The 71,137-nt window shown below is 44.9% G+C and overlaps 4 protein-coding genes and 1 pseudogene across 11 annotated transcripts in view; 1 reads left to right on the top strand and 4 right to left on the bottom strand.

Moving 5' to 3' along the window:
• Positions 1–1,884, bottom strand: part of LOC136544138 (vegetative cell wall protein gp1-like) — a 3,049-nt gene extending 1,165 nt beyond the window's left edge. Inside the window, exon 1 of the mRNA XM_066536400.1 lies at positions 1,814–1,884. Coding sequence (XP_066392497.1) covers positions 1,814–1,884 — 71 coding nt within the window. The remainder of the gene's footprint in view (positions 1–1,813) is intronic.
• A 13,021-nt stretch (positions 1,885–14,905) lies between these two features.
• On the top strand, positions 14,906–17,059 carry LOC136547617 (uncharacterized; annotated as a pseudogene).
• A 10,529-nt stretch (positions 17,060–27,588) lies between these two features.
• Positions 27,589–34,656, bottom strand: LOC136541980 (uncharacterized). The gene is made up of 10 exons (XM_066534196.1): positions 34,193–34,656; positions 33,842–34,045; positions 33,659–33,716; positions 33,416–33,478; positions 30,271–30,346; positions 29,435–29,550; positions 29,171–29,260; positions 28,957–29,088; positions 28,474–28,653; positions 27,589–28,243 (listed from the first exon to the last, which is right to left on the bottom strand). Exons 1-9 carry the CDS (start codon positions 34,510–34,512, stop codon positions 28,525–28,527), a joined length of 1,188 nt encoding a protein of 395 aa, XP_066390293.1. The 5' UTR covers positions 34,513–34,656; the 3' UTR covers positions 27,589–28,243; positions 28,474–28,524.
• Positions 34,657–35,054: 398 nt separating this feature from the next.
• Positions 35,055–48,261, bottom strand: LOC136541979 (uncharacterized). Of its 8 annotated transcripts, none has more exons than XM_066534187.1 (12): positions 47,336–48,260; positions 46,077–46,353; positions 45,585–45,770; positions 45,252–45,404; positions 44,419–44,841; positions 41,571–43,628; positions 38,584–38,756; positions 38,326–38,481; positions 37,034–37,268; positions 36,624–36,931; positions 35,550–36,175; positions 35,055–35,467 (listed from the first exon to the last, which is right to left on the bottom strand). In XM_066534187.1, exons 1-11 carry the CDS (start codon positions 48,100–48,102, stop codon positions 35,884–35,886), a joined length of 5,028 nt encoding a protein of 1,675 aa, XP_066390284.1. In that variant the 5' UTR covers positions 48,103–48,260; the 3' UTR covers positions 35,055–35,467; positions 35,550–35,883. The 8 variants fall into 8 exon arrangements, with proteins under 8 accessions (XP_066390284.1, XP_066390285.1, XP_066390286.1 ...); XM_066534188.1 differs by having other exon boundaries at positions 35,555–36,175; XM_066534189.1 differs by lacking the exons at positions 35,055–35,467; positions 35,550–36,175; positions 37,034–37,268 and having other exon boundaries at positions 36,763–36,931; positions 47,336–48,261.
• Positions 48,262–66,078: 17,817 nt separating this feature from the next.
• On the bottom strand, positions 66,079–67,232 carry LOC136544137 (uncharacterized). The gene is made up of 3 exons (XM_066536398.1): positions 66,645–67,232; positions 66,304–66,384; positions 66,079–66,202 (listed from the first exon to the last, which is right to left on the bottom strand). Exons 1-3 carry the CDS (start codon positions 67,230–67,232, stop codon positions 66,095–66,097), a joined length of 777 nt encoding a protein of 258 aa, XP_066392495.1. The 3' UTR covers positions 66,079–66,094.
• Positions 67,233–71,137: the final 3,905 nt, after the last annotated feature.

Raw genomic sequence — 71,137 nt, 5'->3', positions numbered from 1 at the left:
GGCAACTGAGGTAGAGAGAGCGCCAACTCTGTGCGAATCAAGTTAGGCCCATCTGCGCGCGCGCCAATCTAGTATACCGACCGACCTACTGACCCAAACAAAAAGATATACTGACTGACCGATTGACGGTATACAAAAACAACAATACTGTCCGACCGTCAGACAAAAAAATAAGATATTGCGACCAACCGTTGGTCACTAACTTATAGCGACGGACCGTCTAATGGCATTTCGTTATTTTTAGCGACCCTAAGTCGGATGCCAGTTTGGGCTGTGGTATAGTGTAGTCTATGTTGATCAACCTCCTAGGTTTGAAGACCCTAGATATCCTAATCATGTTTATAGGTTGTCCAAGGCATTATATGGGCTGAAGCAAGCGCCAAGAGCTTGGTATGAGCACCTTTGGGACTTCCTCATTGAGAAGGGCTTCACCATTAGAAAGATCGACACCACACTATTCACCAAGAAGCTTGATGGGCATATCTTCATTTGTCAAGTGTATGTTGATGATATCATCTTTGGATCATCAAATGAAGATTCTTGTAAAGAGTTTGGTGAATTGATGTCGAAAGAGTTTGAGATGTCAATGATTGGAGAGCTTACATTTTTTCTTGGTTTTCAAGTCAAGCAAATGAGAGAAGGGATTTTCATCTCTCAAGAGAAATATACAAATGATCTTCTCAAGAGATTCAAGATGGATGAATGTAAGCCAATCAAAACACCAATGCCAACTAATGGACATCTCGACCTAGATGAGGTAGGTAACATGGTTGATCAAACTCTGTACCACTCTATGATTGGTAGCTTGTTATATTTAACCGCATCTAGGCCCGACATCATGTTATGTGTGTGTATGTGTGCTAGATTTCAAGTGTAACACCTCTGGTGTTTTGACCTAGCACTAAAACTTGACATGTCATCATATGCATTGCAAAGTATTCATAAAGTAGAAAATTTTGAATGCATTCACTAAATAAGCTTTATTTCATAAGTTGTTATTTTATGTGATGTAATGTGATCCAAAACTCTAAATAAAGATCATGACCACAAGGGTCAAATTTCATGTGATCATATGAGATCATGTGTCAATTGACTCAAATAACCCTAATGGGCCACGTAAATGGTCAAAAATCATAGTTAACTAAAAAGGAAAATAAATCAAATGTGAATTCAAATTTAAATCATAAAAGTCCTTTTTGCCCCTTCTGTCTATTTCAAAATCCATTTGGAATGTAGGGGTGTGACAAAAAGCAAAGTTGATGCTTATTCTATAAGGATCAACTTTGGTATTCAAAGTTTTTAAAGTTTACATATAAAATTTGGAGTAATTTTGAAATGATTCAAATGCTCAAATGCACCCCAAATTCAAATTTCAAAATGGAGGCAGAATTTGAAAATGTTCATTTAAGCAAAGTTGTAGAACTTTTGATTTTGAACAACTTTTATTTTTGAAGATTTTCAACTTCTTTAAAAAATTTGGGAGTAATTTGAATTTTAAAACGGATGGCAATTCTATAATTCTGGTGAACAGTGCACGACCACCGCCCCACCGCCGACGTCCTTTCTCTGGCCTTCTAGACACGCCCGTGGCCGCCCTCGGCTTCGTGCTGGCACGGGATGCTCACTGCGTGTCGTCCCCTCGCTCTCTTGGCCACGCTATAAAGCTCTGACGCCGTCGTCGGCTTTTCTTTCTCTCCTCTGTTTCCCGACGCCGTCGCCTCAGCTCCGGCGAGCTCCCCTCGCCTCTTCAATGCAAGCCAGTCCCGGCAAAGCAGTGTCCTAGTTCCGCCTGCTCCTTGCGCCTCCAACCGACCTATTGTTATAGCTTGATTTCGCCGAGAACTCGCTGTCCACGTTCTTCTTCCTCACGGCTGGCCGGACCATCGTCGCGTTCGCCTCACCGTGACCAGAGCTCCACGGTCTGTCTCTGCTCATGCTTGGTATGCCGTTAGCTCCGCCTTGTTCCTGTGATGCTCTATGACCTATTGCTTGCTTGTTTTGCCGACTGTAGTCACCGGAACACCGCCGTCGGCGAAGTCTGCTCCACAGTGATCGCTGTCACCGTCGAACCGCGTCACCGTAGCTCCTCCGGTCTTGTTCTTTGCTTCAACACGTTCAGGGTATGCTACTGATGCTTCCTGAGCTATTTATTTGATTGCTACCGTTCTCCTATCGCCAGCATAGCACTGCCGTGCCACCACGTCTGCCATGGCCGGCGTCAGCCTCGAATGGTGCCATGATTGAGTTAGCTAGTGTCTACAATCGGTGCGCCATGTTATTGTGAGTGTTTTGGTACCTTGGCCGTCGCCGTTGGACTCACCGTCAGTGAGTTAGCATCGGTCAGCGCCGTCGTCGTCGCGGTCAAAGCCGAAGGTTAGGGATGACAAGTGGGTCCCGTATGTCAGCGACTGTGTAGTTCAAAATGGAATTTTTCTATTTTCAGAATGGATGAATAGTCTCTATTTTTGTTATTTTTGTGTAGATTTATTTAGAGCTCCAAAAATTATAAAACTTTTTGTGTGACCTCTCTGTGATGAATATTATTTAGGAAAAATATGAAATATTGATTTACAGTACTTTTTGAATGTGATGAAAATTGCTCAATTAATTGATAAATGTAATTTCCATGATTTTTGTAGGCCACTGTATAACTCCAAAAAATATGAAATTTGTTTTGGTACACTAATTTCTCATGAGGAAGCTTACGTAAAATTTTGAGGTCATTTGGAACAAGTTCATTTTGGGCTTATTTCCAAATTAATTCAAAAATGAATAAAAGCAAACCCTAAGAGTTAGGTTAGAGTTTGATTTTTTGTTTTGGTCATGTTTTGTGACCAGTAGGGTTTCAAGATCAATTTGGTCAAGTCACTTGTGTGGTCCTTGATGGTAGAATTGCAAGTTGGTTTTGTTGGCTTGCAACTGTACCGTGAAGGAAAGTTGTACTCAAGGTGTTATTATATTTAATGCACCACGAAAGCATCATGTTTACATTATCATCATGTTAAAGCATATGTTATTATTTCATGTAGAATCCGAGAGTGAACCGATCCTAGTTGAGCAAGTTGTGGAAGAATCCCCGGTTGTCTCGGGATTTGATATTTGTGGTACCGATCCGGAACCCGAGATCGTCAATGAAGGCAAGCCCCAGTTTATGCATTAAACCATTACCTTGTTTACTTTGAAAAGTTTATCACTTATGTTACCTATTGCATTAAGTTGATTATTTCAAATATCACCCACTTGATGCATTGCCTACCTTGTTAATTGTTTACCATCCTTGAAGATGATTTCATTTACAAAGGCGTAGAATGCTTAGTATGCTTTATGGTAGGCTTTCAAAGTAAAAGTTTTGATACAATCAAAGATGGCATACTGGCCAAAGAAAGAAGGTAGAATGAACTAGAGACTAGTCGGGTGACTTATCTTGAATGTTGGGTAATGTTGCCGACTATGTCGCTTAAAGGCCACTCATTGTGGATCTTCTAAACGAGACACTTTGTAGTACTGGTCACATACTCCGGTAAGCCTACTTCGGCTAATCTGATACTAAGACGAATGCCCACGCACTGGGAGTGGAGAGATGGCAGGAGTAGCATGTACCCTCGTGGCTGGAATGTGGCCGGATTGGAGGTGTGCTGTGCTCTCGGGTGGTGTGGAGACGGCTTAGTATAGGAGGATCCGGTAGCAAGGTTGATATATGCAAGATTAAGTTCTACATATGTCGTGTGATAAGGAATCCCCAGCTGGGACTTGAATCAATTCGAATTGCCGGTGCTCCACGGATATGGAGACTCGTTTCATTACAGAAGCAATGCAGGACTGGTGAATTACTAAAACTTGAAAAAAGAATGGAATGAGAAGGATTGGAACATGGGATATGAACACTTAGTTTGAGATAATGAACCAAGAAGACTTAGGGGTAAAAACTTGAAAATAGGATCAAGAATAGTAAGCTTTTGGCAAAGAACTTTTGAATCTTACTACATCCTTACCTTGTCCCAACACCTGCATCTCTAAAGTCTTTCACCCCCCTTTTATGTTGGGTCAGTCTTGTTGAGTACTTTTGTACTCAGGGTTTGTTAACCCTTGTTGCAGGTGAGTCGCATGCGCAGGCTTGTTTTGGTCCCTATTGCATGTCAGTGTTTGAAGTCGATGACGATGAGGAATGATGAATGGCCTTTGGACAAGGCACTAGTTTATATGAAAAATAATGTTAATGTAATATTATCCCGCTACTATGGTTGTATGACACTTATGGTTTTGTAAGTTTGAAACAACTGGTTTGTAATATTAAAACTTAAATCTTCCGCTTTATAATCTCTGATATGTATATTGAAAACTATTATAATCTGCAATGTCTGTGATTGGGATCCTGTTCGGAAAAGATTCGTGGATGATTCGGGTTTCCCGAGGACACCCGACAGACCTGTTAAGTTGTTGGGAACTTGTGTACGCTATCAGAGGTCTATTGAGATAATGATAGATGCACTTGGGCCAGATTTCTTAGGAGGTTCTGCCACAGTTAGTATCAGAGCAGGTCCTATCTAAGATCATTGTAGCTTTCTTCTTACCTCTGATCTAGCCTCAATCCTATCTTATTTGAAAGTTTGTGGCAGATAATATGATTAGGTTTGTCCTATGTATTAAAAAAATCTAGTACTTTTGATTATATAAATCTTTTGTACCTAGATACGTAAGATTGATTCATGCATCATGTTTGAACACCTTGCATAATAATTCCCCTTAAAAGTGGTTGGGTAAGTAATGTCAATCCCATTCTTGCTAACCTCCATTATCCTCAAGCTATTCTTATAGTCCTACCCTAACTTCTACAGGCTATGGCAAAGACCAAGATAACCGCACGCAAGTCCACCAGACCTCACGGAGTCCCTCGTCACCAGTTGGCACCACGAAACCGTGAGCTTGGTGAAGGAAGTTCTAGGACCTTAGGAGATGAAGGATCTTCAAGCAATCCCACCAACATCGAGAACCTTACCATGGAGCTCAACACTCTTCATTGAGCTCATGCCAAAGATCAAGAGAAGCTAGCGGAAATGCGAAGGGACATCACCATGAACACCGAGCTACGGAATGAAGCCTGGACATGAGAGGATGCGGCCAATGAACGCATCCATGAGTTGGAGTTCTATGTAGAAGACCTGGAGATAGACAATGCCATTCTTCATGAGAATGTTCACATGTTGTACGCTCAACTTCATCCTCCTCATGGGGATGGTGAAGTTACAGATGAAGAAATGATTGTAGATCTAGGAGAAGTCTAGGATGAAGAAGAGGAGGACCCTAAGGAATTAGTGTACTTCTCAGATGAAGAAGAGGTCCCGTCCGGTATGGACACGAACGCCGATGACTGAGAGCTTGGAGTAGTAATAGTTCCTTTACTGCTTTTCTAGTAAACTAGGGTTGTCTTGTGGGATACAAGACATGTAATATAAATAAGTAACCCTTTGTAGCATGAAACCTTTTAATTGCTTTCAATAAATAATAATGTAAATAAACGTGTCTCTCTAACAGATGCCTCATCCTATCACCTGAGCTGGTGCAAGTACTTGACATGACCATGATGATATCCCAAATCCTCCACCAATGCCTCCGACTATGGTAGATGACATAGCCGCACTCGTCAATGCAATGACAGAGAATGCTAGGTTGTTAAGGGAATTGGCTCAGAACCAACAGGCACCACACCCTAATCGTGGTCGCCGTAATAATGGAAATGATGAGTCAACCTATATTGATTTTACTGACACACGTCTGCCTGTGTTCTCTAAGGTAGAAGAGCCTTTAGAAGCTGACGATTGGCTCCAGACAATGGAGCAAAAGTTTGAGTTGATTCACTGTATCGAGATTTAGAAACCAAGGTTTGCGGCACAACTCCGAGGAGCTACTGGTGCCTGGTGGGCAAATTTGGTAGCTGTATAGCTCGCTGGTCACCAAATCACCTGGATGGAGTTTAAGGATGCCTTTAGGGCACATTATATTCCAGATGGTGTGATGACCATGAAGTTAGAAGAGTTTTTGACTCTTAAGCAAGGGGAGCACCCAGTGATGCACTATATTGGGCACTTCAATCACCTGTCATAGTATGCTATAGAGTATGTGAATACTGATAGGAAGAAGAAGAATCATTTCCTAAGAGGCCTGAACACCAAACTTCAGACCATGATGGCAACTTGTGGCAACGCAACTTATCATGAGACAGTCAACATTGCTATCGCTTCAGAGGAGAATTACCGCTGACATAAGGAGGCGAAGAAAAAGAGAGTATTTGCTTCTGGATCGTCAAGTGGAAAGCGTCAAAAGATGGTCTACCATCCTCAGAATCATGGCCGTGAGCCATTCCACCCACAACAAAGCCAAAGCAGGCAGCAAATCCTTATTCGCCTTGCAATTAATATGCCTTATCCTCATCAAGCACCGCAGCAGCAAAATAATACAAATAATGCAAACCACACTGCTACTCCCCAGAATCACAATTATCCATGTTATAATTGTGGTAAACCCAGATACTTTTCCCGAGAATGTTCATATCCTAGGAAGAGTAATCCTAATGCACCTAAAGCCCCTATTACTCAAGCTCAGAATCAATACAAGGGCAATGCTCAGAACAATCAGAAGGGTCAGGCTGAGAAGAAAACTAGAAGGGTCTTCTATACTCAGGTGGAATCTATTCTAGAAGGAGAACCGGTAATGATTGGTATGTGTCGGCGCAGGACCTACGGGATACCCTACAAGGAAGGGAGAAGATCTAGTCTAATTAGGATTCTTCCCCTGTAATCTTAGTAGCAGTGTTACTCTGTAATCTTACTAGGAATTCTCATTGTAAACCGACTAGGACTCTGACCTCCTAACTATATAAAGGAGGGCAGGGCTCTTTAGATTGGGAGTTCAAGAGAACAATTGTACACAACACCACGCTTCATAATCAATCCAACGCAAAAGCTAACACTGACTAGACATAGGGCTATTACTCGATCTACAATCGAGGACCTGAACCAGGATAAATCGACTGTCTCTTGCGTTAACCATCGAGTTCTGCATACGCTGAAACCCGAACATACTGCCCCAGGTACCCCCATGGTAGGCTATCGATGGTCAAACATCGACAGCTGGCGTGCCAGGTAGGGGCTTTTGGTGACTTTGCATCCGACAGCTTGATGGACCTCGACGACATGATCTTCTCGAAGGGATCAACCTTCATCTTCGGTTCAAGGATCTGCAAGGTAGGCGACGATGGCAAGCTCCAAGGCCGCCTCCTTGAAGATTTAGATCATCATCAAGACCATCCTATTTCGACGATAACGACAGATCAGCTTGCCGAAAGATTCGCACAGCTCATAATGTCCAATTCGACTCAGTTTTCACAAATTCACGCATCCGATTCAAACTTAGGTTCCGCTTCCAAAACGAAGTCTTATCCAAGTTCTTTCGGAAAACCGAGTTCTTTTCTGACAAAGCTCCGGAACATGACGTCAACCTGTCAAGAATACTACTCGGAGAACACCCAGAATACTTCAAAGAAGTCGGATCCTTTTTCGTTCGGACTCCACAACATGGCAACATCTTATCAGACATGGCACGAAGGACCCACTTATCCCATGCTTAGAATGCCGCTAAAGGGAGCCCAGGAAGGTCTTGTTTTAACCATAACATCTCAAGACTGCATCATTCACTGGCCAGATACCGTTCCTGAGGATGACGACACCCAACTAGTCGACGACACAACAACAGCAATTCTACCCTACCAAGAAGGAGATTCCATCCATGACTTTGAGACCTCTACTGAAGTTATCAACAGCTCTGGCAGTATGGAAATCAACGACGATGACAGAACAACTCACGCTAGAGAAGTACTCATGATTTGCCGTCCTCGATCACCATTGATCCCCCCAGAAGCACCCGACGTAAGATCTTTAGATGAATCTGAGTCCAACATATCACCATTTATCTAGGGGTACGATGGTGAGACTGAGAGTCAGAGGCAAGCAAGAGAAATAAAGAACAAATTGAAACAAGGACGACAACGCCGTGCGAAACAGCGAAAAGACACTTGGATCAAATATGAATCAGACCTAGCCGAGTATAATAGAAGAAAATCAGAACAAGAGATCGAAGAAGGACGAGCAGCGAATACACCCTACGATAAGATCCGAGATGAACTAGAAGAACTCAGGGCGACCTCACATCCCAATGAGAAATAAGAACAGCTCCGAGATTTCCTTCGATCAACAGTCTTCAAAACGAACGACAGAAAGGCAACATCTCATGAATAGGAAGATCAAAATCAAAGGAAGTCTGCTTTCGAAAGACTAGGACCAAGTGGAAGCCACAACAGAGAGAGCCGAAGAAATCACAGTTAAAATAACCGAGTTGAGCAACCAAGAAAGACCAGAAGCAGAGCACTAACTCGGACAGCCACACAAAACTACTCTCACCAAGATAACAGTTGGCAAGAAGGGGGTGCAGAATTAGAATATACAGAAGCCAGAACACACGATAGATTTCCCTATTTTGCAAACAGACTGGCTTCGATTCGACTACCTCACAAGTTCAAACCGTCCAACCACTCCAAGTACGACGGCAAGACCGAACCAAAGCAATGGCTTAGGATTTACTCACAATCAATTGAATTAGTCGGAGGAGACGATGACATCAAAATCTTGTTCTTTCCCATGGCCCTAGAAACCATGCCGCTTCAATTGTTCGATAAATTAAATCCCATATCAATCAGAAATTGGGAAGACTTGCAAAGAGCTTTCTGTGAAAATTTTGCGGAAATTATTACACATCCAATCACCCACGTAGAATTAAAAGGACTCAAACAGAAAGGAGGTGAAAGTCTTAGAAATTACTATCGACGATTTGGCGAACTACAGGCTCAAGTACACGACATCACACAGTGAGAAGTAATCAAAGCTTTCTCTCACAGAATCATGGCTAGATGGCAATTTCAAGACTTCTACAAAGAAAACCCAAGAAATAACGAAGAATTCAGAAGAACAGTAGAAAAGATGATTACTGTAGAAGAAAAAACAAGAGAAAGATTCCTAGAAAGGAACAACAGAGACAACCCGGATAGGCAAAATCCTCGAAGCAATAGACATCAAGAGAGAAAGCGAGGTCTAGACAACACAGTAGCGATGGCTAACAAATCAAAGAAATTTACCAAGCCCAGAAGATATGACGACATTGAGAACATGCGTTGCCCTTTGCACCCCAACGGGAAGCACACCATCGGAAATTGCTACACCTTCAACAAAAGATACACTAGAAAAGATAGCAAGGGAAACAATAAAGAAGACAATTAGAAAAAAGGAGACAACCATGAGGACAAGATATTTCAAAAATCCAGAGGGACAGTAGCAGTAATCTTTGTCAGGATTCCAGACTCTAGAAGCAAACATCAAGAAAAACTAGCGTTACGAACAATCATAGCCGCAGAACCTGCTACACCAAGATATCTCAACTGGTCAGAGTACCCAATCCAATTCTCAAGAGAAGACCAGTGGACCAGCATAGGAAACGCAGGCCATTACCCATTGGTTCTAGATCCAACCATTACCGGCATGACTATTACGAAAGTACTAATCGACGGAGGAGCCGGACTCAACATCATCTTTTCAGAAACTCTAAGGAAGATGGGACTACAACTCGCCGGGATGATCACACCAACAAGCACACCTTTTTATGGCATAGTACTTGGCAAGGCAGCAATGCCACTTGGACAAATCACTCTACCGGTTACCTTTGGGACTCCCTCGAACTACCGCACAGAGTTCATCAAATTTGAAGTCGCAGATTTTGATTCATCATATCATGCAATTCTTGGGCGCCCGGCACTAGCAAAATTCATGGCAATACCGCATTATCCGTACCTATTGCTTAAGATGCCAGGGCCTAACAGAGTTCTTTCTCTTCAGAGCGATTTAAAGCGCACATTTGACTGTGATGTACAGGCAATCCAAATTGCAGCAAAGGCACAGGCAAACGATGGAAGAAAAGAAATAGCCACTATCGCCGCAGAGACAAGCCAAGAAGAACTAGAGATACCGGCTAAGAGACCAAGCATCCTAGCACCACCAAAAGAAGCCAATGTGAAGCAAATCGACCTAGGCACCGGTGATCCCACAAAAATAGCAACCATCAGTGCCCACCTATCGGCAAAATAGGAACTCGCGCTCACCAACTTTCTTTGGGACAACAAGGACATCTTCGCTTGGAAGCTGGCCGACATGCTAGGGGTCCCAAGAGAGTTGGCTGAGCACGGAATTGATATCAATGAAGGCTCCAAGCCTATGAAGCAACGACTATGACGATTCTCTCCTGACAAGAAAGCAGCAATTAAAAAGGAAATTGCAAAACTAATGACAGCTGGATTAATCAGGGAAATTCTCTATCCGGATTAGCTAGCAAATCCAGTTCTAGTACAGAAAAAGAACACGGACGAGTGGCGCATGTGTGTTGACTACACAGATCTCAACAAACACTGCCCAAAAGATCTGTTCGAGCTACCACGCATTGATCAGATAGTTGATTCAACAGCAGGATCTATCCTATTATCTTTTCTTGATTGCTATTCCGGGTATCACTAGATCGTATTAAAAGAATAGGACCAAAGCAAGACATCTTTCATCACTCCATTCGGCGCCTACTGCTACAGGACCATGTTGTTTGGACTTAAGAATGCTGGAGCCACTTACCAAAGAGCCATCCAAACATGTCTCGGTGATCAGATCAGCGAAAATGTGGAAGCATACGTAGATGACGTGGTTGTAAAAACAAAGAACCCAGATACACTGATTGAAGACTTAAAACAAACCTTCAAGAATCTGAAGAAGTGGAGGTGGAAATTGAACCCAAACAAGTGTGTATTCAGAGTTCCCTCAGGACAACTACTCAGATTCTTGGTCAGTCATCGTGGAATCAAAGCAAGCGCCAAGCAAATTTGAGCAATAACGGAGATGGGCCCTCCTCGAAACATCAAAGATATACAAAAACTAATAGGCTGCATGGCAGCACTCAACCATTTCATATCAAGGCTCCGTGAAAAAGGGTTGCCTTTCTTTAAACTACTAAAGAAGACAGACAAGTTCGAGTGGACGGAAGAAGCCAATGAAGCTTTCAAAAAACTTAAGGCATACCTCACCTCCTCACCAGTCCTCACACCTCCAAAGAAAGATGAAGACATGATGCTATACATTACAGCAACTACTACTATAGTCAGCATGACAATAGTAGTGGAAAGGGAAGAAGAAGGGCGCGTGTATAAAGTACAACGCCTAGTATACTACATCAGCGAAGTACTGTCAGAATAAAAAATCCGGTACACGCATGTGCAAGAACTACTCTACGCCCTACTGATCACTTCACGCAAGCTTCGTCACTATTTTGAAGGCCACAAGATTACCGTGGTGACAGATTTCCCACTAGGAGACATCTTACACAACAAAGATGCATCAGGACGCATATCCAAGTGGGCGGTTGAACTCGGCGCTCTCAACATCGATTTCACCTAGCCAGCCGAGCCGACGCCCAGAGGTGTCAGAGACTGCAGCTCAGCAGAATTAGACCATCAGGGACATAGTAGCTATAGAGGAGGAGGAGCTTGATGCTCAGCAGGAGGGGATGGTCGAGAGCGACCCCAGTGATAGCTCAGATGAGGACTACCGCGATATTTCTTAGATGCCTCCATGATGACATGACCATGAGGCTAGTAGCTCTAGTTCAGCTCCACCTGCACTGCAGGCAGACCTCGCTCTACTTGCCATACTTGAGCGGATGAGGCAGGATCAGGCTTGCCTCGCTCAGGAGACAGCTACCACTTTTGCACAGTTCAAACTAGGCAGGATGAGTTCCAGCGACAGCAGCAGGCGATCCAGCAGCAGCAGCAGTAGGCTATACAGCAGCAGGCCATGTATCAGTAGCAGCTTCTCATACAGCAGCAGCTACTTGGGTTTATGCAGCATGTTGTGACAGCTATTGAGGCTCCACCGCCACAACCTTCACCCCAGCTTGGTCAACCTTCCACCACTTCTATGACTCTAGCATTATAGCCTAGTGGGCTTTAGAGTCAGGGACAGCCACCAGCATAGTTTGCTTCACCTATAGAGCAGGTTTCCTAGTGGTTTGCCTCACCAGTGCTAGCCCCATAGTTCACACCTCTTCAGACGGGCTTCACACCAGCATAGACTTCCTCGCTGCTAGTGCTAGATACCTCAGTCTCTAGGAGCCTTGGAGTGACTTTCAGTGAGTTGACAGGGCAGCCTACTCCGCCATATTTACATGTCCTAGGTCCTTCTACAGTTGCACCTATTACCAGGACTACAGAAATGCTCCCTTCTTCTGTTGCATTATTAGAGCCGCCTACTTTAGTGATACCTGCACAGTCTACGGCCGCTCCAGTCCTTGATCCGATCTAGACTGCTTCAGCATCGCTTCCAGCTACACAGGGTTAGACAGCTCAGAGCTTAGGATCAAATGATGATGGCACACAGTTCTAGCCCGCTCCTCGTACCTCAGTGCCCGACTCGTCCGCTGCAACCCCGCCGACCGACCCTTAGGTTTTGGTGTTTGATGCCAAAGGGGGAGAGGGATCGAGTATGTTAGACTTAGGAGGAACGACTACTTATCTAGGGGGAGCTTAGTTTATCTATTATATTTAGTTTTTATGTGTGATATACTATTATGCATTTGTGTGTGTTTACTTTAATGCATCAAACTATATTTATGTGATAGTGATATCTACGTGATCGTGATATTTGACATGTTTGCTCTCTACTTTGAATCTTTTATATGTCATATCACTAGTGTTATGCTCATTTGCTTTGCTTCCACGTTTTACTCCGATGCAAATGAGCTTTATTACTTGTACTCATGCTTATTTCATATCTTTTGAGTACATCATGTTGGCTTGGGTCATATAAGCTTGCCTAACTCCTTTGTTCTTATTGTCAAAAGCTTATATGAACCAAGCATGTTAAAAACCTCAACTCTTTCACATACTCAAGGTGATATTGTCATCAATCACCAAAAAAGGTGAGATTGAAAGCATCTAGGCCCCTAGTTGGGTTTTGGTGTGCGAACACAAGGTTGACAAGTACCCTTGTGTGTTCGTTTTGTGATGAGTAATTGTCAATGTGATCCACGAAGTAGGTTGAGTGGTGACTAACCCTACCAAGGCAACAGCTATGTGTGCGACATGTCTTTTTGGCTTGTGTTGTGTAGGTGTGGAGCTCAGATGCGGTGGTCGACGGTGAGGTGAAGGTCAAGGAGGACGTGCCGTGCCGACAGACTGGGAGCGGTGAAGGATGGACGTGAGGCTTGGACCGAGGGACCCAGAGGCCGGGTGACTAGCCACGGTGGCTGACACTTGGGACATCGACAAGTGCAAGAAGACATGGAGTGACGGTGTTGACCGGGTCAAGACGGCGGACGCGTGAGCCGAGCGAGGCTCAAGAGGACTTGGCGGGCCGGCCAGTCGAGGACGGAGGTGACACGCGTCGGATGGTGGGGGACGCGTATGGAGTACGCTACTCACGGACGGTTTGATGGTTTGGACCTCAAAACCATCGGATGGACGGTTTACGGGTTTGGGCCTCAAAACCCAGGCGGAGGTTCCGAGGTGGGACGGAAGGCACGTGGCGGCATCGGGGAGTTCTCGTCGAGGCAAAGCTACCGATGAGAAGGCGCGGTGGCCGTCGGATCAAGATTACACCGGGTTGGACAACAACGCCCTTGGGCTTAGTGGTTCAACTCATTTGTATCCAGGGGCAAAACTGGGAATGTGTAATAGCCCTGTTAAATAGGATGAGGGAGCCCCCATCTCCCTCACCTCCTCTAGTTTTCATTTTCTCCTTTAGGGTTTCTTCCTCTAGTTTGCTTTCATGTATGAGAGAGGTCCATAACTCAAATTGTGACTTGGTTTTGAAGGAATCGGTGGCCGTAACCACCGTATGCCCTCCGGGATTCATGATTTAGTTGTGTTCTTGATGTGATTTTGGTGTTCTTCACAAGCTCCTTTTGTCCCCTCTTGTTTTCCCTCTCATTTCTTCGTTTTGGGATGGTTTTGGTTTGTTCTTGTTGCCTTGGATCGATCAATGACATGAGTAGAAGCTTTCCACCGAAGGAAATCCACTAATTCCTCACGAGATCGCAGATCCGGGCAATTTAAGTTCTTGACCTATTTTTTGGGGGATTCTTCAATTCCTTCGATTCAAGGAGTTAGAGTTTGTTTCGGGCCATGATCCTTTAGAGGTTGCCTTTCTACTCGCTTGTGAACCCTTGTGCAAAATTTCAAGTCATTTGGAGTTGATTTGATCAAGTTATGGCTTGATTTGATTTTTCCCGAGAAACTGCTCGTTCATACCGGACGCGTCCGATATGATCTAGGACATGTCCGATATTTCTCACTTTGGAGTTTTGAGCTGAAATTTGGTGGAGACCTTCCCTTGGTGTATAAAGAGCTATGGTTAAAATTTCATGATTTTTGGACACCATTTGATGGGGTTTTGGATTTTTCTCTTTTGGTCAGCTTGTTGCTGAAAATACCGGACGTGTCCGATATAATACCGGACGTGTCCGATATTTGCAGGAGCAGTGCTGTTTTCTTTTGGGAGTTTGCTCGTTTGGGCTTCGATCTGTGTTTCGTTTGCTCTGTGGTGACCTGCTGTGTTCTGAGGGAGCATCCACCCTTCTCTAGGGTCGTGGTCATCAAGTCTTTCGTGTATGCTTTTTGGGGATTGATGTTGGGACAGTGGTCGAAGATTTCAAAAGAAATTTGAGGCTCCCATTCACCCCCCCTCTGGTCGCTGTTTCCGGTCCTTCAATTGGTATCAGAGCCGGTTAAAGATCATTCCACCTTAATCGGTCTGTGATCCACGAAGGCGACATGGAGCGTGGTTCCAGCAAACCACCGCACTTTGATGGGTCCAACTATCCTTATTGGAAGATCTGCATGTCTGCGCATCTCCAGGGGATTGATTGGCTCATCTGGGAAATTTGCAAGGATGCTGCGTACGTTGTGCTCCCTGTTGCGGCTCGTACCACCCAGGATCACAAGGATCGGCACAACGCAAATAGCAAAGCTCATAGTGTGCTTTTCTTGAGTCTTTCGCTTTCTGAGTTCGAGCGTGTCTCCGATTGTACTACAGCTCAAGAGATCTGGGTGAGGCTTTAGAGCTATCATGAGGGGACCGCATAGGTCAAGACCAGACTCTACGAGACGTACAAGCGTGAGTACAAGAACTTCTCTTAGCTTGATGGCGAGTCCATCGATGCCATGTTTTCCCGCTTTCAGACTATCGTCAACAAAATGAAAGCGAACAAGGCCAACTTACCTTATAGTGATCATGAGAGGGCGCTCAAGCTTCTCTATGCCCTTGATCGAAAGGTATGGGATGTAAAGGTGTCAGCGATCATTGAGTCAGCCAACTATGACACCCTCACCGTCGACGAGCTTTTCAGCAAGCTCAAGTCCACAGAGATCGACTACCAAACCCAAGCCAAGCTCAAGAATCCTTCTGCACCAACCATGGCTTTGGTCTCAGGTAGTGGTTCAAGTTCATTGACTAACCCTTCACAAGCTTCTTTCTCTTTGTCGTGCTTGATGTCAGTCACAGAGGAGCAGCTAGAGTCTCTTGGGGATGATGAGTTGGCACTCATCATCAGTCGGTTCTCTCGGTTTCACAACAACCGTTTGAACCGCCAACGCAGTGGTGGCCCGAAGGAGGGATGCTATGGATGTGGAGATCTAGACCACTTTGTCACGCACTGCCCCAAGAAGAAGCCCTTCACCAACAAGTACGACTCTGGCAAGCGCAAGGATAAGCGCGACTACACCTCCAGCAAGCACAAGGCCAAGGGTGGCTTCGACAAGGAGGCGATCAAGAAGGCATACCGCAGGAAGGCCAAAGCTCAAGAACGCGCCTTCCTCACCTCCCTCAGCGACCTCGATGACGACTCTGACGATGATCACTCTTCTTCTCCCTCGACCGATGATGAGTCTGAGAAGAAGCGCGAGGACAAGCTCAACGGTCTCTGCTTTGTTGCCGGTGCAAACCGTGGTGGGTTTTGCACTATGGCGGTTGACGGTGGAGCAAAGCTCAAAAAGGACGTCGACGTCGACGATGACGAAAATGAGGTACCGCCCACACTTGACTCACTTATGCTTGAGCTTGATACTATGAATGATACATTGATGAGTCAAGATAAGTTGCTTAAGCATGCTGCCCATGAGAGAAAAGAGTTTAAGGACCAGCTAGAGGTTGCTTTGAAGGAGTTGGAGCTTGCCAAGAGTGGTGTAGTGGTGTTAGAGGAGGAGGAGTGCGATGAGTGCGCTATACACATGTCTAACCTCTCTGACTTGCAATCCAAGTATGCTGTTTTGCTTGATGAATGTGATGAGCTGAAGTCTCATTCTGGGTTGCTCGGTGCATGCAAGTCCTGCTCAGGCTTGCAATCTGAGTTGGCAGAGAAGGTTGCCAAACTTGCTAAGTTTGAGAAGGCCAACTCAGATAGCACCACCACTACATGTGTTTGATGTGAAGCTTTGGTGTTGGAGCTTGAGTCCTGCAGGCATGATAAGATGAGAACCGAGGAAGAAAACACACAACTTCGGTCCATCTTGAGCTGGGTGTCATGTAGTGAGCCTCAGTTGGACATGATGGTGAGCCAGTTTAGGCGGGGAACTGACTCATCGGGAGTAGGCTTTGCTATAGGTGGGAAGGGTGAGCATGTCTATGGCAAGGTTGGTGAACATAGTGGTTTGAACCCAAGTGAGAAACCCACCAACACTCCCAAATTGATCAAGATCCCTCCACCAGAGTCTACCAAGCCTATGATCAAAGATGGTGTGTTTGAAGAACCACCAAAAGCTCCACCATCCAAGCAAGTTTGGGTTCCCAAACCAAACCACTTTCGGAACTCACTTGATACTCTACCCAACATCTCTAGTGCACCCCTTCCTAAAGCCAAAAAGCCTCAGAAAGTGAACCACATCCACAAGAGAGTGAGTCAACCACCATCCAAGAGAGAGGTGAGGTACCACTGTGACTATTGCCATAGAGATGGTCATTTGGCTGAGTTTTGCTTTAGGAGGAAGAGAGATGAGCGGCGTGAGTACGAGTTGAACAACCGGAACATGTACCGTCCTCCCTATGGCGTACATGTACCGCCTGTTCAGAGGCACAGTGTTAGGCCTAGAGGTGCAATGCCTCAAGGTGCTAGGCCTCAGGTGGCGAGACCACGCGGTGGTCGTGCCCGGCGTGGCCCAAGTCATGATCTATATGACTCTGGACCTCACGACGGTGGCTTTCAGTCCCACACTCCTAGCGGACCACGTTTTCCCCCACATGGTGATTGCTTCTCTCTAATGGGACATGGCATGTATGGTGTTTTTCCTAACATTTTTCCAGGGCAAATGACTCAACACTAGTATTCTCCTCATTTCACTAACCCCAGTGTTGTGCCATTTGCTCACCCCCTGTCTTTCTATTGATGCAGAGCGGAGGCCTAGAGAACACGTGGCTTGTTGATTCTAGCTGTTCACGCCACATGACCGGAAGTTCCAAATGGTTCTCTAGCCTCGACCCCATGCAATACAAGGAGTACATCACATTTGGGGACAATAGCAAAGGTAAGGTGCTATCTCATGGGACCATTCGGGTCAATGAGTCTTTTATCTTGAAGGACGTTGCTTTGGTTTCAAGCCTGCATTTCAATTTGCTCTCTGTTTTGCAACTCCTTCAAGATGGGTTTGAGGTGCGCTTTAAGACTGGACTTTCTCGTGTGCTCGATTCTCAGGGACATCTAGTTTGTCAGATTGTTCCTTTCGGTCGAGTTTTTAGAGCTGATTTCTCTCAGTCTTTCGGTTCTTCTTGCTGTTTGGTTGCCGGATCTTCTTCTCATTTGTGGAAGTGGCATAGGAGACTTGGTCACTTGAGCTTCGATCTCCTAGTGAGGTTGAGTTCTCTTGACATGATTCGAGGATTGCCTAAACTTAAGGTTGAGAAGGATCTGGTATGCCATCCCTGTCGCCACGGAAAGATGGTGGCTACTTCCCATCCTCCAGTGACTCAGGTCATGACCACGAGACCCGGTGAGCTACTCCATATGGACACTGTTGGTCTGGCTCGGGTTCGGTCAGAGGGAGGGAAGTGGTACATTCTTGTGATCGTGGATGATTTTTCTCGCTATTCTTGGGTGTTTTTCATGGAGGGCAAGGACGAAGCGTTTTCTCATGCTCGTGACTTGATCTTGAGGTTGCAAACTGAGTTACCAAAGAATGCCATACGAGCTATCTGCAGTGACAATGGCACTGAGTTCAAAAACTCTTAGTTTGACACCCTCTGTGCTTCTTTGGGTCTTGAACATCAGTTTTCTTCGCCCTATGTCCCTCAGCGGAATGGTGTTGTTGAGCGCAAAAATCAGACTTTGGTTGAAATGGCCAGGACGATGCTCGATGAGCATAGGACTCCTAGGCGTTACTGGGCCGAAGCCATCAACACCGCCTGCCATGTTTCAAACCGCATTTTTCTTCGTGCTTTCTTAAAGAAGACATCCTACGAGTTGCGGTTTGGGCGTCCACCCAAGGTGAGTCATTTTCGAGTCTTCGGTTGCAGGTGCTTCATTCTTAAGCAAGGTAATCTTGACAAGTTTGAATCTAGATCTTTGGACGGTATATTCCTCGGTTACGCTTCTCATTCACATGCGTACCGTGTGCTTAATCTTGAAACTAACCGTGTCATGGAGACTTGTGAAGTCACCTTCGACGAAACCATGCCCTCTTCTATTTCTGTCTTTGAACGTGAAGGTGATGAAGAGATGGGTGACAGCATTTTCGTTGAGGATGACGATGACATCGATTGGGATGATCCCAAGCCATCTCAACTAGCTGCCCCGATCGAGCCAGCTTTGACCACTTCGGCTCACGGCCCCGAGCCCTCCACCTCTACTTCATGGGGTCCGTGCGAGCCGCTTCCTCAATCGACTGAGGAGGCCCCAGCTGTGGATGAGGGGGAAGCGACTTCGTCTTTGGGTGCACCTTGACATATCCAGCGACGCCATCCTCCTCAGACCATGATTGGCGACATCGACGAAAGGGTAACGTGTTCCAAGTCTTATCATATTTCCCATTTCGCTCATTCTGCTTTCGTAGCTTCTTTTGAGCCTTGAGATATTGGACATGCACTATCTAATGCCGATTGGGTTAATGCTATGCACGAGGAGTTAGAGAACTTTGAGCGGAACCAAGTGTGGGTTTTAGTTCCACCTCCACCAGAGTGCCACCCCATAGGTACAAAGTGGGTTTACAAGAACAAGCAGAGTGAGGATGGGGTGGTGGTGAGAAACAAGGCAAGATTAGTGGCTCAGGGTTTTTGACAAAAAGAGGAAATAGACTATGAAGAAACCTTTGCTCCTGTTGCCCGTCTAGAAGCCATTAGGATTCTTTTAGCATTTGCAGCTTCAAAAGGGTTCAAGCTGTATCAGATGGATGTAAAGAGTGCCTTCTTGAATGGGTACATAGAGGAAGAGGTTTATGTGAGGCAACCCCCTAGCTTTGAAAATCCAAAGTACCCCAACCATGTTTTTAAACTCCACAAAGCCTTGTATGGTTTGAAACAAGCCCTGAGAGCCTGGTATGAGCGTTTAAAAGCTTTCTTGCTTGATAAGGGTTTTAGGATGGGTTCCGTAGATAAGACTTTGTTCCTCCTCAAGCAAGGCACAGACATCCTTTTGGTTCAGATATACGTGGATGATATAATCTTTGGTGGCTCTTCTCATGCTCTTGTTGCCAAGTTTTCAGATACTATGAGCAGGGAATTTGAGATGAGCATGATGGGCGAATTGACTTTCTTCCTTGGGCTGCAAATCAAGCAAACTCGTGAGGGGACGTTCGTGCACCAAGGCAAGTACACCAAGGACGTGCTTAAGAAATTTGATATGGGTGAGGCCAAGCCTCTTTCGACGCCTATGTCAACCACGACGGCCCTGGATGAGGACAAGGAGGGAGAAGCCGTGGACTAGAAGGAATACCGAAGCATGATCGGGTCCCTGCTGTACCTAACGGCGATGAGACTGGACATCCAGTTCACAGTCTGCTTGTGCGTGTGCTTTCAGTCTTCGCCGCGCACATCTCATCGTTAAGCCATCAAGCGGATCCTCAGGTACCTTTGTTTCACACCCGAGTTTGGTCTTTGGTTTTCAGCCTCCTCCTCTCTTTCTCTTTGTGGGTATTCTGATGCGGATTATGCTGGTTGTCATGTTGAGAGGAAGTCCACTTCGGGGACTTGTTAGTTTCTTGGATCTTCTCTTGTGTCTTGGTCTTCTCGCAAGCAGTCTAGCGTTACCCAATCCACCACAGAAGCTGAGTATGTTACTGCTGCTGCTTGTTGTTCCCAGTTGCTTTGGATGATAGCTACTCTAAGAGACTTTGGGTTAGAGTTTAGGCGAGTGCCTTTGTTTTGTGATAGCACCAGTGCCATAAGTGTAGCCAAAAACCTAGTCCTTCACTCAAAGACAAAGCACATAGAAGTTCGCTTTCACTTCTTGCGTGACCACTATGAGAAAGGTGATATTGATCTGCACCACATTGATACCCAAAACCAGCTCGCAGATATCTTCACCAAACCACTTGACCAAGCCCAGTTTGCTCGCTTGCGAGGGGAGCTTGGAGTTTGTTTCCCTTTTTAGAGGAGGGAAACTTTGGTTGTTGTATTCTAGTTTTGCTTTTCTTTGAAGTTTAGCCTTTGTTTTTATATCATACTTGCATATCATATCATCATGTATCATATTGCATCCTGAGCTTCATCCTTATAGTAGCTAGATTGACACTATGCTCTTGTTGGGGATGTTATGGATACACAATGATGTGCTTTTGGCTTAGGCTCCTTTTGATCAATTGATGCATGTTATGAGCCAAGCTTGTTTTCCAAACTATGAACTTGATTAAAACTTGTTGAAACATGAAATGTGTTCACCACTACTTGTGGCACTAGCATGTGTAGAATGTGTCGAGATCTTTTTCTTGCTTCATGTATATGCTTAGTTGCTACGGCTCATACTTTGAGTTACACACTTGCTTGAGAAACTAGAATTTGTGCTAAAACTTGAAAATCAAACTCTGTGATTTGAAAAGATCGGGATGGGTCTGTACTATCCTATGTCAGAGTATCGAGACAGCTCCAAATTGCACTTATTGGTGAACTTGAGCTCTGTAATGGATACCGAGATCATTGTCTTAAGCTTCTGATTGCCTTTGGCATAGGCTTGACGTGGTCGCTAAGTCAGGTTTTGATGGCACAGATAACCTCCCGCACACACTTGTCTGACAAACTTTGGTAATACGCTGCATAACTCCGATAAATTTCAATTGGTGTCTAAAATTTGATCAAACCATAAGTTTGTCTCATGACATGATGTGTGAACTTTGTTTGGGGTAGTTCACTTTGCATACATGTGTAGCACAAGGTCGATCTCCTGTCTATTTTTGCTATGTGCTCCTTTGGTGGTGAACCCTCTTTTAAAATTGCTCAAACTTGATCAAACTTGCTTAAATGCCATATTTCGTCTCATTTGGTCACTTTGAGCATTTGCTAGCACTTGTATGTGTTGCTATATATACATGACAGCATCAACTAGAGCCTCTTTTCAATCTACTTACTATAATCTTGAAGCTTCTGCATTCGTGCATTTCTGTATTCATAGCATGATTTGAGGGGGAGATGCAATCTTTGGGCTCTAGCTTGATAAGTGCATGTGTCAACAAGGGGGAGAAGTTTTCCACACTCACAATAACACAAGGGGAGAAATATTCAGAAAAGGGGAAGAAACTTCCAATTTCACCTAAAGTTGAGAGATATGCATTCATTTGAGAGAGATTGCACTTGTTCAGGGGGAGTTGCTTTTGAGGTGTTTTGCTAGATGTGTTGAGCCTTTGCCTCTTCTGGAGGGTCTAGCAGTTTTTCGGTTTTTCGAGTTTTGCTAGTGGTGTTGAGCCCGTTGCCTCTTCTTGAGGGCTAGTTTGCTAGTGGTGTTGAGCCCGTTGCCTCTTCTTGAGGGCTAGTTTTGTTTTACTTGGTTGCGTCGAGCCGTTGCCCATGTCTTTGGGGACCAAGTTTTGCTCATTTTCAAATGACCCGGTTCTTGGCTTTTCTTTGGCTTTTGGTCATTTGGGTGAGTTCTTTCTTTTCTCTTCTTTTTTCTTTTTCTTTTGCTCAAGCTGTTCGTGTATTGGTGTTGACAATGCACTCATCAAGGGGGAGATTGCGAACACAAGGTTGACAAGTACCCTTGTGTGTTCATTTTGTGATGAGTGATTGTCAATGTGATCCACGAAGTAGGTTGAGTGGTGACTAACCCTACCATGGCAAAAGCTATGTGTGCGACATGTCTTTTGGCTTGTGTTGTGCAGGTGTGGAGCTCGGATGCGGTGGTCGACGGCGAGGTGAAGGTCAAGGAGGACGTGCCGTGCCGACAGACCGGGAGCGGTGAAGGACGGATGTGAGGCTTGGACCGAGGGACCTAGAGGCTGGGTGACTAGCCGCGGTGGCTGACACTTGGGACATCGACAAGTACAAGAAGACATGGAGTGATGGTGTTGACCGGGTCAAGACGGTGGACGCGTGAGTCGAGCGAGGCTTAGGAGGACTTGGCAGGCCAGTCGGTCGAGGACGGCGGTGACACACGTCGAATGGCGGGGGACGCGTATGGAGTACGCTACTCGCGGACGGTTTGATGGTTTGGACCTCAAAACCATCGGATGGATGGTTTACGGGTTTGGGCCTCAAAACCCGGGCGGAGGTTCCGAGGAGGGACGGACGGCACATGGCGGCATCGGGGAGTTCTCGTCGAGGCAAAGCTACCGATGAGAAGGCGCGGTGGCCGTCGGATCAAGATTACACTGGGTTGGACAACAATGCCCTTGGGCTTAGCGGTTCAACTCATTTGTATCCAGGGGCAAAACTAGGAATGTATAATAGCCCTGTTAAATAGGATGAGGGAGCCCCCATCTCCCTCACCTCCTCCAGTTTTCATTTTCTCCTTTAGGGTTTCTTCCTCTAGTTTGCTTCCATGTATGAGAGAGGTCCACAACTCAAATTGTGACTTGGTTTTGAAGGAATCGGTGGCCGTAACCACCGTATGCCCTCCGGGATTCATGATTTAGTTGTGTTCTTGATGTGATTTTGGTGTTCTTCACGAGCTCCTTTTGTCCCCTCTTGTTTTCCCTCTCGATTCTTCGTTTTGGGATGGTTTTGGTTTGTTCTTGTTGCCTTGGATCGATCAATGACATGAGTAGAAGCTTTCCACCGAAGGAAATCCACTAATTCCTCACGAGATCACAGATCCGGGCAATTTAAGTTCTTGACCTATTTTTTGGGGGATTCTTCAATTCCTTTGATTCACGGAGTTAGAGTTTGTTTCGGGCCATGATCCTTTAGAGGTTGCCTTTCTACTCGCTTGTGAACCCTTGTGCAAAATTTCAAGTCATTTGGAGTTGATTTGATCAAGTTATGGCTTGATTTGATTTTTCCCGAGAAACTGCTCGTTCATACCGGACGCGTCCGATATGATCTAGGACATGTCCGATATTTCTCACTTTGGAGTTTTGAGCTGAAATTTGGTGGAGACCTTCCCTTGGTGTCTAAAGAGCTATGGTTAAAATTTCATGATTTTTGGACACCATTTGATGGGGTTTTGGATTTTTCTCTTTTGGTCAGCTTGCTGCTGAAAATACTGGACGTGTCCGATATAATACCGGACGTGTCCGATATTTGCAGGAGTAGTGCTGTTTTCTTTTGGGAGTTTGCTCGTTTGGGCTTTGATCTGTGTTCCATTTGCTCTGTGGTGACCCGCTGTGTTCTGAGGGAGCATCCACCCTTCTCTAGGGTCGTGGTCATCAAGTCTTTCGTGTATGCTTTTTGGGGATTGATGTTGGGACAGTGGTCGAAGATTTCGAAAGAAATTTGAGGCTCCCATTCACCCCCCCTCTGGTCGCCGTTTCCGGTCCTTCACGGTGATTAATGGCAATACGCGATTACTATAACTAACGTATGTTTTGCAGAGGCAATTAAGTTAGGTCATGGTAATGGAGATCGATTGGGCTATCATGGTGGTCATGCTCATACGATGGAAATCGTTTTGGTTTTCAAAGGATGGACGACAAGGTTAAGGATGGACTAGTTCTACTTGTCAATTGGAGTTGAAGAGACATTTAGAGTAGTTTAGGACTTTGATTTTCCTTTGGCCGTACTACTAAGGGGGGTATGGACGGGTAGCTTGACCTAGGCGAGTCTAGTGAGTTAGGTGTGGTGCACACTTGCTAAATCTAGCACTAGGTAGCTCCTAAAAAGCCCTTAGATCCATTGGAGCAAACTTCATTCACATATGATCGAGAGTTGGAAGTGAATGGAGGGTCAAATACTGACCGGACGCTAGCTCCGGGGTGATCGGACACTGGCGCAGAGTCCGGTCAGTTCATTTGATCAAGGTGAAACGTCTGGTGCGACTGGACGCTGAGAGGTGAAGTGACTGGACGCTGAGTCCCAGCGTCCGGTCGACTCCAGTAAGGTTCCAGAGAGGGAAAATCACGACCGGACGCATCCGGTCACAACTTAAACACTGGAGTTCGGGGAGAACTGACCGGAGCGTCCGGTCACCCCACAGAGGCACATAACAGTTTGTTTTCGGTTGGATTTATAAATACTTCCTCTTTTTGTGTGTGGGGGTACTTTTATTTATTCCAACGGATGAGAAACACCTTTGAGAGTGCCAAGAAGAGCAAGGTCCTAGTGAGGTGATTGAGATTTGAGAATCACAAAGAGAGCCCTTATTAGTGAGATCAAAAGTAGCAAAGTGTGCATCTACCCTTCTCATTAGGCTTGTCGTTGTCAAGTGAGAGTTTGTGCTTGTTACTCTTGGTGATCACCATCACCTAGACGGCTTGGTGGTGATTGGGAGCTTGGTGATCATCCGGCGGAGCTTGTGGATGACCCAACTCAAATTGTGAGCGGTTGTGGGTGATTCACCACGACAGAGTGTCAAAGAATCAACCCGTAAAGTGCACTTGATCCTTCCGCAGATCAAGAGGGAGCTACACCCTTGCGCGGGTGCTCCAACGGGGACTAGTGGGGAGTGACGACTCTCCGATACCTCGGCAAAACATCGCCGCGTTCCTCCTTCTCTCTTTACTTTGAGCATTTACTTTGAGCAATTTAATTCTTGTCATTTACATTCATAGAATTGCCATGCTAGAGTAAGATTGGAACATAGGTTGCTAAACTTTTGTACGGTAGATCAATAGAAACACTTTCTAGACACAAGGGGTTAATTAGGCTAACCATATGACTTAATTATTGTAAAGAAATTTAGAATTAGCCCAATTCATCCTTTTTTTGGGCATCTTAATCCTTTCACTAGCATCTTAGTTTCACGTAAGTTTGCTTGCATGGCATAAAAATATGCAATGCCCAGATACATGTATGTTTGCTTTATTGAAATGAACTCCAAGCCCCTTGGTATGCATGTGCACACCTAGTCAACGGCTCTTATTTGTACAGAAATGAGGGGGAAAAAACTAGAGTTGAGGATTCTCATCTCATAGAGGAATTTTGGTCGATGTCACCCACATGGAGCTTTCCAAGCTATCCGGCCTTAGGGTCAGTTTGGTAGCTTTCACTACCCTAATTCTTTAGGGCAGTCCCAATAAAAGAAACTAGTAGTTTCTATAACATAGGATACCGCACCAAAAAAGTACTGTTTTTCAACCCATGGTTTCTATGAGTAATAACTATTTTCTCTTTCTCTCTCCCAACTCTATCTTTTTCTCTAATGGGAGTGCGACACGAGCTCCCTAGAAACTGGTGGTTTCTCCCCCAATGGCGATTTTATGGTTTCTTGGTGCATTGGGTCAAGAGTAGACCTGGTTTCTTCATGAAGAAACAATTTCTATGATTTTTGCTCTCTTTCTTCATTAATTACGTTACTATGTCAGTATTTTGCCTACGTGGCAAGTTATTTAATGAGGATAGATACCATCATCAATGCACCATTGGGACTGCCCCTAGTGAGTGACAGGATGAGAAACAAGTGACAAATTAATGATTTCGAAGTGATGCTGATAGAGATTCAATGGGATCGGTAGAGAGCGGGTTTCTTTAGCTCCGTCCTCATAAATGACATGGGAGTATGGGACATGCTGTTTGCTAGTTGAACGTATGCGTCGTTAAGGCAGCACGGAGTGGGCGTACAATGTGCCATTGTCGGGTCACCTTTGGCAGGCAGGCGGAGAAGAGCGCGAGATAAGAAGACGACACGACGTACACGACGACGTACGCCGCCGTCACAGGCACGCCAGCTCATCGCCGGCCGATCGATCGATCAAGAGAGAAGCATCTCGATTGGCCGATTGCTGCACCAACGTGTGTGACGACAAATGAATGAAGCCGTCCACGTTTAGTCGCCCTCGCTATGAATAAGCTTTGCATCGAATTCGCTCGACAGGGGAACATGCAAGACACGTACACCACCGGCGGTAGCGTTACGCCACGAACAGTGGTCAATGTTTTGTCGTTGAACGGCAGCACGTACTGTATACGAGTATGTGCAACGCTAGATTGCTGCTGGGGCTGGTAGGATATACGTATATCGTCTGATCCCATGTTTTTCCCGTTTTGGGTTCATCGGCATGTGCTGCAGTGTGCAGCGTGCTTTGTAAAGCTCGGTCGAGCTAGTTATTGACAGCTGCTTGTACCAGGCAATGCAGTCAGTGTTGCATGCATCTTCCACATCCTTTGTCAGATTGTTTTGCCAAAAGAGGTGTGGGACTGTGGGAGTTCGGCTACATGAATCAGGCTCAGGCTTAATTAGCTGCTCATGCATGCCTTGCGTGTGGTGATGTGGACGACATAGACGACGATAGTCGATAGATAGATTGTGATGAGGATGGAGCCGACAGTGTATGTATATGAAATTGGCTTACCTTTGCCTACACGGCCGCCGGCGAGGGAAGCGTAAGCTGGTTCCGAACGTCCTACGTAGGTATGAACGCGTGCACATGTCATCTACGTATGTACGAGTATGACCCGACGGCGCGAAATCACCAGCGTATCTCATGATCAGCCTGCCCCATGCCTGCGCGCCCGCCCATTGCTCATTTATTTGCTCACCTGCAGGCTGCCGGCTGCAGCTAGCTGCGGGGATCCGGCACGGAAAATCGCATCCCCGCAGGCGGCCGCCTCCGCCCTCCGTGCGTCGGCCGCATATGGCGACATGACATGCAGGGAGGCTAGGACTAGGAGAGGACCTCTGCGGCTCTGCATGGTCGACAAGCTCGACATTGATATTATTAAGGTGCTATGGATTTCGCAAAATGTAGTTCAGCCTTCTTGTTCTATTCTATGAAGTGACCCCATAGCAAAAGAAAGCGCTGTATTCTGGCTATCTTATTGGATCGGGGGTACCAACCAATCCCAGCATATCCTGCACTGGCCTGATTTCCCTACAGATTTGGTCGGCTTACGATCGACTAGACGGTGGTCCCATTTGCAGAGCTTACATTTAACTGCAGTGATGCTGTTGAAACAAAATCCCAAGCCTAGTAGTATTACATTTGTTAACCTCGTATAATCCCTGAAGCATACGGGTTGTTCTACTTGCACATTCTTGCAAGAACAGGAAGCGTCAGCAAAATCAATCAGTTCCTAGGTCAGCATCCAGGTCTTCTTGCAACAGACATGCACAATACAATACAGAAACAACTGCCCAGCACAGCAATGAAATACCCCAAACCGTCCAAATGTATTTGAGCTATACGCCTATACTGCGGGATCACAATGTGGTAATAATATATACACATTTCCAGATTTCCTATCACACGCCTTTATTTTCGCCAGCCTGCAGAAACCCCCCATTGGGCTTGTCTGCGTGCAGCAGGAGCAATTGGCCAACTTGGCTTTGCTGGCACCGTACCTCAAACAGGATCATGCTTCTTGGACTTTGGGTTCGATGCTTTGTATAGCCTGCAACTACAATCCAAGTAGGCCCCTAAATCCCCCAATCTTGATCAGATATTTGTAGTACGGCTAGGGCCTGTGGGTGAGCATGACCAACTCAGCACAGCCCAAATGCACTGCTCTTATGTACCATACATAATACATTGTATCCTTACATCTCGTTATAATTGTGGACTGCATCACCAAAATGGGGAAGTTGGGAACTGATAAAGGCATTCCTGATGTATGCAAACACGTCAAGTTAGTTGGATGTAAACAAAACTATAAAATTAATTGTACATAGATTTATCCAAGACTTGACTTAGGTAAAGCAATTTCCAAGACATAACTGGATGAGTGATGCAATTGGTCTGCCCAGATGTACTCACCAAGCAAATTAACAAAACTATGAATTTTGTAACTGTAAATTGGATCAACAATTATGAACTATTGCAATAGTAGCACATACCTTTGTAAGAAGAACTCCGAACTTTAACAGATGTACTGAGTAAATCAAAATTTAGAGGGATGTAAACCAATCAGCAATAGTTCTTGAGAGGACTCTTGTTTCATTGAGAGCCAATGATTTCAATCCTTGTGCAATGGCATCTGCTGGAGTGTATTCTGAACCAACTTGCCATTTGACATCCTGCAACACAGCAAAGGTGAGTGCCTGACACGGCTGAAACATATGAATTAACAATTTTCTGAAATGGTAAACAAGGTAAGAGAACTAAATTCTCCTTAGTGTGAAGCAGTGATTTCGAGCATACTAAATGGTGGTGAAACCCTAAAATAACATCATCTTGCTTACTTCCATTCTAGTGCTGTCAAGTAGAGACTATTATTGTGGTGAATGAAATAAGGTGATGCACTTGCACATATGTTTCAGAATTCCTTTAAGTACCCATTCTGTCAATACAATGCGTGAATGAAAAGTATGACAAATCACCTGTATACATGGAGTTAGATGTGTTCCTGACAGTATGACCTTCTTTATTTGTCCACCGATTGAGTCAACGCGGGGTCTCAGGACATCTTCAACTATGTCTGTATCATCAATAGCATCTACGCTGAATTTGACCTACGAGACCAAAAAAAAAAAATTTAAACAGTACACCAGAACAGCTAGAGGTTGGATCAGATAGATGCAAGTTCGTCAGTACCAATAATGTATTGGGTACGCTGTAGGAATTCTTGCAGAATTCACGGTTTTCAGGTGGTGTTGGTTTGAATTCAGACACACCTTCTGTAACCTGCAAATAATATGGGAAACAGCTACCATCATGACACAGATGCACTGAAGCCTGAAGGACAATAAGTCTAGCAGAGGACATGGATGTACTGAAGACAGTTAAATGAAAAAAATAGACGTGCTACTTTCTAATCTAAAAGAAATTCCAATAGACAAGCATAATTTCATACAGTACCTGATTCATTACCGATGGTAACTGATCGACAAATTTGCTCAGGGATACCATAGCTTCTTGATCATACTCACGTAAAAAACCTCCAGCTAAATCAAACAGAGCCTTCCATGCATCTCCTAAAGTCATGACATCACATCTTTTTAAAACAGAACATGAAGCATGTCAAGCAAAAGTTCATACCCTTGTTTTGTTCTTTCATTTTACAAATTTCAGCAGACAACAGTGCACACTTTTACCATGTCAGAAAGTTATATGTTATTGTGTGTGGCAGCAGCAACACGATATCATGAAGCACTAAACTCCAGAAGCTACAAACTATAATTAAGAGCAAACCGTCAACACTAGACGGGGTGATCAGGTTGCTTGCTCAATGGATCCATAATGGAAAGCATGTGATAAAGCATAAGTTTGTTATGGCTCTTTCAGCCAAAACAAATTTATTGAATAGATAGATGCAGTGGCGGGAAGGGCAGGACTGGTGCAGTGGTGAGAGCTGTCTCACTGAGTCACCAGGTCGTGGGTTCGAAGCAGCCTCTCCACAGATTTGCGGGTGGAAGGCTTGCCTCGGTTTTTCCCTTCCCCAGACCCCACTCATGTGGGAGCCTCCAGCACTGGGTCTGCCCATAGATGCAGTGGCGGAGCTTCATATTAAAGTTAGAAGGGGCCATTAGTGCTAATCCACATAGATTTTCAACATTTACTGCTCAATAAGCACTATTACTCTTAAGAAACAATCGAAATCAGGGGTGGCCATGGCCCCCTTTGGTCTCAATGATCCTCCGCCACTAGATAGATGACAGATAACATGAGCAGCTAAGTTGTAGCCCAATAATCACCTGATGCATTTCTGGCCACCGAGTAAACAGGCGAGGCCTCCATCATAGGCATCAGTTGACTAAAAAGGGGCCCTATCTGCATAAAACAAACATACTATTAAGAGAGAGTAACTTCCAAAGGCCAGTAGGAAAGAGCACAAGGTAGCGTTTCACATTTTAGACTGAAATCAGCTCTAAACGCAAATTGTTTGTTGGAAGCTTGGAAAAGAAGTATTGAGTAGCATCACATATGTTCCTGAGATACAACTAACACTTTCTCATTCCAACAAAGTGTTATGAAGGCCCATGATGCATTTTCTATGCTCATTTCTGAACCGAAGTAACTGATCCTGAATTTTCGCTCCCATTGACTTCACAGTCGATTAGCTGACTGAAAACATCATACATATAGCCAATTGCAATTTCAGCATTTTGTTTACCCTTTTTTGGTTGATAGTGGCAATGCCCTCCATAGAAAACATTGGACAAACAAAACACATGACAGTAGTGGCTGCAGTACAATATCAGAGAACATCTACATTCTACATATGCACAGTATGAAGCCAGGTTAGACACATGAGCATGGGTTGCCTAGCCAATCTAGAATATTATTTAGCATTCTACAATGTTAAGACAATCTGCTGTCCGCAAGGCTCTGATTCGAACCAGGACAATTAGCCATCAACCATTCGGTGACACTGGATGTCAACATAAACAGGTTAGTATAGCTCAATTATGCAATGAATGCAAAACAACCACTCGGCTGTGTCCATTATCTGTTTTTTGCATCCTTGAAGGCATTTTCTTAAGAGTAAAATGCACGAACGGTCCTTAAACTTGTCTCGTGGTGTCACTCAGGTCCCCGAACTCTCAAAATGCATTTTCAGGTACCCGAACTTGTCTTATGGTGTCATCTAGGTCAAAAACTCTAAAAACTTCAGTTTTAGGTCCTTGAAATTGTCACAGTGTGTCATCAGGGTTGATTAAAACCCACTCGGCTCCGCACACACGAGAGAATTCAGAGCATCGGTGGCTCCTCGGCGTGGCGACACGCGTCTTCGTAAGACTCCTTGTCTTTTAGATAATCAACCCGCGGTCCAACTCATCCGTCCAGAGCAGTAATCGTCGTTTCGAAAACACCCTTGCAACTTTCCAGAAATCCCCCCGCTCCCCCGCTGCACCGCAGCCTGCCCGGACCTCCCGATCCCTATCTCCTTTCTCTCCTCTCCTCGCTCCAGCATCGACTCCAACAGCCTCGCTCCGGCGTCGGCGCTTGGTGGCGCCCGAAACCCTAGCCGCCACCACATCTTCCCTCCGCTCCCCTCCGCCTCGCCGTGTTCCCGCACCGGCGTCTTGGGCGGCGCCCAAAACCCTAGCCGCCGCCGCCTCTTTCCTTCTCTCCACTCTACCTCGCCATGTTGGTGGAGCGCATCTGGACTGTGGAAGAGGCGGCGTGCTGCGACATATCGACAACACCTCGCGGCTCGTCGTCGTCGCTCCACCCACGGGAGTTATTCTCCTCCGTGGCTCGCTCTCTCTCCTGTCCTTTTCCTCATTTGAAAGTGTGGGACCTAATTGACACACTCTGGGACCTAAAAATAGCATTTTGAAAGTGTGGGACCTAAATGACACACAAAGAAAAGTTAGAGGATTAGAGGACCTAAGAATGCATTTTACTCTTGTATTTATTACAACTCAAAATCCCAATGTAGCGTGAATAGTTCCATGCAGTGGCTCATCTTGAGATGTCAAGTCCCTCTTATCAATTAGATGCTGGCCTCAGTATTGGTGCCACTTTACTCTGGGGTGATAGATGTCTGTGACTGCAAGGAAAGGATATCGCGGTTCTAGCTTCTAACCTCATTGCTTGCATTTACAAATGAATCATCAATAGGCAACTGTGAAGGAAGCTAAGCTATGCTTGACAACAAATTGATTCAGAATATTAGAGGTGCTTTATCACAGGTTGTCTTAAAAAAAAACTGACCTACAGGACGAGCATTGCTGCAGACTTTCAGCATTTGGATAATACACAGCAAAGTACGCATACCGCATGGTATTCCTGAGCAGTATATACTAGAAAAACTTGGGTGCCAAGATGCTGCCCATTCTTCATATGGCTCGCAGTACACAAATGCTTCTGGACACTGGACAGCAAACGGATTGGCCCATAGGGGGCTGCCACATCCAACTGCTTATCTACTTTGTGAACAGGAACGCTGCTAGACAGCAGACAGATTGGCCCGTACGGGGGGTGTCACATCCAGCTGTTTGTCTACTCTGTGATCATGAGAATGAAATGATAACACACATCTTGGTCTTTTGCGTGTTTGCATGTCAGTTATGGTTCTATTATTTATCCCGGATGATTGGCTTACCAGGCATCTCACCTTGGGGTGATGAGACCGCTTTCAGTGATTGTTAGAAAAGGTCATTCCAGGAGATCAGACAAATAGTTGACGAATAGCTTTAACTCACTAGTGATTCTTGATTTCTTGGGGCAAGGTTGTTATGGAAACACTGGAACGATTGTGTGTTCAATGGAGGTACTCCAAGTATGCAAAAAATCTGCACAAGGCCATGGAGACATTTCGGCTATCGAGAGATGCAGGGGCGCCTGGGCTCTTTTGGTGGTGTTAGGGTCTTAGTGAGCTCTGTTGTTGGGTTGACTACAATGTTACTGTGGCACGTCTGAAAACTTGAAGTTAGTGTTTGTGTGCTTATTTTCTTGTGCGGTTTGGATGAGTGCCATGTGTTTTTATTGGTTTGCTTTTGTTTGGACCTCTCTCTCTTCTTAATGCAATGATGTGATGCCCTCCTACATGTTTGAGAGAAAAAGAAGGGCATCAAATTTTAGATACTCAACTGTGCACTACTCACACAAACACATTATATAGTTCAACTAAAGAGAAATATATTGTTGAAAACCACACACTCACACTCAGTTAGCCTACAGTCAACACCCTCTTTCCTTACTTTTCAGGTATTATTAACTAGCAAGAAGAGTTGAACCAGCAACTTGTATCCCTACAAACTAATTTTAGGTCCAGATTTTCTCCTAGCCGAAGTTAATTCGAAAATTCAGTATCAATTCCTCTACATTAAGGCGTGAAACAGAAAAAGGCACATTCATTAACCATAAGGTAATGAAGCCCAGACTACATACCTGTTCAAAGTAAGGCACAGCCTCCGAAGCCGGCCTATTGTTGAATGAGACAATGGCATTAGCCTAAAATGAGGATAACCAACAGAGAAATAAGATCAAAACCACTTGGTGGTCAGAAGTATATCAGATTATATGCAGTTTTAAGGGACACAAAGCTTCTTTTTTTTTGACTAGTTATACTGAATTATTAAAGCAAACCGAAACTTTGCAGACAGATTTCTCATCAACGAAACATCAGTAGACCTTTGGTATCTTTTCTGAGAAGTAGCTTCCCATCAGCAGCTGAAGCAGTGCCCCGTTGCTGCAAACCATCACAACAGCACAATTAAATGAGCAGAATACAAGACATCAACAAAACAGAGCTCGAGGCTTCCTCCGAGTCAAATCATCGAACAAGTGGCGTGCGACATTCGTCGCTGAAATCACCTGTGGCCAACAGAGTAGAGCGGGAGCTCCGCGATGTCCAGGGCGCTGAGGCCGGCCTCCGGGAGCCCCGACGCGAGGAGCGCGTCGTAGCAGGCATGGAACCTCTGGAAGACCTCCCGCGCGGCGGCCTCGTGGTCGAAGGTGACGTTGTACGGCACGCACACGACCAGAAAGCCCTCCCGCGCCAGGAGCTCCAGCAGGTAACTGCGAGCAACCAACCGCGCGATGAGCCAAGCGCACCAGTGCGGGTCCAACCGAACCGAATGAACACGTTTTTGCGTCCCAGTGTGGCCGACCGCGGAACGGATGGAATCATGGAATGGAATGGAACCCACGCGCTGACGAACTTACCCGTAGGTGACCTCGGGGACGGCGCCGATGAAGGCGCCGCCGAGGAACTTGATGACCGCCAGCGGGCGTCGGCCGCGCGGGGGCGGGAAGATGAGGCAGGAGTGCTCCCGCAGGTACGGCTTTCTCATCGGTGGCGCCGTCCTGGGACTGGGGGGCCCGAGCACGGCCAGCGCGCCGTCGGGGCTGAGCGACGCGCGGCAGGGGAAGAAGCCTCTCGATGGTATGGCCCGGTGGGCGTGACGGCCACGGGTAGGAAGGGGGCGGGGGTTCGCGGCGGGAGAGGCGGCCGGTGCGGAGCAGAAGAGGTGAGCCGCCGCCATGGAAGGGAGCAGGTGAAGCACGGTGAGCCGGTGAGGTGAGGCGGGCAGGCGCAGCTGAAAGACTGAAACGAACAGTCGAACACGAGCTGACGATTTGGCCACGAGGCCCGGGGCGGCGTGGCCGGGCGTTTCTGCCGTGGACGAGGGAAGCCTGTTTCTGCTCTGTGAGCCTGTGACCCATCACGCCCGAGGCTGTGAGCCAGCGAGTTTTGGCCCGTCCAAGTGGCCGCACGGCTGCATGCCACGCATTGACGCAACTGCCGGCTTGCGGATAAATCGATGTCACTGAACCTTTGAAGACCAGCTCTCCAATCCAAACCAAGCAGTTATTACTTTGTATAATTCCAGCAAAAACTTGAAGGAATTAGCTGTACAGTTCATGTAAAGTTTTATTGAAATTCCCACGTTAACTAGAAGCGACATCTCCTCATTCATATTTCTTGCCAATATTACAGAATTTACAGTTGCCCAGACGAATAGATCTAAGATGCGCATTGAAGTACGAAAAGAGGTTATACAGGATTATGCTGACACGGAAGACATGACTTTCAGAATGAGAACCTAGCCAAAAGCATTGCAGGTTTAATGCCTGGCGATTTTCCTTGTAAACCTCAGTAAATTCGGCTGAGTCATACAATTGGACTAAAATTATAGCTATATACAGTAACAATGATAGAACCGGGGGAGGGACGAGACATCACCCTGATCAGCTAGCACTGTCCTTGTACTGGAACTACTTTATATACACAGTATATGTTGGCAAAATTTGCTACCTCAAAATTTGGGTGTGCTTGTGTTCAAAGACTCATGAACAAAAGCACGGTATGTGGTCGAAGTCAATCGGTATGAAGAAATCATAGACCAAAGTCAGGTGCAAACTCTTTATCATCTACTAGCTCCTCTCCCTAGGCATATCCAACAACTTTGGTCATTTTGTTCTCCCCAAGTCCCCCACCTGCATTCATAGTAACAGTGAAAGCAGTTAGAAATTTATAGGATCGCAAAAATGAAACTTCAACTGTGTCTGAAGAACAGACCTTACAACGTAGGGATAGGGAAGAAACCATTCCCATTTGGATAATCCAGCATAGAGTAGTATACACACTTGCCAAGCATAAATGGCCTGGATACTCCAGTTACAGATCCAAAAGCCATTCCATTCAGCAGACCCCTCAGTCTGATGAGCAAGGAGCTAACCGAGGACAGACTCTTTGCAGCCAGCAAGTTGCAGTGCATCAGAATATTCAGTTGCATTTTAACATGGTACATAGGAAAAACTCTTCATCGCGCGAATATGTGCATGGTGATTCATCCTTGTTGGAAGCTCACTCCAGCATTAGTGTTTTACTCTTCTGACCGGACTGACCCTCATCACACAGATGTATCCTTCTGAACAGGCTTTTGAGGGAAGAAAAAGATAGCAAGCAAGGAGCAGATACTTAGGCCGATAACACCATCAAAAGGATGCAGATGGTAAGTGCCAATCATCCAAAACGGAGTTTCGGGTTTCAGTGTTAAAATACCACTGCTTTGTATTAAATAACTGGCAGTCATGATTCCAGAACGCAGGCCAATGGGTGCAGCAAGCTTTCCTTTTGTCCTCTGCTTAAGCCCAAAAAGCACCAGAGAAAGTAGCAAGAAACCTGGTACCGAGGGTAGTGACCTGCCATCCAATTGTATTGATGTCACTACTTTGCAAATGGTTTGCAAAAGTGAAACATGCTTGAATACAAAAAAAAAACATGGATAAAATCATATATAGGCATCACAAACTGAATATTTCATATCTTTCGAAGCTTTTGAAAAAGGGCAACTAGTTAGTTCATTGATGTGACATATCATGCTTGGTTTTATAGTACCATGAGGTATGCACAGAAAAAATAAAGTTCACCGCACCCAACATCCCCCTTTTTGGATCCCCACTGCAATAAATATATATCTCCCAAGTCTAGTGAGGGTTACCTTGCCATTACATGTACATATCAATAAGGCTTTGCTTGGCTGCACTCTAATCCACCCCAATCCACTTGTATTGAGGTGGATTGAAGTGCAGCCAAACAAGCCCTAAAAACGCTGAGAAAACAGGTGATGGTGGGCAAGAATTGGCGTACCGATGAATTAGAGAAAACACAAGTCCAGATATCATAATGGCATTGTAGTAACCAAGATCAACAGCAATTTCCTCTGGAAGCCATGATCTGAAAACCATTTCTTCCACAACAGCAATGCTAGTTGCTGTGGCAAGCCCACGAAGAGCTAGCAAAAACACATTACTAGAAGACTTGATAAGATCAAGGGGTCTAGCTAAAGATGAAGAGAACCCTGTCCGAAAAGTTGCAAAACCGAGTAGAATGCTTATTGAGTGCACCAACCCTACAACTGTTACACCTCCAGCCAAACCTTGAAAAAATTCCCACAGCTGCAATAAAACATTAATTATTACATACTATATACATAAACCAGCACTCTTCAGTTCTCTGAGAAATACATGTAAGGTTCTTATGAGATTATAAGTTTATACCCTAGACGCAGACCAAATATTCATCCCATATTGCTCAACTGGATCCTCATAGCCACGTATCCTTTTGCCCCACAGCATGACAAGTATCATTATAGAAACAAACAATCCAACAATGCAAGCATAACCAATAATCCCAGTTGAAGCACTGATTGTCCAACTTTGAACAAGTGTTGGCAGTAGAGGAATCACAACAGGGGACCATAGGATGAGAACCATTAAAGAAAAGCCCATAATCCTATAATGCAAAGAAGGAACATTTTAAGGACAACCTAAGAACAGAAAGCAAACAACAAAAGGTATAACATGTCTACAATGTTAAATTTCAACTGACTAATCCATGGAAGGGCCAAACTTGTACACATGAACCATGGCTCAAGTAACAACTACTACTACTACAGTACCACTCAATAATGAACCACTGAGTGATACCGTCCCAAATGCTTCATATAGCTTAAAAAGATGTAAGGCCCTAACTGCTTATCCAGAACAGTGAAAGTAATGGTCCTGAAGCCACTTTCTTTAGAAATGAAACTATGGGGGTTCAAAAATGTGCCTGCTTTTCACTGACCCAAAAAGAAAGGGTAGCCTCTCTCAGTGCTCGCTAAAAATGAAGAAAAAAAACCGACATCTTGGAGCTACTACAGAAAAAAAAAACGAAAAATCAAATCAAAATTCAAGCTAGTATCTGAAACACAAGAGTAGGGGCACCACATCTGGCATTTTGAGAGGACTACTGAAGCATCTTTATAATTTTGGCTTGGTTAAGTTGCTAGATGTTAAAGAGGAACAGCACGGTCTGATCTCTAGTTGTATGCCACTGATGGACAGGAAAAATGAAACTGAAGCAACAAAAAGAGTCGATATGCTTTTGGTAGAAATACTATTTTTCAAGAAAATAAAAAATAAAATAGAAAAAGTAAATACAATAATTCTTTTTTAATGAGAACAAATGAAATGTAACTACATCTATTTGAAAGAGATGAGGATTGAATCTCCATCCATTAAAAGGAGGAATAGGGTTCAAAACATCAGTCATCTCAGTCAGACTTCCCAAGGGGAACACCCAAAAACACTGATTATGTGCCATCACCTCAAAACATAAACGTCTCAAACCTGAACTCAACACAAATAGAACACAAATAATCAAAAGTATAAAAAATAAACACAGTAAATCAAAATATATGAGAAATTTCATGAATTACTAACATAAACCATCTGATGAAGACACACCAATTAAGTTCTTGTTTTCTATTCAATTGCTGTTCTCTTGCGCATAAGAACATAAGACTAACCTCTGAAATAAGGGCTGTTCGCTGATACGTAAGAATGATATAAGCCTATCAGTTAAGCTCATAGCGCCACGAATTCCGCCCCAGAGTAGAGCAATTTTTCCAACGAACCTCAAAATTCCACCCTTTTGTCCGAGTTCAGCTAGAACTGCAACAAGCCTGCTTGCAGAAAGTCAAAACATAATAAATATATTCACAGGAAAAAGGAAAAAAGAAAAGGAGTAGTGACAAAGGAACAAAACAATAGTAACATTAACAGACCTTTCATGATCAACCTCACCATCACCCTTTGTGGGAACTACCGGCCCTGCAACAGACATGGCTTTCTCAGCAAAACTGCTCATCAAACTGTTCTGGCTCTTTTCCTGTGCAGTTTCCTCATGTTTGGCACTTTCGGTCTCAACAAAATCCTTGCAATTTTCATCCTTATTTTTCTGAAATGTGAAAGTTGAACGTTTTATGAAAGAATGGCCTGATAAGAAGAAATAAAGGCAAATTTTGTATGGAATACCAAACAAACGTGGTATTGGCTAGTTCCCACCACAAATGCTGAAATTTGCCCGGTACCATTATCAAATCACTTGCATAGGACACCGCAACGATTATTTTGTTCATTTCAGATTTGTGGAGAGAGGTGGGGGATATGACCTTTTTGCCCTTGTATTCATCCTCTTCCTCCCAGCATTGTGAAGGTAACCCTCTTTCTCCCTCTTTTCACATGCCACTGCAGCTTGACTTGTCCCCTCCCACGCCACCGCCATTCCAACTATCCGTTTCAGCCACACCCATCCCCCTCCCATCCCAAACCCCCGACTAAATTGAGGACCACCACAAGCACCTGCGCCCCCATTTGCTCACCTCTCCTCACCCTCCGGCTCAATGTTGCGCCGCTGCCACATGTACCAAGCACCGACCGAGTAGTAGGGGGCACGACTATTCGCACAACTTATCCATCTGTGACAGGCGAGGGGCTTTGTGGGCACCACTACCCGCACTACTTATCCAAGCCCTTGCATACATCGAGGTCAAAGGATGGGAGCATATAATGGTGTGCAAGGGAGAAGATCATGAACATGTGGATGCCCCAGGTGCCGATGCCTTTGACATTGGTGAGCACCACGGCAACGGAGTGGTCGTCCATGTTGACAATGGCAGCCGCGGAGATGATCCTAGAGGCATAGTTGCAGGCAAGGTCATGGAGGTAGGATGCCTTGCACGGGGATACCCGATCTGGCGGAGCTAGTACAGGGTAAGCGAGAGGACAGCATCGGGAGCCATGCTACCACACCGCTGGGAGCACAAGAAACCGGGAGTAGACGGAGGCGGCGGCCATGAAGGTGGGCTAATGGTACAGGATGCATCGGATGAGGAAGTGCAACAGGTGGTGCGGGCAATGGAATACCAGGGGCTGATGGGTGTCGATGACGGTGGCAAGGGCAAGGTCCGCGACGCGCAGGTGGCGGATTTGCCATGACCACATGGCCCTCCATGAACAGGGGTTGGCCCAGGATCAGGAGAGGATGAAGAACTGACATGTGGACCCTGAGGGCAAAAAGGACATTTCCAAACCTTCTCTCTCCTGAAACCTGAGAAATGAATAAAATAATCATTCTTGTGTCCTACGGCAAATGGCTGGATGTGACATAGCCAATATCACGTTTGTTCTATAGTAAAATTTGCTTAATAAAAAATGTACCACTCCTCTAATGCAGTATATCAAGGAAAAGAGCTATGTATGTCTTATAAGAATGAGAACCACTACTTGATACTTCACTAAACTTTCAGTTCGACAAGAAAAAACTAGGTTGAGACCATCATCCGTGTTTTGTGTGCTAAAGGAATCAAATACTGAAAAGAAAATCATGAAACATGTTTTATTAATCTCATCCAGCTAACCTTAAACATGACGAGAGGAATTTGGGAAACAAATATAGCAATATGAGATGTGTTACGGTGCTTGGCAGGAACCGGTGGTTCCTCATGACATATATTTTGTCAGCCGTTGATCTTAAAACACACTAATTAATTGTAACTAAGGGTATTATAGTAAGTGCGCTTAATCCGCGTGGATGCACAAAACAGACGGAGGCGCCGGAGCACTCATCCGCCGCCTACAGACATCCGCCCAGCACTCCTCCCCATCGCCAACCTGCCACCACTCCCACTTTCAGCCCACAGCACGTCGCCGGCCGCTTGCACCTCCTCTGGTTACTTCAGATCGTTTGCTGCAAGTCTGGTCATCCGCCCGTCTCGTGGCGAGATCCACCATCGGCTGCCTGCAACCCTGCATCCACGTATACACAACCTGACATGATCCATACGGAGAGCAACATTGGTACACTCATCTTCGTCCCACTCGTGTTCGTCATCACGTCGAACTGCAGATCAAGTGGAGCAGATTGGGGGCACCGGTGGTGGCATGTCAGGCTGATTATCTCTTGTTCTTTGTGCCTCACGCTATTTTCTGTTTGCTATTCATCAGAATTGAGTCATGTAGGATTACCCTTTGCGTTTGCATGGTTTGAGAGCTCCTGACTTTGCTTATGTCTTTATTGTCTTCCTGAATTCCATTGAACTGTACCGTCAGTGATGCAAAGTTGCAAACTACCGTTGTTCATCATATCAGTTTCAGAGGACCATACCACATGCCGCGCCCGGCTCCCACGCGGCTACGCTCCACATGGTACTGTTGCGGGCATCCTGCGTCACCGCATGGAGGCCATATGTGCATGCTGGTGTCACCGCTGCGACGATGGGCTGAGCGCACCGTGCCACCGTTGCCAGTCTTGCTGCCATAGCCCCACGAATTGGGGTGTATATAGGAGTGGAACTGAGAGCAGAGTCCAAGATAAGGGTCAGATCACGAGGCCGCAGGTGTGAGGAAGGACGCTGGCGGCGAGGGAGAACGCCGACAGCGACCACAAACAGGCAAAGGGAAGTTAGGATAGGGCTGGGTGACTGGGTCACCACTGTTACTCTACGTGTGAATAGATATGAATCTGAAATGATCACTCTAGCCTTTCCCTATTTTTCCTATTTAGTTCTGGGACCACAAAATTTTAGTACCGGTCCACAACTTAAGTTCCTTCTACTAGGTACCTCTCATCTATTAACCCTTAGATCAGGATCAACGGGCGGCTATTATAATTTCCAAGCATAGTAAAATTTCTCTAGCAATATTATATAGACTATAGAGTAACAGGTCCATCATAGACAAGAAAATGAACTTGGGATATTAGTTTACTTACTTGATTATGTGCTACCAAAGCAGAAGCACCTAGGGCAGCCGTCACAGCCCCCACCATCATATCTTGGCCCTGTGACTTTGTCATCTCCTGCTGGTTGTCCCCACTGGTTTTTTCAATATTATTGTCGTCTGTATTTGCTTTTCCACTATCCTGAACATTCTCTTTGCTGCTATCCTGAACAATAACTTCCTCACCCAAAATATCTGAATTCATAGTCGCTTTCATATGGTCACCATGCTTAGACACACCAAAATGGAAGCAATTTCTCAAACATGCCAAAGTTACACCAACTATGACACCGACAGGAAGAATGTTCCTCAGATGCTGAGACTTCTGAACTGCAGTTGATACAGCTTCAACAACATTTGTTCCATGTGTTGAACCAAACTTGACAGTTGTTGGACTTCTTTGCCCACGTGTCACTGAATAAAACTCACAGTCAAGGACAACAGTTTTAGAAACTTCTGCAGCAATCTGTTCTACATCATTTGCAAGACTTCTTTCAAGTTGCTTAGTATCTGTTATCCCTATTTTGCGCCCAACTTCCATTTTAAGGGCACTTGATAGTTCATCTCTAACAAAGCATGTAAGTGCCTCTCTCAAATCATTACCAGGTATTGACCTGGTTGCTACTGTATTATTCCATTTATTTGACTTGTATGTAAAGTCTGGAATTTTTCTTGGTATAAAGTAGGGTGGCTGAACAGCTTTGTCCATCTTAGATGACTCTTGTGAGGATTCAGAAATGTCATTTTGCGCATTGTGCATCTGGTCTGCAATTTTCCATTTACCCTCTTGTGGATCAAGAAAAAGATCAGTTGCTGAATTAGACTCCTGTATTTTGAGTTGCAATTGTGTGTAAAGAAATTCATGAATGTACATTGCATACTGCGCCTTCAAGTAATAGTTGACAGCTATATCTAATAAATAGTCAGGCAAGCCATTGACCTGCTTGATACCATCAGCATCCACATGATCACCAACTTTGTTTCCTTGGTAATATCTCATTTTTTCCCTACCAGATGAAACAATGCTTAAATTGGGATTTCCCTCACCAAAAGCACAATCATCTTTGGACATGATTGAATCACTTTTTCCAGGACTGCTACCTTCTGGTTGTTTAGATGATTGGTTTATTTCTTCTCCACTTGACGCTTTCTCTGTATTCTCCTTTACATGAGATTCTGTCTCATCCACAGAAGTGCCATCAGAATTTTCAGCATTCTCAGAATCCTGTTGTTTCTGAAACTGATCAATCATATTTTCAAGAACTCCAAATACACTGTTGACAGCCATTTGAGTCGAGTCATCAAACCCAGTTAATGCATCTAATGCCTGGGTCACAGTAATGGGCGAAGGTTTCGATCCTTCTGTTTTAGAGACTTGCGTGCTTTGATCATTCACATTATGAGCAGCCTTATCTTCACCTGTGCGAATTGTGTCACCTTCCTTTTCTGTTGCATTAGATTGTAGATTCTGGTCTATTGTAGCATCTGCTGATTGCTCCCCTTCTTTAGAAGCCCCATTAGAGTTGGCCACTGACTGATCATCAGAAACTTGCATTGGAGTTGTTCCATTGTCCTGTTGGGTTATATGCTGCCCTTCACTGTTATCATTGGTTCCATAGTTAGCTTTATCTGATTTATAAGGTTGTTCACTTCCAATTTCTGTCGCAGTTCCAACAGGTTCAGAAGTTTGAGAAGGCTTTCCTTCTGATGATTCGATGCTTTCTCCAGGTTTATCATCATTTTTCATATTAATGTCTTTCCGATCCCCCTCAGAAGCTGTTGCAGAAATCCTGTTCTGATCAGCCATCTTAGCATCCTTAAGCCCACTTTCATGACCAGAATCTTTGAGCTTTTCCTGGGCCAATGCCTTGGTGGTGGTTGTTCTTACATTGTTCCAGCCAAGTCGATTCAATGCATCTAAACTGAAAGTCTCTCGTTTGGAATTTAAAATTTCAGTTACAGAAGCCGTAAGTTTTCCACGCACATCTTCAGGTACAGCTTCTTCTAGAGCTTTCGCAAGAGTCTCCCCTTGCTCCACAGCTACCAGAACCTTATAACAAGAAACAAAAAAGTAACTTGTAAGCAGCTTGATATACATGTTCTATAGTACCCAAAGTTCCTGACTTCAGCACACCTAAAGTTTCTAATGTTCAGATTTCTAGCACACCTAACTTTTTCCATCCACTGCGGTAATCCATGACGAAAAGTCGAAAATACCCACAAGGCTAGTCCTAACAAGGCATTGCTTGTTACCGACGCCTCAGTCCCGTGCCCAATTGAACAGTACACACAATTGAACAGTACACATACTGCGAGAGCTTGTAGCCATCGTCACCGACCAACCAATCAGACACCTGCCTGTGGACCACAGGGCCTGCTGGATGACAGGGAGGAAGGAGGGCAAGGGAGGCGGTGCAACTTCCTCTGCAGGCCACACTACCTGCTGGGCGCCTGGGCAGGCAGTGCCACCCAAGCAGAAGGCCACCAGGGACCCCGTGAAAGAGAAAGCAAGCTGCTTGGTGACCTATAGGAGGCATGGGCCTGGCACGGAAGAGCTGCTCAGTCACCCTTGTCTCATTGTCTGTCAGCAGACATGAGCAGAACGTGAAATAGGAAAAATAGCAGTAGCAGAAAAGGATCATGGACATTCTGGTACTTCTCATTGTGAATTAAAAAAAGAAAAATTGTGAAAATGGTACTAGTGGTTGACAAAGTGCAGAAATTAACGTTTGAACTTTGGTACTATTGAAGTGTGCCGAAACCATTCGCTACTAGTTTGCTTAAGTCAGGAACTTTGGGTGCTGTAGAACCAATTTTGCCAATTTAATATGCCTGCATACCTTCTTCTTCTGATCATCATTGAGAGTACCAGGCATTGTAGCATCTAGCATATTCATCACAAGACTTGCTGATTGTAGTACCTGACCTTTCTCAACATCTTCAGAACTCTCTTCTAACTCTTCTTCCAGATCTTTGTCTACAGTTCCTATGTCACCATTATTTTCCAACTGCCCATCTTCTTTGTTTTGAGCATCAGAGTACTTTTTTGCAGAATCAACTAGCAGTCCATTTATTCCATGAGGAACATTATTATACAAAATAAGTTCAGAATGCTTACGAAAACTATTTCCTTTTCGAGGTTTCCTCTCATTCACTTGAGGTTCAACAAATGCTAGACCTTTGGACGGGTTAATTGTGATGTCCACATCTTTGATAAGTGGATGCCGACCCTTCAGAAGAGCAAACTCGACAGCTGATAACCACTGCATATAATAAATGCAAATAACAAGTAATAATTTTGAATTTAGTACACTAGCTTAAAATACACATAATGGAAGAAGCACATACATGCGAGATCGATAAAATATTAAATCCATGGGACACTGCAAGTGACGATGTTGAGTATTTTTGCTTCCAGTGGTCATGCATGCTATAACATCTAACAGAGCAAAAAAAAAAAAAAAGAGGTCGTAGGTGTACATCAATCTTCTGTATGCTACTGGTTCTTGAACAAATCATCTATTTTTAGAAGGAATACTTCTACAAATCAGTTACTGGTGTTTCTGTGAAGAAATCTTGTTAAGAAAATGAAAATATACATGTCTAATGCTTGAAGTGGTATAAGAATGCTTCCAGCAGGGTCCTAGAGAAAATAAATAGAAATATATTTTACCTCTAAGGCAAGATTCTGGCACCATAACACAGCGTATCTCCGAAACGTGAAGATAGTGGAGTGTACACCAGAACAAAGGAGAAGGCTTGTGAAAGGATTTTCTGATATTGAACTGCGGGGCACTGTAAGAAGCGGCACAGTCCCATCATCACTCTGCAGTACAGCATATATTCAAATTAGATAATAGAAAGATGGTGTTCACAATGCATGCACTAAATTTCAGAATGATGTTAACGCTCATTAACTTTTGATATCCAGACAATGGAATTACTACAATATGCAAATAACAAGTTAGCTAAGCTCTAGTATTGCTTATATTGTTGAAAACTATACCTGTATAAAAAGTAGAGGTATTTTCACATGGGCAACTGACAGCCTTGTGCTAATTTCAGCATAGAAATCATGAAGAGTATCGAACCCATGTGAAACCATGGATATAGCTCCATCGAAGTCCCTCAAACAACTGGCTGACAAAGCCTTTTGAACATTGAAATTTTTAGCTTTACCTTGAAAGAGTTCCTGAAAGAATACATCATCAGTTGTTTGGCAATGCACTTACAGGGAAAAGGCAAAAAATACTTGTGACAATGCCATGAATTACAGAGATCACAAGAGCAACTGGTCGGTAGAATAGCTCAACTTATACAGATCCTAAGCTTCAGTGAGGCACTACCGCACTAGTACAGCTACTTCCTACAATGACCTATTGCTAGTTCTATGGACTGATATATGCACATGCCGACATGTGACATTGTCAGCATATGAACACATGACATACATAGCAGAGGGGTTACAGTTTTTCTTGGAGAGCAGTGGGGATCAAACCTTATTAGCACGCAGAATATCAACCAAGCCAGTTGTGAGCTTTTCATCAAGAGCTATATGATGAGGAAATGATCTCGTTGCTTCTTCTAGATCAAAAGGGTTGTCAATACAAACAGCAGCAGTAAGAGGAGTAGACTCTCCAACTTCCACGAGGTACTTTGTAAGCATATTTGCCCCATAGCCCCATCCAACACCCATTAGTGTTGTCCAAGGTCGCTTGCTGTTCATAAACTGTACTGCTGTGCAGATATCATCACTGTCAGCTGCTGTAAATAACCTACATAAGCAGGTAGTTTAGAAGCCCTACAATTTCGAACAGATATCCATCACTGCCACACCTCAAAACTTATGTACAAACATCAAAAGGTACACAAATGCAATGAAGTACTCCATAGGTTCCAAATTAGAGGTCACTTTAGTTTTTTCCTAAGTCAAACTTATCTTTGACCAAGTTTATAGAAAGATGCATCAACATCTACAACATCAAGCTTGTTTCATTAAATCCTCCATGAAATATGTTTGGTAGTTGGTATTGCATTTATTTGAACTTGTAGATGTTAATATATTTTCTAAAATTTTGTCAAAATTAGAAAAGTTTGACTTAAGGAAAAGCTAAATTGACCTATAATTTGGAACGGAGTAAATAATATGATGGGTGCATTAATACAACAGTTTTGGAGTGCATGACTGACAATAATGGATCCATGGTGTTCCCATGTTGTAAGAATTTTCAATGTCAGAAACATGCACAATGATTAGTAATGGGTCGGTAGAATAACGATAACTTAACACTTGTGGTTGATGACATTATCTGAACTAGTCATGGACTCATGGTACTCCACTGGCATCAATCTGTACAGTGGACTTTTCCAATTACTTTTTTTGTTGCATTAAAGCAATCACGGTTGAACAAGCAATATTTCGTCTGAACTTTATTTAAGACGTCTTCATAATGGACAGAAGTTATAATAGCATATATGTGGCATAGTTAGTTTAAAGTTTTAAACTGAACATATATATTAGTAACGCCTGGCATTGAGGGCGAACAATCACAATTTAGGTAATGCAAATCAAGCAATGAACACATATTGAGATGTTAAAGTGAATTCCTATACAACAAGCAGTGAGCACCTAAAAGTGACTGCAAGTTTCTAGTTCTGGTAAGTAAGGAGCTCCTTGTGATAGATAAAATTTACTCTTAACGCCCTCAAATTAAGTGGGCAACAAATAAGCATCCCAAATGAGTAGAAGACTTTCACCTTGGGGTAGTGACTGGGGAGCCGCCGCACCCTCTGGGGTTCATTACAATAGGAAAGTATCCATTCTTCAGCGCATCCAACACGAACACCTTGATGCTGCTCTCCATGCTCCCCTCGTGCGTGCCAGGCACTATAAGCACCGTGGAATCCAGCCCATGCTCTTTGTCCAAGTCCAAATTATCAGGCCAATCGAGTGCGATCACCCCACCGTCCTCAAGGGCGATGCAAATCCTCTGGTACGAGATATCGCAGGCACCGTCCCCGCCGCGCACCACGGGGACGCAGCCCCTGCTCAGGTTCACGTAGTGCCGCTCCTCGGTGAGCAGGCGCTCGTTGACGCCGTCGAGCAGGACGCCGCCGTCCTCGAAAGACACGGACGGGCAACGCAGCAGCACGCAGCGGTTGAATGGCGTCGGGCTGGTGAAGAGAATCCACTCGCCCGCGACATCCCCGCACACGTCGTAGTCCTCGGATTCCTGGGACGGCGGCGGGAGGCTGGTCTGGGACGAGGAGGAGGACCAGGAGGAGAAGGAGGTGGCGACCGCGGCTGCAGCCGCGAGGGCGGCGGGGCCTACGAGCGCGAGGGAGGAGGGGAGGCTGGCGAGGAGGTCCGAGAGAGAGGCGCGGGGGGCGAGGAGGTACGGGCGGCGGTGGTGGTGGTGGCGCCGCCTCCGGAGGACGATGAGGAACGGGGTGGGGGTGGGGGTGGGCGCGGCGCCCCGGCGAGGGAGATGCGACGGAGGAGGGGGGCGGGAGGCGAGTTGCATCAGCGGCGGCTGTGGCGAGACGCCACGGGGACAAGCCTTGGTAGTGAGAACGCGGGCGGCGGCGAGGGAAGCCGGTAAGGGTGGTGTGGTGGAGGAAGACGCGGAGGGGATCGGGGAATGGGGAAAAAGGGGGAAACGCGACGTCGACGGTGACGAACGAAGGCTCGCGGCTTTTCGAGCGTAAAAGCTCCCGCAGTTTGTTGTTGTGGCATATACCGGGCCCACGGATTCCCTCACCGACCGGTGGGGTCCAGCACGTTGCGTGGAATGCCTGACTGCGGGTCCACGAAACCACGAGAGCGCGAAGTGCACCGCGTGGCGCGCAGCTGGCGGTGTGGGGATTTTGTCATTTTGTGGGTGGGAGCCTGGGACTGGGAGTCTGGGACTCTGGGAGGTGAGATGAGGTGGTGAAGCAGTGAAGGCAGGCAGTAGCTCTCACAGCTTGGGCCGCCTCCTCGTGGCGCCGCTCGTTGGCGGCCATGCACGCCAAGGGGGAAAGGAACATGTGAGCTCAAAATAACAAAATTGGCTCCCGTGATGCTAGCACCGGTCCTCCTGACTGCCCACGATGCGAGTCAGAAGCGATGCCGAAACATGAAAAAGTGACTCTTGGCAACCTGTAGTGCCGTTGCCCCTTTCACTTATCCTATAATCTGTTTTTTTTAGTTTATTTTTTCAACCGAAACAGTGTTTTTTCTCACAACAAATTAGCCGGAACAGTGTTTCGATTTGTTTTTTTTTTTACGAAACGAACGGGGCCATTGTGTGTAGCGATGCCAAGTTCAAAAACATTGGCATCGAGGAACCTACATGCGTCGATGCTGAGGAATAAAATAGTATTTCTTTGCCGGCGTTTGCTGCTTGCTCATGCACAGGAAATGAAGATGGTGCTCTCAACATTGGTCCCTACAAGCACATGTATGTCGATGCTGAACACTGTGATGTTGGAGTGTTTTTTCAGCATCGGCTATGATAGCTTTCTCAGCCTCGACTACGCTGTGGGTAGTCAAGGCCAGCACTAACGCAGGTACACAGTATGAACAGCCTTGTAAAAAAGTGTTGAGCCACGTACTCCTCTGTGTCTAGATATACGTCGTTTTCGCTTCTCAATAACATTGACTAAATATATATTAAAAAATATTAATATTTATAGTATATATATATAATTAGTATTATTGAAAAGATCTTTAAATCTAGGTTTTTAATAAATTTATTTTAAGATAAAATATTGCACGTATTTTCTACAAATCGAGTTAAACTTGTGACATGCACACCAACGACGTCAATTATTTAGGAACTGAGAGATGGATTGAAACCAACACTTAGGAGCACCGGTTATGGCTTCAGTGACCCAATTTTTTTACAATTTGATCATTTTTTTAAGAAAATTTATGCTTGCCCCCCCCCCCCTCGAAGACGTAAACTCATCTTTAGACCCTGGGGTCGGTGCCAGAACCCATGGCTCCGAGGTAACACGTCTCGGCGCCACAGATTTTGGCTCCGAGGTGCCTATCCGTGCACAACAGAGCATCCTAGGTGGCGTTAACGTAGCCGGTACCTCGGAGCCATAGATCTTAGCTCTGAGCTCGGCGCCAAAATCTGTGACTCCGACCTCAGAGCCGTGGATCTCGGCTCCTAACTTAGAGCCATGGATCCTAGCGCCGAGCATGGATTCAAAACCCACGGCTGTAGAGGCTGGCTAGTGGTCCTCTCCCGAATTAGTTTTTTTTTGCTGCACTGATTTACAAATTCTAGAAATGATTTGCACAAATGGTTTGTGTAAATATGCTCTACTAGTGTAGATCGATTTACACGCGTAGTTTTTAAGTGACGCTAGTAGAAATTGAACTTTCACACCAGTACAAATCAAAAAGCGCCGTCAGTAAAAATATTTTCTATACTAATGTATTTTTATAACAAAATGTTTATAAAAATAACAAATATATTTTTTTTATGAAATTAACTTTTGAGATTACTATATTATTAATATCATTTTCAAATTCTAGCTCCTAACATGTACATCGCTGTTGTTTCTGTAGGCTAATGTAGCGGAAAGAAAAACTGCTCTAGCTTCTCTAATAATAAAGTAGAAAATGGAGGAGCCCGAGGATGCTCATATTTGGGGCATCTTGGGCTTCGTCGTAGTACTGCTACAGTATAGTGAAGGAACCAGAGGCAGAAAAAGCACATGCATACGAACTTAGCCTGCGTGGTCGTGTTATAGAACTGATCCAAAAAGGGGGGTGTAAGCCACCTTTTGATGGGTATTCCTGCACCTGTTTTTGGTACGGATACGGTGTGTGCGCTCTGGAAATAATTTTCGAAGCTGATTTTAGTTAAAAGGTTCATTTAGACATATGACGTGGAAACCGCCATTTCGACACAGACATATGGTTAATTTCTCCTCGACAAGAAAACCACATGTATTGAGCTAGAGCTACCATGTCTACCATATACATACCTTTGTTCTTTATCATACCATTTTCTGCTCTGTCATGAGTCCATATCACTTGCTATTTGTTGCCATCGGAATGCCCATCTTCGGCTTGAATGCACTTCATGTAGCTCACCATCGTTTGTGTTGTGCGCCGCCTCCTCGCCCGCCCCCGGCTGTTTTGCCACCGCGCAGTTCATCCGCCCACACCGATACAGTGTGTCTCTGCTGCTGCTATTGGTGTGCTTTGTTGCCGGTGTCCATCCGTGTGTTCGCGCCGCCTGTGCCTCTGTGCGATGGTCGCGCTGCCACCTCTGTGGGAACCGTTTTCACCAGGTGCTCTTCTTCTTCGCCTCTAGTGGCCCCACGCTGAAGTATTCCCTGGGTTCTCCTTCCTCTCTAAGCATGGTGAGGTACTTAGTTGTTGTTTCTTTTGCACTTGTTGCTCTGTGTGCTTCAAGTGTTCGACGGAATAATCAAAAGGATTCTGCTTGCATCCGGCCGGTCATCTAACTATACATGTGTGTTACTTCTATATATCTTAACGAGTTTACCTTTCCATCTTGAATATTGTAGACCTATATTTTAATAAAATGACAGTCAATGCTTTTGGTGACGACAATTATATTGTTTTTACAGCTTGCTCTTCAAATTCATTCTTTCTTAATATGTTGTCTAAACATTGTAAATGGTAAGGGATCACATCACGAAGCCGTTGATTTGTTTGTTTCCGTGAGTGCGTAAGGGAGCGGGCAACTGGATCAGTTAGCGCTAGATGATGAGCGGTATCTGCATTCTATGGACCCGTAATGGTTCACGCTGTTATCCATTGTGGACTATGTGAATCAAACAGCAAGAAGCGCAATTAGATTGCATCATGAACTGGTTACGGCCAGGAACATCAAACCAAGCAGCACGTTAATTTCATAAACAATGATTCTTGAGCCACATGTTGTCTTCACATTGGCCTTACAAGTGCCATCCTTCGACATCAAACTGAACCATTGTGGTTTGGCCGTGGGTTTTGAATCCATGTTCGGCGCGAGGATCCATGGCTCCGAGCTCGGAGCCACAGATCTTGGCTCCGAGCATGGAGCCAAGATCTGTGGCTCCGAGCTCGGTGCTAAGATCTATGGCTCCGGGGTACCGGCCACGTCAATGCCACCTAGGATGCCCTGCTGTGCATGGCCAGGCATCTCGAAGCCAAGATCTGTGGCGCCAAGACGTGTTACCTCGGAGCCATGAGTCCTAACGTTGCCGCCCAGGGTCCAAAGATGAATTTACGTCTCCCAGGAGGGCAAACGTAATTTTTTTTCAAAAAAAAATCAAATTGTAAAAAATTGGGCTTCAGCCATCCGTCAGATGAGGCACCGACTTCTTCTGCAGGCTGCTATGATAGCCTGCAAGGATACCACCCCATTGTTTTTTCTGTCCACGGGGCATTCGAGCCTAGCTGACACAATGAAACCATCAGGCAACGTGGAGCATTGGGGATGCTCTAACTTTTGCTTCGATGCGGCCATGCTGAGTCGAAGGCACAGTGAAGACTGTAGTCAACAGATGTGAATTAATAAAGCTCTAGAATTTGCAAAAAAGAATCTGCTCCCTTTGTAATTTATTAGAAAATGTAGATTTTTTGTTTTGTTGTAAATCAAATTTCTCTAACTTTAATCAAGTTATAAAAATAAATCAACACATGCAACATTAAATTAGTCCCACTAGATCCATAATAAAATTGTGTTGAAATTATGTTGTCCACAATCAAGTTTGGCCTGGAAGATCGCTCCCACACCTTCCCAATCCTATGCTCCATGTGGATCGACCATCTTCGCCACTACAAATGTTCAAGTCATAGCGTAGTTTGGCCATAAGAGATAGGCTCGACAGGTGTTATCATTGCTTGCATGTGACACCATGCTAATTGTTATCATTCACGTGACCAACATGTCAACTCATATCGAGACTCTTTCCTTTGCATTCGATGTCGTTGTCATGGACATCATGGGAAGGATTGTCTCTTTCGATGCATATCTTCATTCCCACGAGCTTACTCCTCTTTTTTGTAACCTCAACCTCAATGCCATCAACAAACTCGAAGCTGGGCTAACATCATGGTCATGTCTCCACCAAACACTATGGTAGGGTCTTCATCATAAGATCTTTGCAATCTATCATCGGCATCATGACCTATCAATGTGCGTGAGAATGACACCAACATTGTTTGTCTGCAGTGTTGTTGTGCCTCTCCTCTACTTCAACAACTTTCAACATCCAGTCCATGCTTGCACCTTTGGTGGATTCCTTGAGATCAGAGCTCTAGAAAGTTCATTTGGATGAAGTGATGCGCCACCTCAAGGAGGAGGCTTCTACATACCATTAAGTTGTGGCTAGCATGTGTGGCTACACATTTGGAGTGCATAGAGCCTCATGGAGAACATACCAAGATGGCTGAGCTTTTCAACCCATGTTCTTCTATTTAGCTCTCTTTGACAATTTTGGTCTTCAATTCTCTTGTAGCTTGCACGTCTACCGACTCTTTGGTGTGTGAGGATACACGTGCGAACACCGCAAACTCTATTGTAAATGGCATGTGAACTAGGATTTTTTGTTACAGATATTCATGAAGAGATATATTTTATCTTCAATGAGGTGGCTATAAAGATGGGTGACACATAGATCCACGAAAAGATACCCTTAGAGTAGGTCATGTAGGTGCCCTCAGGGACTGCCACTGTTCTAATGATAGATCATATGTTGCTATAGGTCTTCACCTCTATCAAGGATGTGGTTCTTGTGTAGGATGCATCTGATGATGTGGAAACTATCTTAGATACATGCATGATATATAGTTCATCGAGGATCCTATCTTGCTTATCACCATTGAAGTTAACCCCTTTCCTTTCTATGCCTAAGGCAAATGAGCCCCAGCTAGTAGAGATCCAATAGTAAAGGCAACATCTTATTTGTCCACCATAGCTAGAATGGGTAAGGACCTTGCATTCCTTCCTATTCTTCATCCTTTATCACCAACCATGATAGCAAGGTGTCCGCGTAATTCCTATGATAGATCATCACTTTATAGAAGCGGTCACCTTGCTCAGTGCAATGTTTTAAAAAGATTTGGGTGTTGTTGAGAATTATGGGAAACTCAATGAGGATGTATTTCGAGACTATGCAGACCACCTTCATGAATTTTTACTGTCACGACTTGAAAGCTGCCGAAATAAAACTTTGTTAAACACCCTTGTTAAGCCAAAGTTGAACTTTTTTGTCTTAACCCCTTGAGCCATAATCTAGGTTGTGGTAGAACCGCCCGAAATAGCACACTTTTAGAGGCTCTCGTCTTCCACTAGACACTAAGCACCTTGAAAGTTGGCTACATCGGATGGTTCCGTCGAGCACACCCTAAGGGAGAACTCAAACAATCCATGTTTTTCACCTAGGATTCAATAATGAGAACGAGTTTACATCACTTAGTCCATTTCATACAACAATAGTTCTCGAAAATACATTATTACAATACCAAGTTTAGAGTGTGGAATTTAAACAGTGGAATTGAAATAAACATCTAACGATAAGATACAAGGATCCGTCTGTGCCCACCAGAAGAATCCTCCACAGAACAGCCACTCCTCAAGATGCACCTGCAACAAGGATAAATAAACCCTAAGTACACAATATACTCGCATGACTTACCCGACTAGTGGGAATAATTTCTCGACTCCTAAGGATATGATAAGCTTTATGGTTTGCTGGGTTTCCTTTTTGTTTATGAAAATCATTACTAGTAGTGAATCCTTATGTATGTGTTTTATTAGTAGTCATGATTAGTTCATTAGCTAACCATTCTATGTATGCACCTGTTCTACTTTTAAGCAAGAGTTGAGCAATCAGATTCGTTCATTCCCTTTCATCTTTCAGTTCTTACTACGTTGCTAGATCGTAGTCAAGCCATACGTATCACATGGTGATTCGCGAAACCAATGTATTCCAGCTAGGTACCCTGAAATACATGCCCTGCTTGTACCCTAGGCACAAGCAAGACCAATCCACCACTCTCCTGACAAAGGGTCCAGGTCCTCGTCCAAACTTGGACTCCAAGCCCCCACTCCTGAGTCCTAGACTCAGTGTGGTGCTTAGACCTCCACCATTCCCGCCTCCAATCAGTCGGTCCGAAAAGAGCCAGAACCCACGACAAGAGAGCAACGAGCCTTCTTGCTCCCATAAGCAAGTATGTGCTCAGGATAATAAGTATGTGACCTAACTAGAATCCACAACAACGAATGGTCCTTAACCGACACGGACAGGGAAAATAGTGTAACCAAGCTATGCCCCATTGGTCGCGGGACACAACCTATTATACCCACCAATACCCATACCATATCCCTGCTCGGTCTCTATTTTCCTTTCACTAGTTTAATATGAGAGTAATAATAATCACATATTGTGAGTAACGGCAGGTTCCTCATGCTACCGAAAAACTTAAGCATAGCAGCTACTCGACCTAATCTAATACGACTCATAGGTAGGTATATCTATGCATGTAGTTTCAACAATAATCCTATAACGTAAATGCACATCGCATATATATATCATATGATTATTCAAAATGAGGGTTATGCGCTAGGGCTTGCCTTGGGCAGGCGGGGTGTCAGCAAAGTCAGTTACTGGTGGCTCCAAGGCTCCCTCCTATACGAGAACCTCCTCCTCATACTCCTCAATCACCTCCTCATGTTCCTGCTCTCCGGCGGTCATGAACTCCACCAACGCGTTCTCTACATGCATGCAATGATGATGTAACACTTAGCATTTTTGCAACAACAGCTCTTAAATTAAGAATATATTCACTAAGCTACTAAACTAACTCTATTGACTAAGGTGCTAAGCTACCCATCTTTTCCATTAAACATGCATGAAACATTCAAGTATTATCTTAGCAACAAAAATGCATTTCTTACTTTGTTTACGATTTCATATATACTAAAACAAGGAGTACTTAGCTACCATATTTCTCAACATATTCTAAGGCTACAAAAATTATAGTGAGCACATAATAATATAATGAATCTACTATAAAAATTTCATGGCCAAAGCTATTACCAATTTGCCACAAAAATTCCTACAATTATTAATCTAAATAACATTAAACACTTTCAAATGATTTAATAGAACTTAGCATCAACACAAACATGTATAAACTAATCCATACTATCAGATAGATAACATTTTTAGGAACTCAACAAAATTTATTTCACAATTTTTGGACACTTATATGAATTGATATTAATTATCAAAGATCAACCCAGAAATAAAATGATATAACTATTTCTAATATCTTAGGAAAAAGAAAAAGCAAATTTGGCCTCATGGCCACACGAGACGTGGCCCACGACGACACAGCCCACGTGCGGGGGAGCCCGCGTGCACTGACACATTTGCATAAAAGTCCCCAAGCTTAAATGAAATCGCGCGTCCACTATACGTGCTATTCACGCAGTCAGCAATCATGCACTAATGACCCTATAATAATTCACCTTTGCATCGAGGAGGTCCTAGGCGCCCCCACGCTCGCTAGCATGGTGGCACAGCACTGGCCGGCCATGATGGCCACCTAAGGTTCTCACCGGCCTAGCTAGTGAGCCGACCTCCATCTACGGTCCTAGCACCTACGCTAAGCGAGGGTACGAGAGTAGCAGATCTCTCGGAAGCGGTGGCCATGGCGAGCGGTCGCTCATGATGGTGGCGTGGCCGTATTGGCCACCCTAGACCACCGCACAACTATCTAGCTATTAGGAGAGCATCCTTTGCTTACCCTAGACTCGGCCGTAGCGTTTGTGGGAGCCAGGGGGTGGCGGAGAAGGCTGGCCGCATGCGACCAGAGGGGTGCGGCGGTGCTCCGCGATGGCACGACCATGTTAGCTATGGCATGAAGGCAGTAGAGGTTAGGTAGTGGTGCGCAGGGTGAAGTGGAGAGGGAGGCAAAGATTGTGATGTGATTGGTTAAATGTGAGAGGCTCTGGGGTGGATGAATGCTCTCGGCATTTGCTGATGTGGCCTTAGAGGCCCAGCGGCGAGTGACTCCAAAATCAGAGTTCATCATGACACGAGTCAAGACAGGGTAGGGCTAGGTGGCTAGACAACTCATAAGCGAAGCCAGAGAGGCAGTGAATCGACATGAGGTGACCTATATCTGCCGAATTTAAGGAAGCGGCTTCATCGGCCATGACGATAGGGAAGAATAAGCCAAGGAGGGGGAAGAGGTAGGTCTAGCTCGGTCCGTCCTTGCCTTGGCAGGGTGCGGTCAACACTACCAGGGTGACACGTGCTCAGGAGCCAAAGCCAAAATGTGCTCGTGCAGGTGGTGGGGTAGTGTGTCATGCACGACCGCAGCACCATTAATGGCAAGGCAACGGCGCGAGACAGCAAGGGGCAAACCCATGTGCTCGGAGACGTAAGGGGTAGCAGCGTCACGATGCAAGACCATGAGGGCAGCAGTAGCAGCGCTGCGCGGTGATGTGATGACAGCGGCTACGCTACGACGCGGCACCAAGGTGACAACATGAGGTAGGGTAATGGGCATGGGATGGGGTTAGTGGCCCGCTGCGACCGGCCTCGGCCAAGCCAAGGCAGCTCGACCGACCCAACGCAATGGCGCTACGCGCGATACACGATCAAGTGCATGGCGTGGGGTGGCCATGCGGTGATCGCGCCCACAGCACCAGACCGCTCGAACTATGATATGCATGAATTTTAAAGCTTCAACCATGACCCATCTAGCTCGATTATTGCCCAACCAACTCAGCCAAGCTGAAGATGGTACCTAAGGCTATTAGATGGAGCAAAATACTTTGACCAAGGCAGACCAGAGAAGAAAATATGGGCATGCCAAGTTGGTGCTGCCAACCGGCGCTGAAGACCCTAGACTAGCTGTTCAAACATCATTTTCTAACTTTTTGTATCAATTAATTGATGATCAAAATGCATACCAACTAAACCAACCCCTATACCATTGAAAAGTACTCACTTTGATGCAACCCACTAAGGAAAAACATAACACTAATGTTTAATCCAATTTTTAGAATTAAATTGCCAAAGTAACATTGACACTACCAACTTTTAGACTTACAAGAATTTAAAGCTAAGGCTGACTTTAATTTCCAATTCAAATTCTAAGCTCCTAAACGTACTAATTAACAACCCATATTCTTGAAAGGCAAAGTTGCATTGTCATCTACAAAGTTTGTACTTCAAACTTTATTTAGACGTCACCTATATGTTTTATAGAATTTTTGTTCAATAAAAATTAGTTAACATCTCTACTTGCTAACTTTATAAATCATGAATTAACTTTTCGTTTTATGTTTTTACGACTCATTTAAGTTACAGCGCTTTACCTATCCATCACACCACATGCAATATCACTTAAGTATGATGCTCATGACATGTTTTAGCAAGTGATTCACTGTATAACACCAAGGGTGTTACATAGGTGCAACCCAAAGGAAGCCTTCTAGGTCCCGAAGTTTGGAAAGGATGTGACCCCAGCCTAGTCTTATGAGGCATCTTTATTGACCCCTACCCTAACGACTGCCCATAGTGTTTAACCTCAATATCTTCAAAACTAATGCTCAAGCTCTGAATGTAGGAAACCTAAATAGAACCCTGCCAATCTCAAGGTGATCAACTGCCCACAAATCCAAGTTATCAAGCATGGGAATCTCACCAATAACTCTCACCAAAGTCAGGAAAATAAAGAACATGATAAATTAAACTTAGAACAAGCTGCCAAATGTCTCACCAAGGATCATAGATGTGCCCAAAGGGGCATCACCAAGTCAGTCTATCCAAGAAACTCGACAATCGAGATCTTTTGTGTTTCGGCGGACTATCCCTGATCTCTCCCCCATAGACTGTCTGATAGTCACTAGTCAATCATGTTGACCAGTCAACGTGTTAGAGTCAATGAGACTAGACGGACTGTCCATCAAGACACCAATGACTCTGCAAAGTGCAAATGTTGTGTTGTCCTCCTCTCACCCTCCTTGGAACCACTTATCAGCGCGTGAAAGATCCCCAAGTCAGCAGGACTAGCCCCTCTCTCACCTACCTCACCACTCTCCTCTCCTCCCTCTCACTAGCCAAGACAAGAGCAAGAAAGGAGATCGGGCATGAGCAAGGAATGGATATAGGATTTGGATAAGTGCTCATGCTTAAAAAAGATGAAGATGAACCTCAAGAAACAAACTCAAGCTAAGAGATCTCAACTATAAGCTTGTGATCTCTATCAAACTCTCTCCTATGTTCATCCCTATAAGGAAAATGGACCCTAGGCCCATTTACTTTAGATTTTGATGTTTGATGACCAACACAACCAAATTGAACTAATAAATTTGCAAATAATTATTTTGTAGTTCAATAGGGTGCAAACGTGACTTAGACGAAGGCGACATGATGATCCCACGATCAACACCATAAGCAAAACCCTAGAAGCATAAGAGAAGACCTAAGATATTAAGCATAGTCCAAGCACAAAGATGGGAACGAAGCCAGATGCAAGATCGCGAAGAAACGAGCTCGACAGAGGTGATTGGACGTGGCCCAAGGAGGACCAAACATGTCCGATTAGTTGCTCGGCAATAGCAGGTGTCAGCAGCAGCGACCGGACGCTGAGCAAGGCAGTGACCGAACACACAGACTTCACTATTCATCGTCAACGGCAATGTTCTTAGCGTGACCGGACGTGATGGCAGGACAACCGGATGCACCAAGAAGTAGCGTCCGATCATGTCCAGAGAGGTTCCAGAGTGGCGCAAATATGACCGGACATGTCCGGTAGATGATGACCGGACTCGATAGTGCGTCCGATCTCTACACGCGTGCTCATTGGTCGGGACGACCAGACGTGTTCGGTCAAGACGACAGCAGCATCCGGTCAGTAGCAGAAAGCTGAGTTTTGCCCTCAACGACTACTTTCTCTATAGGGCTTATAAATAGACCCCCCTTAACCGGCCATTTGAGAGTGAAGAACTGAGGAAACGTACCAAGGGTGTTGATACACCATTTTAGTGATCTCCACTTGCATAGTGCTTAGTGATTCATTAGGTGGTTAGCGTAGCTACTTTGCGAAGTGCTTAGGTTGATCAGACCACCGCTTATGCACTTGCTCTAGGTTTAGGCCTAGTGTTTAGTGAGGTTTGCATACTTCTTACCACTCGATGCTTGCGCGCACCATTATTGTACATTCAGAGGGGCTTGTAGTCTTACGAGATCACATCAACCACATTTGTGGTGTGGCCTCACCATGTACCAGAGGGAACAAGGCCCGTGCTGTTTCGGCCGGAAGCTTGATAGTGAAGACGGCGGGGAGCGGTCCGGGAGAGGCTTTGCCATGAGTGGCTTAACCGGAGACCCGCTTATGCATGGGGAAGGCCAGAGCTATCCATGGAGTTATCTGACTAGGAGCTTGGCCATTGCAAGGGATTCCTTGTGAGGGGCTTCAACAAGGACTAGGGGGAAGCTTGCGCGCTTCTCGATACCTCGGTAAAAATACCAGAGTCGTCGATGGGAGTTTGCATATTTCTACCTTACTCTTTAGCTTTACTTTCCTAGCTTAGTGATATGCTAGTTAATAGGTTTGGAACCTAGGTTGCATAACTCCTTTTGCGGTAGAGATAGCAACACACTAGCAAAACCGTAGTTACACATTTGGATAGTTTATCTTTTGCATAGATTTTTGCTAAGGATAGAAAAATGGGCCATAGTTTAGAGTTAGAGTTTTAAGTGGCCAAATTCACCCCCCCCCTCTTAGGCGTCATGGTCCCTTACAAGTGGTATCGGAGTCGGTTGGCTCAATTTAGACCTTTGGCTTCACCGCCGTTGAGCTGACACTATTTATAGAGTGGTTGGGATGGATACCTCTAGGCCATCGCACTTTGATGGCACTAACTTCCCCTACTATAAAGCTAGAATGGCTTATCACCTTGAGGCGGTAGATTTGGATGTTTGGAGAGTCACTCATGACGAGATAAAACCCATTAAGAATCCTGATAAACCCATAAAGAGTGAAGAAAAAGAAATTCATTTCAATGCTAGAGCTAAAAATTGCTTGTTTGAATCTTTTAGCATGGATGTGTTTAACCAAGTGTTCACTTTAAATACGGCACATGAAATTTGTTTAAAAATCCAAGGGCTCTATGATGGCACGACTAATGTCCGTGAGCAAAAATATTATCTAGCTAAACAAAATTATGATTCCTTTAAAATGAATGATGATGAGCTTGTTCATGATATGTATTCTTGTTTGAATTTGATTATCAATGAGCTCCATTCAATAGAATTAACAAAGCTAGATGATGCAGACAACATGAGGAAGATCATCTCTATGCTACCATAAAAGAAATATGCAAGCATCATCACCATCCTTCACAACATGGAGGATTTGAGCACCTTGACCCTGGCCATAGTCATTGGCAAGATAGTGGCATTTGAAATGTCATGAAAGATGGGTCAAGAAGAAGCCTCATCATCAAGCGAAGGCAAAGCTCTCGCATGTAGTGAGAAAAAGAAGATGAAGGGAAAGCAAGTTGAGACAAGCTCAAGCTCAAGCTCCTCAAGTGAAGATGAAGAAGAGGATGAGGATGATGATGATGATGATGTAGATTCAAGTGATGATTATCAATCTTCCTCCTCCACCTTCGACCTTGATGAAGAATCAATCAAACTTAACAACAAGATGGAGAAGATGATCCAAAGGCAAAATGTCAAGGGTGTCCCCATCCAAATTCAAGATTTCATCTTCACCAATCAAAGAAATGAGCAAAGAAAGAAAGGATGCTATGGATGCGGCGAGTTGGGGCACTTTGTGGAAGTTTGTCCAAACAAGCCCACACCCAAGACAAAGAAGAAGGCGTGCAAGGACAAAGCCCTCACATCAATAAGGTCATGGGATGATTCTTCAAGTGAAGAAGAAGACCATCACAAGAGGCGAGGCCACAAGTACTCATCATCAAGCTTTTCTCGTGTGTGCCTTATGGCACGAGGTAACGAAAGCTCATTCTCTAGTGAGAGTGATAGTGATGATGAAATGCCTTCTCTTAATGAACTTGTGCAAGAAAATCTTAAATATGCTAAGGCTTGCACTAGCCAACAAAAGATGCTAAAAATATTGCAAGAAAAACTAGATAGTTCACAAGAAGCATATAAAACCTTGCTTGAACAATATGAGACATTTGCTAATCTTAATATTGAACTATCTACTAAAATTGAGCACCTTGAGCCTAGTGCAACAACAAATGGATGCACAATCAATGATGAGCAACTTGTAAAGAAAAATGAAAAATTTAAAGAAAAGTTAGCTAGCTCACAAGATGCTTATAAAAGTTTGCTTGCTAAAATAGAAACCATGTGCACACATTGTGATGAGCTAACTAATAAAGTTGCTAATCTTGAAGTTGTCAGTACAACCCTCACCAAGGCACCTAAAAAGAAAAGTTCTATCTTTAACATGCCTAAAAAGGATGCTTTTACTTCTTGCAATGATTTATGTTTAGACTCACCCTTGTGCAACCAAGTTTGTGTTGAGAAAGTTATTGTAGATACATGCACACAAGAGGTCGCAATGGAGAATGAGCAACTCAAGCAATAAGTGGCTCGCCTTACCAAGGACTTGACTCAAGTAAAAGACAAAATGGAGGAAGCCCAACATCATCAAAATAACACCATTAATGGAGTGAAGAAGCTTGATGAAGGACAAACCATGGTTTGCTATGTGTGCCACAAGGAAGGCCACAAGTCCTATGAGTGCAAGGTGAAGAATGAGGAGGAGCTAAGAAGAAAGAGAAAAACAAAAAGGAAACAAGCAAGCTCTCCAACACCTACACCAACAAGGTGGACAAAAGGCCTCCACATCTTATCTCTTAAAGAAGAAGAAAAATGGCAAGGTGGTGGCCATCAAGGTGAACAAGCAAGCCTGCAATGGGGCCAAACGCATTTGGGTGCCAAAGGAGATCATTTCCAACATGAAGAGCAACAAGAAGGCTTGAATCCCGAAAGGGAAGTAAGAAGTCCAATGGACTTTGGGTAATTTAAAGACTTGGCAAAGTATGGGTGTATTTCATGGGGTGCATCATTATGGACAAGGTAATTGCCAAGTGGGTTAGCGAATACTGTGGACCCAAATTCCCCTTCCCATGTTATGTAACTACATTTAATTTCTTGAAATTTTAATTAGCATCTAGTTCCTTTTTATGCCTAGGTTTGCATTTGCATGTTTAATCTTTTGTCTTGCATACACTAGGTATATCTTATGGTAGGCTTGCTCGGTTTCACTCTTAACCCTTGGAGCAAACCTACATGGTTTAAATTGTTTAGGAGTACGACACATAGCTTGTTTTACAATTATTCATCTAATATGTGGCAAAGTCCAAATTATAGATAATTTCTCCCAAATATCACTTTCGAAAATGATTCTCACATTCATGTGATGTCATCTTTCAAGTGGTATTTTTTATTCTAAAATCAATGTGCATGTCTCCTACAAGTATTTTATACTTGTGTGCATAAATTTAGGGGGAGGTTACTCTACAAGTTGGATGTTTTGAGACTAACACCTTTTCAAGCTTATCATGTGTGTAGTAGTCTCATTGCAAGGAAAATAGAGTCCCCGGAGGTAAGCATCATACTTCAAATATCCACCACCTATTGTAAGTGGTATAAATCAAATTGATTTCCACATGTGGTATTTCTAAACTGATATCATCATATTGATTTTCACTTTGGTATTTATATGCTTTCTCCATGCATTATATAGATTAAACTCCCTTGAGCATTAATTTGCCAATTATACATAAACTTCATTCTCCATCATATATATGCATATATTTAGGGGGAGCTTAGTCTATGTAATGTGAGAGTCAAATTTTGTGACCTATTTCACTCCACATACAAAGGATCACAAAGTTTGACCCTCCTTTGTGCTACTAATGTCTTCCTTTTCGGTGTTTGATTCTAAAGGGAGAGAATTTGTAGGACCAAAAGCAAGCCCGATCATAATAATTTACAAGTGGTAATGGTTCGAGAAAGAGAGGATAGTGGATTATGGAGTTAGGGGGAGGCTTAAATCCATAATGCCACATGGGGATATTTGCAAGAGCAAGATAAGTTTCCAAAGATGTTTACATGTGGTATCTTTTAGCATCATATAACCTTGCCCTTTGTATTGCATCCTAGCAAGTAAATAGTTTTTAAATTCTAATTTTTTTATTATTTACTTGCTTTGGTCGTGTTGTCATCAATCATTAAAAAGGGAGAGATTGTAAGAAAAATGGACCCTAGGTCCATTTACTTTGAATTTTGGTGTTTGATGACCAACACAACCAAATTGGACTAATGAATTTGCAAGTAATTGTTTTGTAGTTCAATAGGGTCCAAACGTGACTTGGACGAAGGTGACATGATGATCCCACGATCAACACCATAAGCAAGACCCTAGAAGCACAAGAGAAGACTCAAGATATCAAGCATAGTCCAAGCACGAAGATAGGAACCAAGCCGGACGCAAGATCGCGAAGAAACAAGCTTGGCAGAGGTGACCGGACGCGACCCTAGGAGGACTAGACGCATCCGATCAGTTGCTCGACAACAACAGGCGTCAGCAGTAGCGACCGGACGCTGAGCGAGGCAGTGACCGGATGCACAGACTTCACTGTTCATCGTCAACGACAACGTTCTCAGCGTGACCGGACACGACGGCAGGACGACCAGATGCCCAAGAATTAGCGTCCGATCATGTCCAGAGAGGTTCCAAAGCGGCGCAAATGCGACCGGACGCGTCTGGTCAATGATGACCGGACTCAGTAGTGCGTCCGATCTCTACGCGCGCGCTCAACGGTCGGGACAACCGGACGCTTCCGATCAGGACGACAGTAGCGTCCGGTCAGTAGCAGAAAGCTGGGTTTCGCCCCAATAGCTACTTTCTCTATAGGGCTTATAAATAGACCTCCCAACCGGCCATTTGAGAGTGGAGAGCTGAGAAAACATACCAAGGGTGTTGATACACCATTTTAGTGATGTCCACTTGTATATTGCTTAGTGATTCATTAGGTGATTAGCGTAGGTGCTTTGCGAAGTGCTTAGGTTGATTAGACCACCGCTTATGCGCTTGCTCTAGGTTTTGGCCTAGTTTTAGTGAGGTTTGGATACCTCTTACCACTCAGTGCTTTGCGCGCACCATTGTTGTACATCGAAGAGGTTTGTAGTCTTGCAAGATGATACCAACCGCGTTTGTGATGTGGCCGCCACTGTGTACCGGAGGGAACAAGGCCCGCGGCGTTTCGGCCGGAAGCTTATAGTGAAGATGGCGAGGAGCGGTCCAGGAGAGACTTTGCCATGAGTGGCTTAACCGGAGACCCGCTTGCGCGTGGGGAAGGCCGGAGCTATCCACGGAGTTACCCGACCGGGAGCTTGGCCCTTGCGAGGGATTCCTTGCGAGGGGCTTCAACGAGGACTAGGGGGAAGCTTACGCGCTTCTCGATACCTCGGTAAAAATACTGGAGTCATCAACGGAAGTTTGCATATCTCTACCTTACTCTTTAGCTTCTGCATTTACATTGCAATCTTGGTTTGTGCTTTACTTTCCTAGCTTAGTGATAGGCTAGTTGATAGGTTTGGACCTAGGTTGCATAACTCCTTTTTGCGGTAGAGATAGCAACACACTAGCAAAACCGTAGTTGCATATTTAGATAGTTTATTTTTTGCATAGGTTTTTGCTAAGGATAGAAAAAGAGACCATAGTTTAGAGTTAGAGTTTTAAGTTGTCTAATTCACCCCCTTCTTATGCGTCACGGTCCCTTACAATCCCCAAATCCCTATCACATGTGTCCTTGCATGAAGAAGTCTCTCTCTCAAGTGATCCTCCCATCATCTTCAATCTTGGAGACCTCTCTCTGGGGTGTGGGGACTCCATGACAGATGAGCTTGAGCTAGGTGACCACAATATCTAAGTCACCATGGGTAAGTTCTTCATCTCATCTCTCCCTTAATCTGTCTCAAGATCAATCCTAGCATAGAGCACACACCTTAGCATAAATGAAGCTTAGGCCAAACCCTATCTCCCATAGTTTTTCTCGCACCTAAGTCATGCACATGCACCCCTACATAGTCCTCCCCTAGATCACCCCCACAATAACCCCATGCAACACCCAAGCAAAACACATATCTAGTTTCCGTCGACGCCTAACAGACCACCCGTAGTGTGCTTTTCTTCACCTCGTGTGAATGCACTGCATAACAATAGCCGGCTGCTCAAATTTCAGTACATCTAGAATTCTAGTTATCTTTTTCAAAAAGGACTAATAAACTTCAGGCTTTTGTGCAGTACATTTACTTTTGATCACAAGTAATTCTGACTAAAGGGAAGTATTAATTGTAGTAGATGGAAATGAACAGTTACAGTGACCGAATCACGTGTATTTACATATTGAGACACTGAAAAGAATCCTTCTCCCCCTAAGTTAAGAAATGGTCATAGACGCAAAAAGAATCCGTGAGGCATTAATAATATCAGCAACCTAAATCATCAAGACTTCTTCCCTTTGCTCGTCTTGGCCTCATGGTAATCTTGATAGAGCACTTTTGCGAGAGATGGGGCAGTGAAGATACGAGGAGAGCCTGCAGAAGGAATTACCGCGCTACTAAATTTCAGATCAGTCGTGTGGCAGAAGCATGCGCGTCTGAACAATACCTCAAAACATTATGCGGCAGGCAAATACCTTGCGTGTCATCACGGACTCGATTCCTTCCCGTAGCACAATGTCGGTGTAGTTAGTTCCAAATCTACAATCCAGCGAAAACTGAAAAAAAAAAATACGGCCAAATTTCAGAAAACAAGCAAAGAACTTCATGCCCGTTCGCATGCCCTTAAACCCGGCTTGATCCGCTTCTTTTTTTATCCGAAACAGTATTTTTCTCTTACAAATTCCTCCAAACCATCCAAATTCCTCCACAACCATCTCAGCCAAACACCCCCTCAGCCGTAAGTACAAGACAGTTTTTTTTTAATGAAATCAGCACGTAGAACTGTAGAAGAGAAGAGTGTGCGTGGAGTCAGAACCTGAACTTTCGGAAGAGGGAAGTTCATGATGTGCGTTCGGGCGTCGATGCGCCCGGCGACCCTGATCTCCATGTAGCTCCTCTGCGCCGACAGCTCGCTCACGAGGAGCCGGGTCACGTTCCGCTGCGCGAGCACGGCGTGCATGAGCACCGTCACGTTGGCACTCCGCGGGGGCTGGTAGAACACCGGCACGTCCATGGCGCCCACCGATTCGTTCGCGTACGCCACGTCCAGCACCGTCGCGCCGTACCGTATCCCGATCCCGTTCAGGTTCTGCGCCGCGAACACCAGCGACGCCACCGCGCACGCCGCCGTCCCGTTCGCGCTGCGGTTCGACGACGTCAGGCTGAAGGACCTGTCCATCTGGAAGGACTGCAGGTAGAAGGCCGGCTTCTTGAGCCTCGTGACGAAGACGGCGAGCAGCGCGGCGGCGACGGCGAGCAGGAGGGTGAGCGAGAGGAGCAGGTAGAGACAGAGGCATCTAGCTGAGTGAGGAGGAGAACAGTGGCCGTAGCTGCTCTCCTTGTCGCGACACCCACGCCAGCTGCTGCTACCGCCACCATGATCCATTGGTAGCTGCTGCAGCATTTACCGGCTAGAGGAAGCATGGTTCAGAGGAGCAAATAATGCAAGATGCATTTATATGTTTTCGTTTGCACACAAAGCTAAGGGAAAGCAAAGGGTTTCTCTAGTAGTTCTCCATGGCCGCAAGCCTCGTGCAAATACTTCAGTTGCCTTTATTCCTTCCGTGAAAAGTTTGTGTGAATCTGAGATACTTGTAGGAGAAGACGGAGCATCACTTCGACGGGCAGCTACGGATGTGGCTGCCCAACTCTGATATCGGCCTAGTATTGACTAACGTAGCCTTTGTTTGAAACAGGGAACATTTTCGTTCAATCGAAATCAAAATGTTTTCTGAAAATTACTACAGACTCATGCACGTCAGATTTGTTTTAGATATGTTTGATATATATTTTCCTTACTTTGCCTATTTCTCAAACTAAAAATAGATATAAATATATATTTTTTGTATTACCTCTTAAAAAATATTTTGCCTGTTTTCTGAAAGTAGTTTGTGTTGCATAGTGCGGTGTTTTAAGGCCCCGTTTGATACCAGGGGCTAAAGTTTATTAGCCTGACACATCGGATGTTTGGATGCTAATTAGAAGTATTAAACATATGTTAATTATAAAACCAGTTACATAAATGAGGGCTAATTTGCGAGATAAATCTATTAAGCATATTTAGTCTATGATTTGACAATATGATGCTATGATAAACTTGTGTTAATGATTGATTAATTAAGCTTAATAGATCGGAAACGCTTAGCCACGGGCATCCGTCTTGTTTGACGTGGCTCCTAGTCCTACCTCCCTCATGCGCTGTCAGTGGACCAGCCTCTTAAAAAGGAAAAAAAAGTTCCCCACTCGAGCTGTGGTGTCTTTCCTCAGCTGCTCCAAGCCCCTCACCGCACCGCACCTCTGGCCGACCCCGCCATCGTAAGGTCCCGCAGCAGGGTGATCTCTCTTCCCCGCTCCCTCCCTAGCATGAAGCGCCAGCTCTGACATCTCTCCTGCGTGGCCGACCCTTCCCGCACTGCTCCTTCCCGCGAGGCACCCGGCCCCTTCCCTCACTGCTCCGTGCCACACCACCATCCAGCATCGCACCCCCATCCACCTCGCTCGTCACGAAAGGGGAGGTAGGGGAAAGGGGAGGTAGGGGAGGCTTGCACCGCGCCTGTGCCCCCATCCACCTCGCATCCTCTGCAGGAAGGGGAGGCCTACGCCACCGCAGTTCCCCACTAGGTAGGCTATGGGCGCGGGCAATGCTATGTTTTTCAAGTGGTTTCAGACATGTTGCAGGCCTATGTTTCAAGTATTTCAATTGTTTCATATGTACGTTTCAAGTGTTTCATACGAATGTTGCAAAAGTAGATCGGGATGCTGCACATGTTGTAATAGCTATACACGTATGTTTCAAGTGTATGTTCTAAATGTTTCATCTGTTCCGGACGAATGTTGTAAGTGTTTTATCTGGATGTTGTAAAAGTAGATCTGGGTGTTGCATATACATGCATGTTGCAAGCAAATGTTTTAAGTGTTTTCAGGTGTTTTATATGTATGTTTGCAAGTGTTTCATCTGGATGTTGTATATGTTTTTAATGGTTTTCAAATGTTTTCCAGGTGTTTTTCGTAAGTGTTTCAAACGCTTGTTTCAAGTGCTTCATCTGTTTTTTTGGTATGTTGCAACTGTTGCATATGCAATGAGTGTGGGAAGCAGTTGGCGGTGCGGGCTCACTGCTGGTGCGCTCGCACGCTCCCTGTGCGGGCAGCGTCCGGACGTTAGCATCCGGATCGGACATCCGACGCTAGCAAGTCCCTTAGTAGATTCATCTCGTGAATTAGCTATGACTTGTGCAATTAGTTTTATAATTATCTCATATTTAATTATTGTAACACCTCGGGTGTTAGCCTTGCATAAACTTGACTTGCATAACCTAAGCATGAGCATCAAGCATTCATAAATCATCATTTACAATTGAAACAGTTGATCGAAACATATGAAACATTGCTTGTTATCTCGTGTTTCTTAGAACATATGCATATGATCATGTGCAAATGAATGCAAGGGGGTAGTGCTAGTCACTACAACACCTTAGCTACACTTAGGTTAACAAAAGGAACCTTGTTCATGAAGGCCACATTTCATGACCAAGCACTCAAGTAATATTTCATGTGATTACTTTCAATAGCTATATGAGTGACTACTACATGAAATGCTTGAATGACCTTGCAAATTGTTTTAACATGCTTAGAGTATCATCATGAACAACTTTGGTATCTAGTGCTAGGGCTAGTTTGGTCATGTAGCCATGGTTTGAATGTGTATCATGATTTCAAAGTGACATGTTTGACTAAAGTTGAACTAGGTGTTAGGGACCTTGCATGGAGGAGTTCACTAAAGCAAAGTTGTAGTGTTTGACATAAGGAACAACTTTTATTTTTGGGTCATGGACTGATTTTGCTTCTAACATGCTTGAATGGGTCCCACAAAAACCAGCAAAATCCAGTTTTCAACACTTAACAAATTTTCCTAAGTAGTTGATCGACTGACCGACTGACAGCCAAGGTTGGGCACGAGATTACTTCGTCTCTGTTGTGAATTAGAGCTTGATCTTTGAACAAGAGTTGTAGCTGGTACCTTGGGCTACAAAACTCATGTAGGGCATTTGCACGAAGGAGCCACGGTTTTGCTGTAATATCGACTTGAAAATGCGTTGTTAGGCTGCTCCTATCGAGTCTGAACCGACTGAATCGGTGGATTCAGTGGCCGACCGTCCACAGGCGCTGGCCGCCGCGTGGTGGCCGGTGATGGCCGCGCGCACCATCTGGAGGCCGTACGCCAGCGCAGGGCCCAATCGTCAGGCATTGACGGCCAGCAAGCCACCAGCGACGCGCTTAAGTCACCAACGAGCTGGCCGTTCACTCTCACTCGCCTCCCCGCGCTCCTCTGCTCAGTGTGCTCGCCATCGCCGTCGCAGCCACTCCGCTGAGCTCACCGGCGCTCACCGTTGTTCCATTCACCAATCAGTCGCGCCCGTAGCTCCGTCTCCACCTTCCCCACCGTTTCCACCTTGCAACGCCCCCATCTGTGCCCTAGGTGAGCCATGTTTAGCTTTGCGCCGTCGCGGGAACACCCTCGCTGGAGTGCCGCCATGGCCGCTGCAGTGGCCGTGCTTCTCCGGAGCAGCTCCCGCCGTCTAGGTTGCTTAGTCACATTCGCAGGGTTGCCGTAGTTCTGTAGAGCACATCGCTTGGCTTCGCCGTGGCCTCCACCGGCGTAGCGCCGTAGGCCAGCACCACTGCTCCGCCATGAGCGCCGCCGCCATCGCTGGCACCGACGAGCAGTCCCACCAAGTAGATGGTTGTGTGCGCAATGTCGAGTAGATCATCGTGTGATGATGTCACCGCCGGCGAGTTCGCCGTCGGCGAGCTCTGGCCGCGCCAGCACCGCGCAGCGCCGCTGCCCTATTCCGTGTCACTGACGCGTGGGGTCCCCTGACCAGCGGGTCCCACCTGTCAGCGACAGCAGTAGTGAAGGCTAACTCATTTTGAATCCAGTTTTTGATTTGTTTTGTTATTTTTGTATCTTTAGTTTGGTAGCTCCTAAAATGGTGAAATAAATATGATTGTGTTGCTTAGGAAGTGTAGTATTTAGGAAAAATATGTTCTTGGTTTCAACAGTAGAAATTTCTGGAGATTTAAATAGGGATTTCAAATGTGCTTTTGAATGCATTCAAATTTGTTTATTTTATATCTAGAGTTCCTGTGCTCCAAAAATTATGAAATTTTTGTGGTAGGCTATTCTTGTTATACATGAGCTTGGATAAAAATTTGAGGACCAGTGCATGTGTAGATCTATAGTTATAGATTTTTCTTTTATAAATAGTTAATCCTTGCATGAATTTTTATAAATTAATTATGAGTCCAAAA

This window comes from Miscanthus floridulus, chromosome 3 (genome assembly GCF_019320115.1).
Source record: "Miscanthus floridulus cultivar M001 chromosome 3, ASM1932011v1, whole genome shotgun sequence".
Lineage (NCBI taxonomy): Eukaryota > Viridiplantae > Streptophyta > Magnoliopsida > Poales > Poaceae > Miscanthus > Miscanthus floridulus.
Note: the sequence above shows the minus strand (reverse complement) of the source record. Positions and strands in the feature narration are given on the sequence as shown.

Excerpts from the sequence above, each read along its gene's own strand:
- LOC136541980 (XM_066534196.1), bottom strand. The coding sequence starts at position 34,512 with ATGGCGGCGGCTCACCTCTTCTGCTCCGCACCGGCCGCCTCTCCCGCC. Across the intron at positions 33,717-33,841 it reads CTCTACTCTGTTGGCCACAG|CAACGGGGCACTGCTTCAGC; the intron begins GTGATTTCAGCG and ends GATGGTTTGCAG. Across the intron at positions 28,654-28,956 it reads ATCTAACTCCATGTATACAG|GATGTCAAATGGCAAGTTGG; the intron begins GTGATTTGTCAT and ends GCTGTGTTGCAG.
- LOC136544137 (XM_066536398.1), bottom strand. The coding sequence starts at position 67,232 with ATGCTGCAGCAGCTACCAATGGATCATGGTGGCGGTAGCAGCAGCTGG. Across the intron at positions 66,385-66,644 it reads TCCCTCTTCCGAAAGTTCAG|TTTTCGCTGGATTGTAGATT; the intron begins GTTCTGACTCCA and ends TTTTTTTTTCAG. Across the intron at positions 66,203-66,303 it reads AGTCCGTGATGACACGCAAG|GCTCTCCTCGTATCTTCACT; the intron begins GTATTTGCCTGC and ends TTCCTTCTGCAG.
- LOC136541979 (XM_066534187.1), bottom strand. The coding sequence starts at position 48,102 with ATGCAACTCGCCTCCCGCCCCCCTCCTCCGTCGCATCTCCCTCGCCGG. Across the intron at positions 45,405-45,584 it reads TACCTCTACTTTTTATACAG|AGTGATGATGGGACTGTGCC; the intron begins GTATAGTTTTCA and ends GCTGTACTGCAG. Across the intron at positions 44,842-45,251 it reads GCCAGAATCTTGCCTTAGAG|TGGTTATCAGCTGTCGAGTT; the intron begins GTAAAATATATT and ends TATTATATGCAG.